Consider the following 72,089-nt stretch of genomic DNA (forward strand, 5'->3'; position numbering starts at 1 on the left):
ATGGCTGCACTGTTAAGTGCTTTAATCAGTGAATTTTGTGAGTTTCCATGCTTGCTTGTTAATTTGGGGGAAAAAGCTCTTCATCAATATTCTGAAGCTAACCTAGTTTATCCATAATGTCATTTATGTTAACATACTGAATATGAATATGACTGTTATTGTTTGCCCTTACAGGCACAGCAGTGCACGTCAGTCTGGACAATAACACCGATTACAAATACAGAGTAAGAAATTATCTTATTTCTCCACTTTACTGTGTTGTTATTATTGATCTACAATGAATATTATCACATTTATTAAATACTGTCATTGTGCCTATAATGTAGATGTTGTTAGGATCTTGCAAAAACCTTGCATGTCCATTTTAATTTTTTGTTTTATTTTGTTATGATGTTAATTGTCTCCCATATGTAGAAAATGATTTCATGGCCTTAGGGCCAAATCATCCCAGTGAAATATATAAAATAAAAAAAATAGAAAATGCGTGTGTCAGTGGGGAATTTTTTTTTTTTTTCATGTAAAGTTACATTTTAAAAAGACAAGGTTTCTGCAGTACCGTGACAACAGTTGACTTCCCCATGTCATCACTAATGCCATGCCAAAACAGTCTTCTGTGTGCTGAATGACTTTCAGAGCCTAGATGAAGCCCTCAGTCTGTTTTCTGTGGGCAGGAGGGACAGAAAGTGATTCTGTTCCTCCTCAGTTCCTTTGCTTGTCTCAGTCTGTCGACTCTCAGTTGAAGCCTCCAAAGCTGTGATCACCTGGATGCTCTCGTCTATTTCTGTCTCAGCATCATTGACCGTTTGAGCTCTTTGACGTTCTGCTGTCTCCTGGATCATCTGTTGTACTTTAGTGTCTGCTATCCCCAGCTCACCCTCTTCAGATGTTTTTTTTTTCCAAAGGTGGAATGTTATGCTGTCTGACTCTATGCAGAACTGACATACACACGTTTGGTCGGTCGTAGGAGTCTCATGTTTCTTACCCAACATGCCCTCCAGGCCCTCCACATGGTCAGTTAACTCATGTCTCTTAAAAAGTGGAACCGTGATGAAGCTCTTTACTGTGTGATGCTAACAGTGAGAAGTCAGATACATCAGGCAGGACTTCGGGGCTTCGAGGTTCCTTCCTTCACAGACAACACAGGGCACTGGGGTTTCACTCATTGCTGCTGGCAGATTTTGCTTGTACCATCACTGAAATGGTGACTCCAGAGTAAACTACACAGCCTGTTTATTTGAGTAACTTTCCCATGATATCATATACTATCAAGATAAGTTTATGAATTCTCCTATTGTTTATGAATTAACGTAACCACGTCCTCCCCTCAAATATCTTCTGTTTTCCATTAAATATCTTCTGTAATGTATCTTTGCACTAACATTCAGGTATATACTGTATATCTTATGCATGTGTGTGTGTGTTTTTCCCCTTGCACCTCCCAGCCAGCAGGTGTCACTGTGTTGACCCGTTGGCTGTGTCTACCTGATGAGGTGTGGCTGTCCATCCTGTCTCTGCTGCCTCACAGCGGCCTGTCCGCCGCAGCACAGGTCTGCCACCGCCTGCACAGGCTGGCCACTGATCATACGCTCTGTAAGTCTGCCGGCTGGGCAAAGTTTATCAGTTCTCACTTGGAAAAAGGGCCGTGTTGTGTGGTTAAGTTTGAGGTTAGCGTTTAGGTTTAGTTCATGTTTGAGGTAAGGATTAGGTTTCAACTTTAGTTTTTAGTCCTTTTTGCACCCTTTAATGGGTGCAAAAACATTTAGCATGTACAAAATCAGTGATATAACTCCTGGTTGGTCAAGCAGATTGTCTTGCACTTATCACAAGTCTTAGTACTGACTTTGAACATCACTAAGGTTTTTGTACCTACTAATGGTTTCAGTGTTTGGGGGTTATGGTTCAGGGTAAGGTGAGGGAATTAATGTCCTAAATCAGTTGAATATCCTATACACCATTCAGGTAGTAATACAAAAGTGTGTGTGTGTGTGTGTGTGTGTGTGTGTGTGTGTGTGTGTGTGTGCGTCACAGCCACATGGTGTGTTCTCATGATGTAAGAACTTCCAGTGCAGTGTGTACCACTCCCTGGACAAACACAAGATAACCCCAGACCGCACCATCACATGCTTTCATACCTACCTACACACACAAATATCCAAATATACAGTAGATAGTGGTGTTGCGGTCTCCTGTAGGTCACACGCTCTCTCTCTCTCTCTCTCTCTCTCTCTCTCACGCACACACACTGCTGACACATGCTGTTCTCTCGCCCGATCTCCCCTTTGATGTCTGATTCACCAGGTCAAAAAAGAGCATGCTCTCTATCTCTCTCTCTCTCACTCACTCTCTCTCTCTCTCAAGGGAAAAACCTCAGGATCGAGAACTGCTCCAGCTTGACAGACCGATGGTTTCACATCGTGGGCGGGCGCTGTCCCCGCAGATTGTCTCTGTACAGGTGCAGCGGCCCGTCCGTCACCTCCAGTGGCCTAGAGATGTTTTTCTCTCTGAGTAGAAATTCTCTGGAGGTAAAATGATCGATCAGAACGCAGCACTTTCTACTCAGTCGATGGATTCCCTTCCAAAATAGTACCCCCAAAAGAGAAATTTGTTGCACACAGGCCTGTGAGTTGTAAGACAGTCTACCTAATCACTAAGCCATCCTACAATCTGAAAATATATATACAGTATATATAGATATGACAGTCACTGTAATCACTAAGCCATCCTACAATCTGAAAATATATATACAGTATATATAGATATGACAGTATCCATTAATAATAATGATTGACAGTGAATCGTCTGTCATTAGCAAGTGCAATTGTCTATTGACATTGTGGATTTATTGACCCCGGATCTTGAATCCATCAACCTGCTGTCAAGCATACAGCTTGTGAAACCACATGTCAAAACATGTCATGTAGCGTTACTGGAGCAACCAATCAGCTCAGCAGGTTGGCAGCATGTGCTCACATTCAGCACACACTCATCATTCCCTTGAAAAATAAACCAGTAAGAAAAAATATAAAAGATTGCTTATTTTGAAGGAATTACAGTAGGAAAAAAGTGCTGATTTTCCTGATTTTCCTACATCTTTGAAATGAGACCCTGAAGTCATTGAAATAACTCAACATGTAAAATTTCAGCTCTGTAAAAATAAAATGAAAAACATAAACAGTGCCTTTCCAAGGTTTTACCCTTCTCTAGGATTATAGGATTATATTGCTATCATCCAAGAAATCAGATGAGAGCAAAGCATCCTGGGTAGAGAATGATATCTATCTGTCTGTATCTGTTAATGGGAACTGTCCCGTTTCATTCATTAGATCAGTGATTCTCAACTTTTTTCATATCAAGGACCCCCAATTTAGCAGACATTAGGGCCACAGACCCCGATTTGATGAGATTTTGTCTCTCAAACCCAAATCTGAAAATATTTTTTATTGTTAGATATGATTTTGTCCAGAGTTCTGTGACAATCTGTATTGAAGGTACAGGAGAAATAACAGTGAAACTATGATCAAAATAGTCTTCTATATTCTCTGATTGTGTTAACTTATTGTAAATGAAATTATTATTAAGTTTGCCAATTTATCAATTTGCTGGGGACCCCCTGGAACCCCCTCAAGGACCCCTGGTGCTCCCCGGACCCCACATTGAGTACCACCGCATTAGATGATGATGAGCACTGTACTGTATGTCTTCATTAATTGGGTGAATAGAGGACAATATCTCTTCATCGGCTAATGAGGACTAAATCTTGTCATCCGTCGGACTGCAGGAACTGAAGGTGACAAGTTGCTCTGGGCCCGGTCTCCATGGTGACTTGATGCTGCGTCTGATTGGTCAGCTGTGCGATCATGTGACCAGTGTGGATGTGAGCTGGAGTGGGGCAACAGACACAGGGGTGAAAGCTCTGACTGACGGCTGCACAGGGTCAATCACACAAACACACACACACACACACACACACTAAAGAAAGATGACACATGGATTGAACGCATTATGAACCAGTCCTCATATAAACTGACACCAAAAACTCATGATAAGCCCTAGCAGAGGCATAAAATCCACCAGACACCTTAGGTCAGATTACGTCAGATCAGGAATAGTTCCTTTTTGTTCAACAGCAGATGTTTCTGTTGGCACTGTAAGTTTAATACCCATTCAGTAGAAGGATTTAAACTACAGAGTTTTAACTGAGGCATATACAGTATGATGTATCGCCTCCATTAAGCTATTCCTTGCAGCATTATACACCCATCATATAGTTAAGCTGCATAACACCCTATCAAATTCCTTTACAGTTAACAGTACTTGAAGATTCAGAAATGGCTATATTTATCCTTAAGCTAATGAAGTAATTTAAGCTTTCATCTCTCTCTCTCTTTTCTATCTGTTAACAATGATTAAAGGTTGAGGCTGGAAACTGTCGTGCTGAACGGCTGTCAGCTCACTGATGAGCCGCTGACAAAACTCATCATGAGACACAGAGAGAGGTCAGGCCAGCTGTGAGTGTGTGTGTGTGTGTGTGTGTGTGTGTGTGTGTGTCTGTGTGTGTGCATGTCTTGTCTGTGGGTGAATGTGTACATTAATACATTTGTGTATGTCGTGTGTGCTTTGTTGTGACAAAGACAACTGAGTTTAATGTGTGTGCACACATGTCTATTTGTGTGTGTGTGTGTGTGTGTGTGTGTGTGTGTGTGTGTGTGTGTGTTTCTATATTAGTCTGTGCAGGTTGGAGGTGTTTGGCTGTCAGTTCCTCACTCCATCCTGTCTACAGACTGTATATGAGGTATTTAATGCTCTGAAGCACCTTTTTATTTGTCAACCTCTCAATTTCTGAAACTTTCTTACAGATTTATTTTTACGACTGCTTCTTTTGCATCCTTGTTTTAGACTGTTCAGCTAGCTTGTGTTGCAGGGACCACTGATACAGATTTTTCCAGAACAATTTAGGAACCCATTTTTAATCTTACAGTGCCCTGCCGTTGGGGCCTGGTCCATTTTTTAAACACACTGACTGTGTGTGTTATCTTTCATAAATTTGATTTTGACAGCAAAAATGTGGTAAAAAAACCTGTCTCAAAGATGCTTTAACATGTGAGCAAGTATAGTCTTTCAGTAGCTGAGGCGTTGTACTTCATGTTCATCCTTTCATCAGAAATGCAAATTTCACCAGTATATGCCAAAAAGAAACATCACAATACATTTGCCACTGAATGTATGTACAATATTTATTTTCCTCTTTTCCTTGTCTCCTAGCTGTGTCCCGGCCTCCAGCATCTAAACATCGGACAGGTGCCAAAGGTCAATGCACGCTGTCTCACACTGATGACATCACAGCTCAAATGTCTCCTTTCCCTCAATCTGACAGGACTACAGGCTGTGAGTTTCTGTGTGTGTGTGTGTGTGTGTGTGTGTGTGTGTGTCTCTGTTATGCTGATATCATGTGACAAATGTACAGCTTGATTCTTAATTCTCTTACTGCTCAATGCTGTGTGACGTGAACTTTATATCTTTCAGTTATGAATTTAAAAAAGCTTTGAGATTGACATTATTGCATTTTTTAAATGATACTCCATCTCTCTCCTTATCCGCAGCTGAGTGACGCCTCAGTGGACAAGATGCTGCAGGACTGTGTTGATCTTCAGAGTTTGACCCTCAGTTCCTGTCCTGGAGTCACTGACCAGACACTGCACAACATCAGCACACACACACCCTGCATCAGGTACACACACACACACACAGATTCATGCATCTATACAAACCACAACATGGTGCACACACTCCTAATATGGTTGTTCACATGGATGATTAAAGCTGCGGTCGGCAGGATTTTTTAAATTGGCTTTTTTTTTTTTTAAATGAGCAAAAGTAATCCTCGTATTGGGAGGACATTTTTGAATATGCTAATATGTCAAAATCTCAGCAACATTAATAGCACCTTTGCTCCGCTATTTCCCACTGAGCAATTTTACGTTGATTAGACGTTTAAAACACGTCTAAATGGCCCATAGCCGTCTAGGCTAAATTAAGTTTAAATGGGGTTGAAAAGTGAAAGTTTATTAGATGTCTATACACAGACAAAATTATCCTGGACTATATGAGAGCTACGCATTGACGCAATGTTGAAATTACTTCTTGTGTTCAGATAATTATCTTGTAGGCTAGTCTACAGGACTTCTCTGGTGCATATTTTTGGCATTTACAGATGTTTATTCATTGTAATAATGTATTTACTGCTTGGTCTAAAATAGGTCTATACATGGCCGTAATGATCCTGGGCTATATGAGAGCTAAAGCATAGACGCAACGTTGAAATCACGTCTTTTGCTCAGTCGGTTGCTTTTGAATCCGGAGGATGCAGCCCCAGGTTGTCAGTCATCGTTAGCGTTACATTAGCTGCTTTGGGAACAGTACTGAGCTACTTTTTCATATTTTGACATGAATTGTTAGTTGTCACTGGAGCTGGACCTTGAGTTCTTACCTGTGTGCAGCTAGCAGGGACCAAAAACCTCTTGGAAGTTTTTCCTTGTATGCACTGAGGGTCTGAGACTGGTGGTGCAGGTTAGGCCTTGTAGAATAGCTATAGGCTGTTACGTCTTGCTAAAATCTGCTTCTGTGTGTCTTGTACTTTTCTTGATGTTCGTCTCACATCATTCTGTTCTGTGGTTGATTGTTGCTCAGTTAGATCTAGTCAGGCTCATTCTCTGTACAGTCCTTTGAGACATGCATGTGATAAAGGACTATAGAAATAAAATAAACTTGAACTAGAAAGACTACACTACAGCAATAATCTCTGCTGCCATCTACAAAACACTGAGCACTAAGCACTGTCCCAGATGATTTCTACTGGTTTCAGCTCATCTTGTCATGCCAGTTTATTCTGTCACCTGGCTGTTCCTGACTTTCCCGTCACCTCTCTACAAATATTTGCTTATATTCATCTTTTGAAATTAAAATCCATGTACTACATAATTTATTTATTTATTTATTACTCATTATTTATTCAGGGTAAGTCGACGCAGCACACATTTTCACTGACGCCCTCCTTCACTTTCACACAGTACTACACATTCACACCTGGAAACCGCCCAGTGCAATCTGCTACTGTTCAGCTCAGTGGGAGCAGTTGGGGGTTCAGTGCCTTGCTCAAGGGCACATTATTGGTAGTTGTAAGAGAAAGGAGAGTCTTGTTCCTTTTCTTTCCCCACCCATTTCCCAGTCTGGAGATTTATATCAGTTCAATCTCTCTTCAGGCTTTATAAGATAAAGAAAAAGCAAAGAAAAAGTGTGTGTGTGTGTGTGTGTGTGTGTGTGTGTGTGTGTGCGCGTGTGTGTGTGTCTGCTCTTGATATCCAGATCCAGCCTCAAGTCTGCATTTTTAAAAAGCGTGCCATATTTGTTATCCTGTCATAGTCTCTGTCCAGATTAGTTTTAGTCTTGGCCTTTCTTCCCCACATATCTTTGTGATAAATCTTGTATTTTTAGCTGCAGCTACCATAATAAATGACAAAGAATTATATGAGAATCACAAGATGAACTTTTTCCATTTCCATTCCATTTACCAGTATGAAGCCTCAGAAACCACAACTTGCTCTTTTCTGGGTTTTCACTTAGACAAGAGCCTCCTTTGGTCTTGGTCTTGACTTGGACTCAACTATGCCCAGTTTTGTTGTTTATTGGACTGGACTAAACGTAGTCTTGACTTCTTGACTACATGATGGTGAATCCAGCCTTCAACTGTGACTTGTAGAAGACTGCAACACCTCTAACTTCTGTGTGTATGTGTGTGGACGGGGGTGTGTGTGTGTGTGTGTGTGTGTGTGTGTGTGTGTGTGTGTGTGTGTGTGTGTGTGTGTGTGCGTCAGATCCCTGGATGTGAGTGGCTGCAAAGCGGTAACAGATACAGGAGTCCAATCTGTGGCTCTGGGCTGCAAAAGACTTCAGCACCTGGACCTGAGCTCCACCGGCACAGGGAACAGAGGGTGGGAGACACATTATCTAACTTCAACTGAAAATACATAATAACATGCACTATGTAATACAATAGGAGTCAATAAAATACATCATGATATGATACGATGGGGTACGATAAGATACTATCTGATCCAGTGAGATATGATATGATTTGATACGGTACAATACGATATGTGTGTGTGTGTGTGTGTGTGTGTGTGTGTGTGTTACAGGATCACTTTGCTGGCAAATTACTGCAGTGGACATCTCCATACAGTCAAACTCAGTTTCTGCCACATCAACTCAGAGAACATTCTCAAACTCTGCAGGCACTGCAAGAGGTAAACACACACACAAACGAACACACACACAAATTACCATTAGCTCATGAGTGGAACAGAGTGTGCGTCATTTCAGTTGTCAGTTGTTCTCCCTTCTGTTTTCATCTTTTTACTCAATTCAATTCAATTCAATGTGCTTTATTGGCATGAAAGTTCACAGACAATATTGCCAAAGCATCAAGATGAATATCAGTCTAGGTGTGTGTGTGTGTGTGTGTGTGTGTGTGTGTGTGTGTGTGTGTGTGTGTGTGTGTGTGTGTGTGTGTGTGTGTGTGAGAGAGAGTCAGTGCCTGGACAGAGGAACTGGGTTGCTGCGTGTTCAGCTCCCGTACCCAGAGCCTCCATCACAGACTGAGGATCAGTAAACTATGTGAAGGAATTAATGTTTGTTGGTAACAAGGGTTACACACATACTCTCTCTATCTCTCTCTCTCTCTCTCTCTCTCTCTCTCTCTCTCTCCAGGTTGAAGGTGCTCCATCTATATGGCTGTGCCCACATCCCCTCTGAGAGAGAGATCAGAGAAGTTAACTCTACTGTCAAAGTGTACCCGCTGCCCTGATAGAAAAACAAGAACACTCACACCACACACAGAAAGACTGCATGTGATCCGTTTAAATTAATAACAGTAGATAATCATTTATCTTGGTGTATGGATTTCACCAGTAACCATTAATAGGCCAGTACTTGCCCTCAGTCTGGCTTGAACCGCCACACATGATCACAGAGAGAAAACACACACTGTAACTGATCAACCTCTTGAAAATGATCCAACCAAGAAGCAAAATGATGACATTTTTACTTTCACCAAGTTTACACCTAGCAACAATCATGTGATGTTAAGGCTAAAGGAGGTTTAGCTGGATCTTAAGGATTATGACTTATGTTACAAAACAAAAGGTATCTGTCACAAATAAAATGCCTTTGAATTAAATTGTGTGTGTGTTGCTGATGTTGCACTCATCTTTCCTTTAAAACAGACAAGAATGAGTTATAAGCAAACTAATTTTAGTCATTAATATGGTTTGGGTCATTAAATTATGAAAAAAATAACTCAGCTCAGAGTTGCTTGTTTATAGGATATAATTTGATGCTACTACAGTATACAACAACTTGGCTGATGAGAAATGTAACTATTCTTAGTTAACAATAGTTCATTTCTTTTGTCTTAATTTTGTTTTAAATAGTTAAATTTGTTTTGTCTAACATTGCTGGGTTTTTTTGCCAAAAATAAACAAAGCCTCGACAACATTAACCTATTTAGAAAGAAAACAGAAGTTACTTTATCTGCTTGTTGCTCCTGCAAGGCTGCAAATCACTTTCATGCCGTCTTTTTTTTCCTTTCCCTTCTCTCAAGGGATACTGCTGCTTTGATGCCATCGTTTCATGGCCTTAACAACATTTGCAACACCGTTCTGACACCGGTGGGCGGGGGCCCTGGGCGGTGTGGGGGCCCTACACAACTTGTGTAGTGTGTCTACAAAAAAACTGGCATGAATTTGTGTGTGTCGGGGAGTTCACTTGTGTGTTTGCTAAAGAAGGAAAGGGGGAAAGACAAAAAGAGAGGAGGAGAGGTGGGAGGATATAAATGGAGGTACCAGGAGGATAGAGACCATCCTGGGACTGCAGTCTCTTCAGATCTCTTCAGACATGGAGTGGACCATCTCTCCCACCTAGGACTTGGCTTATAACCTCCTATGATTCTCACCAATAGGCAACGCTGTAGCATCTGGCAACATTCAAAAGGATTATTCTTTACAGCCTCCTTAGAATTAGGTGGTTCGGACGGTTGATTACTGGCTCTGAAACCAATTTTCATGTCAACAACTCTTCTTGAAAGGTGTTTAGATTGACAAAGTTCCTATTCAACCAAATAGGCTATGGGCGTTTTTATAGCAGCTCTATCTGTGGTATATTGTCTGCGATTGGTTGAGACTTGGCTCGAGCGGTTGTTTTCTTTATGTCTCAAGACTTCCATTTATCCCATTTTTCCTAAAGCCACATAAACCAAGACGACATTAAGAGAGCTTGAGAGAGCTTTCTTGCAGAGCAAAGCCATGGCGTCAATACCGGGAGTGAGCAAGGTCGAACAAAGAGGTCTGCGTACCCTCTTCCATGCCTACGATGTGGATAATTCAGGGGAGATTGAGAAAAATGAGTTCTTCACCATCTGCCAGGAGCTCAATGTCCCAGAATCAGAAGCAGAGAACATATTCAACCGACTGGACATCAACAAAGACGGCACCGTGACCTTGGAAGAGTTCTTGAGCGGTTTCCAGGACCGTCACCAGAAGGAAGAGTGCGACACAGAGCCTGAATGCAGGAATTCGTCATCCAAGGCCAGAGGTTGCGCACGCTCCAAAGGGCCAAAACGTGGTGTACCAAATTCCGCTGACAGGTGTGTATAGGGCACAGGGTGGGGTTTCTGTGAACTTTTCCAGCTGAGGACCCAAATGAGCAACTTATTTGGTCCTGTAATGTTCATGTTGAAATAGCAGATTGGGATCAATGGGATCAGAAAGTTTGAACACAGGAATTAAGGCCCATTCACATCTAGAACGATAACTGTAAAGGTAACTACAACTATAAAAAGATTTAAATCATGCTAAGTAAGTAGAATGTCTGTGTTCCCACGGCAACGATAACCATAAAATCATCCAAAATTATAACTATATTTTGTTTCAGTCTCTTTTAGATGCAGGCCAATCAAATTAAAGTGATGCTTTGTTTACTGAGGAAATCTGTAGTGTGAATGCTTGAGCAAAAATGTATTGTTATAGTTCATAGTTATCTTTATAGTTATAGTTCAGATGTTAATGGGCCTTAAAGTTGTTTAAAAAAAAACTTTTCCAGAAAAGTGTAAGCTACTATAGTTTGGCACAAGCTAGTTTAGCACACACTCAAACACACAGGTATAATTAGCACCTGAGTCAGACTCAGACAGCTTTTCTTAGGCAGCTTTACTTTTCCTATACCCACTGGCTGCAAGCCTGCAGAAAATAAAGAAAGTACCTGGTACAAAGGCTCTGTTTAGGATCGGCTTCTGTTTAGGAATATCCTTACAGCTGTGGAAATTCTTGGATAGACTCGAGCTTGGTTAATAGGCGCAATTGTGGAGCGGAGAGCTCTCTGTGGTTTGCTGACATCCCTGGAACAATATGCTGTCAGTATTCAGCATATAGGGTTCAGCATTCAGCATATCTGATGACTCTCTCCGGTTGGTCTCGGTGATCACTGAGTTTATTGAGCCTTCTTTCTTTTCTTCCAGCCAGCAGGGTTCTTCTATAAAGGGTATGAGTGCCGAGGAGCAGGACCGGCTGCGTACGCTCTTCCACACCTACGATGTGGATAATTCAGGGGAGATCGAGAAAAACGAGTTCTTCACCATCTGCCAGGAGCTCAACGTCCCGGCCCAAGAAGCAGAGAACATATTCAACCGACTGGACATCGACAAAGACGGCACCGTGACCTTGGAAGAGTTTATGAGCGGCTTCCAGGAGCGTCACGAGGAGGAAGAGGAAGACGAAGAGGGAGACGAACGCAGGAATTCAGCATCCAAGGAAGAGTTCATATCCAGGTCAGAGGTTGCACACGCTTCAAAAGGATTTGTTATATGTGAGTGTATTGCATGGAAGGCCTACATTGTACAAGACGTGGTGTACCAAATGACACTGACAGGTGTGTAGGCCTGGGGGGGGGGGGTTTCCGTAAACCTTTTGAACTGAAGACCCAAATGAGTAATTTATTTGGTCCTGTAATGTTCATGTTGAAATAGTAAATTGGGCTTTATGGGATCAGAATGTTTGAACTGAGGAATTAAGGCCCATTCACATCTAGAATGATACCCATAAAGATAACTATAACTATAAAAACAGACTGAAATCATTCTAAGTAAATGGAATGTCTGTGTTCCCACGGCAACGGTAACTATATAAACATCCAAAACACTATATTTTGTTTTGATCTCTTTTGGATGAAGAGACAACCAGTAAAACATTTTCAACCAATCAAATTAAAGTTCAAAAAAGAAGGGGGCAGAGAATTCAGTAACTCACTGCAGTGATGCTTCTTTTACTGAGGAACCGATGACAGGTATCTGTTGTATTGTTATAGATTATAGTTATCTTTATCTGTTTAGTTATCGTTCCGGTGTAAATGGGCCTTTAACTTGTTTGATGATGATGAAATGATGTGAGAAAATGCATGCACGTGGAGCTTGAAAAAGACACCTTAGACCTACCATAGTCCCTCTGTAACATCATGTTCAGGCTCCTAAGTTGTCTTTCTTTTAAACACAAGCCAAAGGCTCATCACCCATTTTAAAACAGGATGTCCACCCCCAGTTAAAAATATAATAATAAAAAATAGTTTAAAAAAAAAAGTTTGAATGTTGATTTGTTTTGGCTTTTAGGTAATGTGTTTGTATATTTTGTATGAATGACACAAACATTTTTTTATTAGTTATTAAGACATTGCAAACATGAATTGGTTCTCTGAAAGTGTTACAATCAACACTGCCAGTGTTTATATAAGAAATAGGAGATGGTGTTTAATGATACTGTGTGGGTCTGTATAATTGAAAAGTATTTTTTTTATTTGCAACATTTTCATTAATTGGTGCTCGAAGAAGTTGTGATCACACAGGTTGGTGATTATGGCTCTCTAAGATTTAGGTCAGATTTAGAGAGTTTATTCAACCCATTACGGGCAATTCTGTACTGTAAGTGCACTTTGGCCGGGTGCCCAGACATCTATTGTTTAGCTACCTGTTAGGGAAAAAAACACACACACTCACAAACACCCGCACGCACGCAAGTTTGGTTAGCACCTGAGTCAGACTGAGACCGGCAGCTTCTCTTTTCATACAACCACTGGCTGCAAGCCACCAGAAAATAGAGAAAATACCTTGTGCATAGGCCTTGTGCATTATTTATTTATTTATTTTTATCGATTCTATAGCCCAAATCTGATTACTTTTAGGATCGGCTTCCGTTTAGGAATTTCCTTACAGCTGTCGAAATGCATGGATAGACTCGAGCTTGGTTAATAGGCGCAACTCTGGAGGGAAGAGCTCTCTGTGGTTTGCTGACATCCCAGGAACAATAAACTGTCAGTATCCAGCATATAGCCTATATATCTGATGACTCTCCCCGGTTAGTCTCGGTGATCACTGAGCTTATTGAGCCTTCTTCCTTTTCTTCCAGCCAGCCGACTCGTATAAAGGGGATGAGCGCCGAGGAGCAGGAACGGCTGAGCTCCCTCTTCCGCTCCTACGACGTGGATAACTCGGGGCGGATTGAGAAAAACGAGTTTCTGATCATCTGCGCGGAGCTCCACGTCTCCGCAGCCGAGGCCGAGAGGATATTTGACCGGCTGGACGTCGACAACGACGGCACGGTCACCCTGCTGGAGTTCATCAGCGGCTTCCACGACCGCTACGGAGAAGACATGGAGGCGGAGGGAGGAGACGTGTCCGCCGCCTGGGAGGACTTCGAGAGGAGACTGGGGGACCAGGCCAAGTTCATACCCAGGTGAGAGGACACCTGTCCGCTGTGGATCAGTGGGGGAGGGTGGGGGTAGAGATGGATGAATGTGTTTAAAATAGCCTATGTATCCTATTTCTCAGGTGATACAACTATTTGATATTGAGCGCCGTGTGCGTAAAGATGACCGCAGGAAAATTTGTTAGTTGTCAAATGATGTAATACAATAGGGAATTCTGAGAGCATATTGAGCATATTGAATACTATAATAGATACATAAATATCAATGAAGTACGAAATAGACTAGCTAACTCGATGAGAGGTAGGGCATAATTCAAATTTTGCTGCTCGCACATATACACACATATGAAACACTCACACATGAAGCACATATCTATGTAAATACATTAGCCTGTGTGTGTGTGTGTGTGTGTGTGTGTGTGTGTGTGTTTGAGTTTTATGTGTATCTGAGTGTCTCACACATACAGTATATGTCTGTCTGTTTATCCTGAAGGCATCTTGCTTAAATAAACGGAAGGCAGAAAAAAAGGTTTCATTTTTAACATTCAGACCAGAAGTCCCATTCAGTTTTCTGTTTGTTTTGACACTGGTGACCCTCCTACCTATCACCAGTGTAGCAGTGTCAACCCAGCCAGTGATGAGGTCTCTCCTCAGTGATGAAGGCCCCCCCACCCTTCTTTGTTACAAACTTACTTACGTTCAGTGGTGGAATAAGTACTCTGATCCTTTACTTAAGTAAAAGTACCAATACAGCAATGTAAAAATACTCCATTACAAGTAAAAGTCCTGCATGAAAAATCCTACTTAAGTAAAAGTACATAAGTATTAGCAACAAAATGTGGTTAAAGTATTAAAGTAAAAGTAGTGGTTTGGTCCCTCTGACTGATATTTTATTATATATGACATCATTAGATTATTAATACCAAGCATCAGTGTGTAAGCAGCATGTTACTGTTGTAGCTTCTGGAGGTGGAGCTAGTTTGAACTACTTTATATAGGCTACAGTTAGCTAGTTTAGTCCAGTGGTTCCCAACATAGGGGTCGGGCCCCTCCAAAGGGTCACCAGATAAATCTGAGGGGTCGTGAGATGATTAATGGGAGAGGAAAGAAGAAAAAACAAAGAAAATACAATACAATATTTCCAATATTTCTGAAATGTAGTGGAGTGGAAGTATAAAGTAGCATCAAATGGAAATACTCAAGAAAAGTACAAGTACCTCAAAATTGTACTTAAGTACAGTACTTGAGTAAATGTACTTAGTTACTTTCCACCACTGCTTACATTTACAGTGAGAGGCCTTCCAGATATACTGAGACACACATGTAAATGTGAGACACTCAAACACACAAGACACCCACACATAATGCAAGTGTTTTGCATAGATATGTGCATTTGTTTCATAATGTGCGAGTATTGTACGTGTATCATTAGGATTTGAATCAGTGCTGCTTATAGATACCAATACTCCTTATCGATACTCTATATATCACTGATGCAATGGAGTGTGACTGAAGTAGTGATCCTGTGTAATGCTTGTCCACCCATCAGTAGATATTGCTACCTTTGATACATTTGTGATTTCAGATATGATGTTTGTTTGTTTTTTTTCAACCTCATACCAAGCAGGTATCAAGGTGTTTGCTAATGGCAAGTGGGGAGGTGACTGGGGTTGAGGGCCATGGTCCGCTCCCTACAGAAGAAAAACATTAATGACCAGAATAAGGTTTTATACACAACTAGTTCTTTCTGGTTGTCGGGTCAGTACAGGGCAACACGTTGAATTCCAAACTGAGATATAGCCAATATTTTGAAAATGTCACTCATACACAATGGGCTATCTTAAGATCTAAAAAGTAACATTTGATTTTATAATCAGTTGTCTGTCTAAATATGGAGCAGTGAACATCAGATAACGTTTTTACCTACAGGGATAGGCTGATAAAATTAAACCCTTTGCACATTTTGAAGGGATTGGCAGTTTGATACAACTCGCTATTGGAGCAAGTGATGGCTGCAGCTTGACTAGGATAGAAATTAATAGCGATTAAAAACTGCCTTGCTTTTTCCCTCGTTTCCCTAAGTTCACACTATTGGACTGGTTTACTTTGACAAATCATTTGAGGAATTGCATCCAGCAGAAACTGAGAAAGCTCAAGCAGTCAAACACCCTTCGCTGCTTAAAATGAACGTCATGCTGGAGTTGCAGGTGTTTCTTGAGATTGTGAAAGACAATATCTTTTTTTTTTTTTACAAACATTAGGCTACATCTGTCTGTAACAGTCTGTATGTCCATCAGCTTTGGTAAAGTTGGCCCACAGTTTTGAACACTTTAATGTCAACTGACAACATTGATCGCCATGTCATCGCTAGGTTCCTTTTAGAGAGCCTCATTACATTCTGCTGGAGGGGAAATACCTGAGAAGTTATGAGCAAACAATTAAAATTAATGAGACAGTTAAGAACCAATAGCAGTGCAGTTTTGAAGTTTATCAGTATTTTGGTTCCAATCAATCAGGAACCGGTACTATATCGGCACCGGTTCTCGATACCCAAAGAAAGAACATAGTTGTATTTTAGTCTCACTCAGCTAAATTAAAGCAATTAATAGTTATCTGCAGTATATTTCTTCTTGCAGGTCTCTGAATCGAGTTCAGATGTGTATTTCACCTTTATTACATACCTCCCTATGTAAGTGTGTGTGTCTGTCTGTGAGTGCTGATTTGCGCATCGTTGTGTGTGTGTGTGTAGGTGTGTGTGTGTGTGTGTGTCCCGCAGGCTTGGCATGGGACTCGTCCTCGCGCTGCCATGCTGTGGCATTTTGGACATCGATTGTCACGGTGGTGTCGTCTTCTCCCACACAGCTAAATACACTCACTTATCTCCAAGCAGTTACATCAACTATTACAGCAGTCAGCTGAGAGACCAACATTTGGAAAATACACAAGTCACTTAAGAGGAGTTTGTTTGTTTCTCAGGGGAAGAAGGGGTATTTTGTGTGTGTGTGTGTGTGTGTGTGTGTGTGTGTGTGTGTGTGTGTGTCAGACAGTGTGCATATGTGAGAGTATGAGAGAGAGACATCGAGCAATTAAAAGTTGAAGGCAAAGAGAAAGGCAGGACGAATCAATTAAACAATATGCTACTGTATATTCGTTCAGTTTCCACTGTACAGGATTACATTAATGGTCGGGGAATTCACGCAGCCCCAGACTTAACCCCAGCCTACAGAACAGGAGAATCAGAAAGAGTAAAGGAAGAGTAAAGAGTAAGGGCTTGATGGTAGTTGTGAAAGGTCCTGGAGCCATGAATACTAGTCACTAATTTAAAACCATCAGACAAGTATATCATGATTAGATTTTTTTTTTTTACAGCGTGGCCTCCATGCTTTCCCAATCTAGTTGCTTTTGTTGTGTGCATTTTTAACACTCCAAAAATATGAATGTTTTATTAATTTATGTTTAGAGAGGTCAAAGTTTGTGATGGCAGCATCCATTTTCTCTCATGATACAGCTAAAGCCATTCCAGAGGTCTGAACTGTAATACTTGTGCTTTGCCCTTTTTTTTTTTTAATCACGTGCAACATTAATTTCATGCATGTCTGTGATACTGGCTTTGTGATAAACACTCCCAAACTGATGTGACCTGCCCACAGGATCTCAAGGGACCGCTGCTGAAAATATTTTTTTGGGAAGAGCGGCCAGCAAACTGGTCCGTTCGCAAAGGCCCAGTGCTTTAAATCAGTGGTTGTCAACCTGGGGGCTGGGACCCCCCAAGGAAAAAACATATTTCTACTATACAAATTGATTTTGTCTATTTTTTCTGATTGTTCTCTATGATAGAGAGTCGCAAGTTAGGCATTGTTTCATTTTAGGGGGTCAGAAAATGTTGAGAAACCCTGCTTTAGATGGTCAACCTGACCATTGAGTGTGTGTGTGTGTGTGTGTGTGTATGTGTGTGTGTGTGTCTGTCTGTCTGTCTGTCTATGTTTTTGGCTCTGTCCACTTTTGCATAGATGTTAGTCTGTATGCTCTGTGTATGTGTGTGTGTGTGTGTGTGTGTGTGTGTGTGCGTGTGTATTTCCCGGTGTGTGTGTGTGTGTGTGACACTGTATGGCGCTGCAGCAAACTGTGTCTCACTTCATGCTCTTGACAGATAGCCTGGTCAACCTGTCAGAAGGCAAACTTGCATGACCCACTTTTACTGTTCTGCTGTGACACAGAAAACTTTATCACTGCAGAATCATGTTAATGACTTCAGAGATACGTAAAGGGGCCAAACTATAATCACACATACCTAGATTAAATGCTATACTGCCCTATTAACTGGTTTGGAGAATGCTTACAATGCTTTTCACAATTTTATTTTGAATTGTGGTGACACATATACTTTATATACTGTAAAAAAGCTTTGGAAAAGCTTTGTTTTTATACAGAAAAGAGAATCTCATCTGCCGAAATGGCTGGTAGAATTGACAGTTAAGCGCCACAGACAGTTGTTACCTGCATTTGATGGGGTGACGGGAGTTCAAGCTCTGTGTGAACCCGAAGAAACAACCAAAATTCTACCACAACACAAAAATCGTATGGGGGAAACACTGCTGTTCACACACATGTATGCAGTACTGAGCTGACATCAGATCATGGTTTTCTTCCAGGACAGAGCAGGCGGCCACGTTGTACCAGAACATCAGTCTGACGGAGCCCAGACTGGTGCCTCAGTTTGAGAGAATCATCACCAACTTCACCAAAGAGATCAAACAGCACAACTCAGAGATGGAGAACTTGGCCCTCGCTGTCAAAAGGTAGGCATCACACACACTCTCTCTCTCTCTCTCTCACTCACTCACTCACTCACACACACAAAATATACCAAGTCCAGATTGTCTACATTGTGTATGGGAAGCGCTGTGATCATCAGACCTCTTTGGATTAGACAAGCAAGTAGAGCAAAACCGGCATCATGCTGATTTTCCTGTTGCTGTTTTATATTTTGGACATTTTACAATGCACCATCCAAGTATTTGGCTCAGTCCCAAAGTCATGAAACATTTCCTGCAGTGACCGCTGTCAGTTACAAATTGCAGACGTAGACCAACAAGGCTTCTGCAGTACACGATGAAAATATGCTGCTGTGTCGTTTTTCAGAGCGCAGGACCAAGCGTCGATGCAACTTAGTGAGATGGAGGAGGAGATGGACCAACGCATTCATGCTGCTGAGAGGAAGACACGGCAGCAGGTGGGACACACACACACGTACACACACACACATATAACACCCCAAAAACACATTAACATGACTGAAACATGGCTAAACATGACATCCCATAACCCCTCACATAGAGCAGAAGTCCCCCCCCCCCCCCCCTGCCAAATATTATTCGGCTCCCAGAGGTGATTTGCTTTGGTATCAAAGCTATCAAGTTATCCTGCTCTGTTTTCCCTGGAGTGTGTGTAGGCCAAGCGATAAACTGGGTGGATTTGCTCAGCTCTTCCCTCATGTCAAACAAACAAGACATGGGCCGAATATCAGATTACTGATCTACCCTCTGACACGCCTACCCATCAGGTGTAGCATCTGCATCAGCGTGGGAAGGCGGCTGGAATGCTTTTTAGCTTCCAGTGTTTAAAATGACAAGGCTTCGTTTGTAGCGATAAGGAAAGGTGCTGTGTGGACGAAAAGGATGATCTGTAACACATCAGACTACATACTGTGACCTAGGTTTGCTGACCATGACATGGATCCTAGAAGCGCCATCAACGTGGTTTCCATAAAATGTTTTACTGTGACCTGGGACAAATATTAACTGTAAATTACTGTTTTCATTTTAACCTGTTTGTAGTGCCACACGGGTGGGATTCGCCATGTCAGGACAATTTAGATCATGTGAGATAAGTTAGCAAACATATAAAATAATTGTAAATTTTCCTGTGATTATCTTGACTTTCAGGCACTTATCTTGCTGTATGTGGCAGCTAACAGGCATCTAAGCAGACTAAAACAAACCATAAAATAATTTGGAAATATTATTTGGTCCAGGTTGCTTTTGTTTTTTTGACCTAGTTTTGGAGCACCGTTGTCACTCTGTGTTGCTGACCCTCTGCTTTTTACTTTGGGCCTAACACCTATAATGATTTAACACATTAACATCTACATTAGATTCCATTACTGTTAAATTTATTTTTTTTTATGCCTCGGTGGCCTTTGATTTCAATCTTTTCCATGAATTTTAAGTTGTTGGAATGAGAACTCTATGGAAGTCAGTGACATTTCCTGGAATCTGGGTTAACCAGATTAAGCCGCATGGTGTATGAAATGATAAGCGATGATAACAAAATTAGCTTTCCATGACATTAAAAAGGAAAATTGGCAACAACTGACTCAGAGACATAACTCTTAAAAAGCACCCGACACTGATAAGGACGAACTCTTGCATCAGACCATCTGATTCATTTAACTTATTATTTATTTAACTTTGTCCTTTGTTCTTGAAGTTGTTATGTAGTTTTCAAATCCTGTCAATCTGGGGAAACGGTGCTGAACATAAACCATCTTATCAGCCTGTGTGTGTGTCTGTGTTCAAACTTATGTAAGTGTACTTCACTGACTCAGCTAACTCAGGTGCTCCTGTTTGTTTTGTCAGAGAAAAGCACACATAAGTAGAGGACACTCACCTGTTTTCTCTCACACTGAAGTGTATGCACACACACACATGCACACACACTTATAATATATACTCATCGACCCCCCAGCAGTCTCCACCCTTGGCTCAAAACCTGCCCAAAAAATAGTACTTATTTTATCACAGGAACATACTGTAGTGATGTAACGCTGGAGCACACAAATACACACACACACTTTCATAAAATAACACCACAAAATGGAGGACTGATGTCAGCATATGATTCTTGATACCAATTCTTTTTTATATCACAGAAATGCATCGAATTCAAAGCTGCCAAATAATTATTCTCTGAAAAATACCATATAATGTTATTCAATTCATACTGTATCTTTTGAAAACTGTTGCCAACTTCATGAAACTTTTCAAATCTAATTGTTACTGTTGTGTTTGTGGATATGTATTTGTACGTGTGTGTGTGTGTGTGTGTGTGTGTGTGTGTGTGGTGTGTGTGTGTAGGAGACCAAGCGATCAGAGGCATCACTGAGTGAGTTGCGAAGAAGTTATGAAACTGAAGTGTGTGAGCTGCAGTGTAAGATACAGAGGATGAAGGTGGTGAGTGTTTTGTTTTAACTCTTTGACTGTGGGGCATCATACAAAGATCAACACAAACTCCCTTACTCATATTTACAATCAGCATGCTCTGACATTTACGTAGATTGTGCTCAGTTTTTGTTGAGAAGTTGTCTTAAATAAATCCCAATAGCACCAACACCATTATAAATCAGTTGCCTTTTTCGTAGATTCAGAAAATTGGAATACCCTCTAAAGCTTGTGCAATTTTGCCGTGTTTATTTTATTTTCAAACTTGAATTAAATGTTATTATTTCCCTTTGTATGCACTCTTTGTATGAGTAAATATCATAAACCTGGGAACAATGGAACTCATTAAAACCTTTAAATACAAATTCAGTTTGAAGATGAGAATATTTAACTTTATTCTTGAAGAGTATATTTTTTAAAGATTCAGGATTTTCATCTGACAGTAGTGATGTGTGGCTTAAACAGTACAAAAGCACTATTGTACTGTCCCAGTAAGGGTGCACTGCCGGTTAAGAGCCTGTACTTGACCCATTTCGATATGCACACAAACACAGTCTGTTAAAAGGTTTACTATACATTTTGAAAAATAAAACGTGGTGGAAAAATAAAGTCTTTGCTGAATAACATAAGAAGCCCGATTGTCACTAATTTACTCTTTTTCTAGATGAACTGATCTCAAACAAATATGTCAACCAGACTAAACAACCTTACTATTCTCCATTGATTGAAACTTTAAAGTGACTGTGATGTGTGTGGCTTTGTACAAGCAGTTCCATAAGCAATGTCACTGGTGATCTAGGTATCTATCTTTGAGAAGGACTGAGTGTGGAAACTGTCCATTACCTCATCAGATAGAGGAGAAGTACAAGAACATCACCATAAATGACGAGAGCCCATCTTTGAAGAAGAGGATTAACGAACTGACACTGGTGAGTTTAGATCTACCTGGGATTTGGGATTTGCTGTTGTTTTAATATCAGTGAATTGTTTTTGGGATGGCAACCCACGAATCCCAATGACTGCAAATCAGATGCATTCGTTTTTCAGCTTTTTACTATTAGGGCCACATGTGAAAAATGTATTTGAGTTCTGAGATTAATATCAGAATTTTAAAGTTTTAAAGAGTTTAAAGCCAGAATTCTGAGATCAAAGTCGGAATTCTCAGCATAAGTCAGAATTCTGAGATCAAAGTCTGAATTCTGAGTTCTGACTTTATTCTGATTTAAATCTCAGAATTCTGACTTTATTCTCAGAATCCTGAGATTAAACTCAGAACTCAAATGTTTCATGTGGCCCTAACCCTTTTACATACTCCTTTCTCTTTCACCATCTGTGCCTCTCTCTCCCTCTCCAGGAGAACCAGCGGTTAAAACAGGAGGTGATGAGATCTCAGACCAAAGTTGCCTGTCTGCAGAGTGACATGGACTCGCTGAAGACGGAGATAACGGATCAAACCATCAACTCTGAACAGTGAGTTCAATATAGTCTGGTGTGGTTTGGTTTGCTGTAGATTAGCCTTGGAGTTTAGAGTTAGTTAGAGTCTTGGAGATTAGTTAGATAAGTTTTGTTTCATTTTGTTTCAGTTATATTTTTATGGTTCAGTTTGATTTCATTTTGTTTGGTCCAGGTTATTTGACATGACTTGACTCATCTAACTTGACTTTACTTGAATTCACTGTAGTGAGCATGGTTTAGTGCGAGTTGCACTGAATTGAGTTCATCTTGAATTGAGTCTAATGGGCATCAACAGTGACATCATCTGACCAGTCAAAGGACTGACCCAAATATAGTATATTTGGACCCAAATATAGTAAATTTAATTTGGCCGTGGGACCCAAGCTCATTGAAACATACTGGGACACTACTCACCCAAAACAAAAAGACCCTGGACTTATTTGTGGTCCAGAGTTGTAGTTTAAGAAATGTTAGTAAATGTTTAAAACCTTTTAAAACCATTGCAATGTAATGCAGTAATGCACTGTGTTGTGTTGTGCCAGAATGACTGATTGACTTTGATTCCATGTGCAGTGAGAAAGAGAAGGGATTGTTATGCAAGAAGCCAACACAGACTAGTCACACGCACACACACACACACACACACACACACACATACAGTCCACTGGCTCCCAGGTAGCAGACAGACAGAAAGAGACCACGCCCCCCCAGACGATTGACAGACCTTTCCCAGGGGTGTTTACGTTTTGTCACAGCTGTAACAGGATATCCTGGTGTGACTACACACACACAATGACTCCTTCAGGAGTGTTGCCTGGCAACAGGGCCACAGGGAGGGCAGCATGAACAATCTACCCCTCTGAACTGTCTCAGTGAGGATATTTACATACACACTGATATTGTTGTTTTTCCATCTTTGAGGTAGCTCATGTTATGTTACAATAACCCAGTTAAACTATTGTCCTGAATATGAGAAACCTGAATAAAATACACAGTATATACTGATATTGGGATATATATTGGGATACGGGGCATGCGTACATCTCATCTTTTTTACTATCAGTTTTCAAAGTCTCTATCTCCATTTAAATAGCAATAGTGGAAATATTCTGTGTATTCATGTGCAGGGAGATTCATGAGTGGGATAGGAAGATGCTTTAGCTTATCCTGGCACATGTTTGTGGCATATGAAGCTTCTAGGCTCCCAAGAGTTAGAACAAAACACGGTGAAGCAGCGTTTTGTTATCATGCAACACAGACCTGGAATAACCTCCCAGATGACATTAGACAAGCCCCGACTCTGACCACTTTTAAGTCAAAGCTTAAAACGTTCCTATTTTACACTGCCTACTCTACCCTGTAATGGCGAAAAACTTATCTTTTCAGCTTAGCTTTTAAATAGCCTTCATTTTAACTGTTTCTCTTCAGGATCCCAACAGAGCTGACACGGGCAAGTACGAATTTTAATTCGTCTTGTCCGGGTAACGCTTACTTGCGCATGAGTGAACACTATATGTGGGGGGGACAGAGCTTTACCCTGTATGATTCTCATCCATCTGTGGATGGTGAGGTTTTTGACCAAGAGGATAATCTACGATTCTCGTCTGCCTTAGGCAGTGAGATCTGACGTAAATATCAGATCAAGAGTAGAATCAGGAAGGACAGGGGAAAAGAAAATTAAAGAAAAACATATGGGTTCACTCACAGTGTGCATCTAAAAGTGGGAGTATTTGTTGTGTTCTTTTATCTTTCTATTTCACTTGATTTGAACTGTACTAGTTTACTTTTTAAGTCTTTTATCGTTTGTATCTCTTGTCTGTACTTTTACACTTTTTAATTGTAAATCTTTTACCTTTACTGTATTTTTATTACTCTGTAAAGCACTTTGAATTGCCCCAGTGTACGAAATGTTCTATACAAACAAAGCTGCCTTGCCTTGCCTATTCTAAATAACTTATTAATTCATTACCTTACAGCCTTTTTATTGCTTCACTGAATAAGGAATGAGTGTACCCTATGGAAGAATATGCAGCTGGATTGTGTTTGACTTTAGCGTCCTTTGTGGCCTATTTGGACAGCATAGTTTGAATAATGATGTATTTTTTTATTATCGTAACAGAAATTACTAGTTAGATGGGTGTGTACGCTGTGTTATGTCCAGTGGATGAGGGGAACGTTGTATTTCCCTAAGACTTTTTCTCTTGTCGAGGTAGAAAACCCTCTGAGCGAGCACTGTGTGACTCTAAAAAATTAATACAGATGAACCTAATTTAGGTTTGGTAGTAGTTCCTTTTGGTTCATATTCAGTGCTAAAGGGGCCATTCTTCAATATTTATGTGTGTCCCTTTAACTCCACTACAGTGGATGCCATATGTGTATTGATGTTCATGGTTGTCATGTTTTGTGTGCAGAGACGAGGCGCTAATGAAAGAGTTTTCTGATGAGCGAGACATCCTGGAGAGCCAGATTGAATTTCTACAGTAAGTCAGGCAACCACTCTCACACACACTTATACACACACACATACACACACGACCACACACAAAGAGAAGTTTCAGTGTGTGCTGTGTGGTTGATAAAAAGGTGCTTCAGAGCAATAAATACCTTGATATAATGTCTCATATACTGTCTATGGGTTATGGGTTGAGAAACTGACAGGCAAACACCACTGACTAATGTAGAAACACACACACACACACACACAAAATACATTGTGTGTACTGTGTGCACACGCAGACAGCAATCAGAGAACAGTTTATGAAAAAAAGTAGATTGTAACATTGTTTCTTCTCTCTCTCTCTCTCTCTCTCTCTCTCTCTCTCTCTCTCTCCCTCTCTCTCTCTCTGTGTATGTGTGTGTGTGTGTGTGTGTGCATAGGACAGCCAACAGGAAGCTCCATGACACCAATGATGGCCTTAGGTCCGCACTGGAGAGATACACCAAGGCTAGTATACACACATGCATGTACAACCACACACTCACACACACACACACACACACACACACACACACACACACACACAATGAAAAACTCAAACAAATTTCCCTGTGTGTTACAGACGGGCAGTGGGTTAGCGGACCGGAACAGAAACAGAAGTAAAAGCATCTGCTATTCATCACCGTACAGCATAATGGACACGTAAGTGTTAGACACGGGACAGATCGTTACACCTTCAGCTAACTGCTAGAATGAAGAAAATGTCATAAAATATGTTGTCTCAATGTCTCCTTTTTATACATTTTCACCATACATGTCTGGTGTCATGTTGTTAGCAATTGCAAAGAACCAAAATTGCATCTTGAAAAAGTGAAAAAATAGTATTATCACAGTCAATCAGCTGCAGTTTTTATAGCTGTTGGAGTCAGTGACAACAATACCAGGCGAGGGCAGCAAGTTGGGAATTGACAGCTCAGGAAATTGTGTGAGGCTGTAAGTACTAGAAACACTTAACTATATCCTGGTGAATAATTGGTGTTAATTGGTGATGATCTGAGCAGCAGTAGTTGGCACCAGTTGACACCTGGGACCATATTCAACATTTGTTCTGCTTAAACTTAAATACATGATTTATCACATCACCAACTCACAAAAAAGTTCTTGTTTAGGTTCTTAAAAAAAGGAAATAATGAGATTCCAGGTGGGAAATTCAGCTAGATCTTTCAAACCATTTTTCAGTGCACATGTGATTTGATCCCATTTTAGAAATCATAGCCATAGTCACTGTTGTTTCAGGTCATTTCATTATATGTTCCACAACAAAATATGAAATGTCAATGACACGTCACTACTCACAACTCAGTTAAGTTGGCTAACACTGAACTGAATTTACCAAGTATGTTCACAACTTAATCAGGCAATTACTAGCTACATTATCTTCTTATTCTTAAGGAAATGTACAAGCTTACCTGAGGTTTGGCCATTCTGTTGTCCCATTTAGAAACACAGGGTTAGGCAAACTCACATGGGTAAAAGCAGGACTTTGGATTGTTCAATTTGTTGTTCAATTTCACCTTTTTAGCATTATTTTAAATTGTATCTTGGATGGACATTTCAGACTGAGTAGTAGAGGCAAAGAAAATTAAAATTTATGATGAATATCTAAACCAGGCTTATCAGGTTTGGGCAGTTAGCACAACCACTGTAAATGGGATTTTGCATAAGTACATAGTAACACACATTACAACAAGACAATGTTATTCCTTTGTTACTGCAGATTTTTTCCTGAACACATGATTGTGTATTCACAGTAGTAAGGTAAATGTTGAATGTGCTTTGAGATATTTATTTAAGGTGCTGTCCAAGTCGATGCACTGAGAAACTGGGCCACAGGTCACAGCAGCCTGTTTTGTTTTGGGACAAGGTGTTGTATTATTAGGAACAAGTTTTTTCTATTTACTGCCAGTGACCAGAGCCGCTAGCTGCCATAGCAAATAGGTGAATCTGCGGTGTCCCAGACTCCTGACTCCTGAATCGCGTCCCTTCAGAGAGTCTGGTGTTGCTCTAGTCAACGGCTTGTTCTCGCTCAGAGAAACAATTGAGCCAATCGGCACCTTTGAACCATTTGTACGTTTTTTCATTGGTGTTTCGGCAGAATAATATCTGTTGAAATCACCCCCTTAACCAACATATTGTCTTTGCAAAGACAATATGTTTGTCAAAAACAACCAACATTCTTGGTGAAGTTAGTAAATATGCCCAGCATCAGTGTCACTGAAAATAACGTCAGAGCGGCAGAATACGTCAGTCACTAGTGATTGGTTCGAGGAAAATCAACCCCCACACACACAGAAAACGGTGGCAATAATGGAATGGGAACCAAATGGCCATTCAGTCTGAATATCAGGCTAGAAAAGTCAATTTTGCCAGCATAATTTCTTTAGTCAACATAGTAGAAGTGACTATACTAAGAGCTAGGAACGGTCAATTTTGAATGAAATACTTCTTAAAAAAGTCTGAAACCAAGCATTGATTTAAAACTACCTGTGCGGCAGCCTGGCTGAGTGGCACACTGCCCACCGCACGAGTTAGGCGCTGTATGCTGTCCCTTATCTGCCCTAAAATCACAGACATTATGTGGGTTTTACTCCTGACTTGGCTGCCACATGTCTGTTTTCCCGCTTTTCCTGCTTTTGTGTGTTATTTTATCACCTCTTCTCGTTCTACCAGCAGGTTCTACCAGCGTATGGACGAGGACCAGCTGTTCACTCGCAGGCCCAGCTGTGACACCATGGCCTTGGCGATGTGTGACCCGGGCCTGAGGCGGAGACACAGCAGTGAGTGCGAGGAGGACAGCCTGCCTGAGAGCTACATGGACAGCGGCCTGTCGACGCTCAGAGGCTCACATGGAGGCTACGACTCCGAGCCGGAGAACAAGGGTCATGAAGAAGAAGAAGAGGCAGAAGCAGAAGCAGAAGCAGAAGAAAAGGCAGAAGCAGAAAAAAAAGCAGAAGCAGAAAAAAAAGCAGAAAAAAAAGCAGAAGTAGAGGAAAAGAGAGAATTAGAGGAAAAGAGGAAAGCGAAGAAAGTGGAGATTAAGAACATGATGAATGATAGCATGATGGAAGAAAACTCTGACTCTGAGGTAAGACACTTAAAGTCATGTCAAGCACACACACACACTCTAATGAACCATTTCGTGAATATTACATATAATACAAAGGATTGCATAGATTATTAGCAGGTCAAGTCAATCATCTTTCTGAGACGTTACCAAACAATCTCAGACAAAATAGCTTTTTCAAAGATGATGTGTACCAATAGCAGAGCGAAAACATGGTTTTGTAGATTAATATGAAAATCTGCCTTAAAAGCTAGTAACCAAAGAACCAAGAAGTAATCGCTTATGATTACTTAACATACTGAGTGCTAAAGCATCAGCATGTGCACAAACAGAACGATCTACCGGAGACACAGAGAAGATTTTGGTGCCAATCCTCACGTAGGGCTGAACGATTTTGAAAAAATATCTAATTGCGATTATTTTGACTGATATTGCAATTGCGATATGATTCGCGATATTAGAGGGAATGATAATTTTTACATCATTATTCTCATTTTCATTGAAAAACGTATTAAAATGATTATGGAGTGATTTTTGCGGGGATCTGTACCGAAAAAAGATGTTTTCTTAAGTCTGTAGAATATGATGTGTAGGCCAGGACATCTCTGCAGCACGACAATATTTCATTTAAAATGGTATTTTGCCACACATTTCGCCTTTAACAAATATTGCGCCCCCTGCGATTTGAAAATGCAGTAGGCCATATTGCGATTTCGATAAAATTTCGATTAATTGTTCAGACCTATCCTCATGTCAGATATTGGATAAGGTGACCAATGAGCCAAATTCCCAAAATGTCGGTGTAGTCCTTTAAGTAAATAATCCTAAACAAATCATTATAGTTAGGTAAGTAAAATGTTAAAAAGAAAAAAGAAAAGTGAGACACACAAGGATAAGATGTTTTATGCAACGGGACACTAGTTTCTACTTTTGGCAGAGATTTGTTTATGATCACAGCTACAGACTGAAATGTCTTACGGTCTCAGTAATAACACATGAATTCTGTGGATTTTCACTTTAATGTTCTCTACTGTGTGTCTGTACCACAGCCGGCAGAGACACTGGACGGTGAGTCAGCGTTTGGGTCTGAGAGCGGTTCAATTTTGGACTGGAAGCCCACTGATTCCCTTCGCATAGCCAACTCCGTAGCTCACATGAGACGAAAACCCCTCACCGCTGTCTCTTCTCAGGTAACAGAGACATGGAGGGAGGAAGGAGGGAGGGAGGGAGGGATGAAGGGAAGGAGGGAGGTGATCTGAGGGAGGAGAGAAAGAGGGATATTATAGTAGTTTGAGATTACTGAGGAAGACAGAGAGAAGGACAGGTTGAGGAAGACAGCTCATTCACTGTTGAAAGATATTATTTAGTAGTATGCTTTAACATTTATTGAGGCACCAGAAGACGTAAACTGTAAACTCTACCGCTGATGAGGTGGTGGAGCTGTGGATGGAGGGAAAAGAAGGCAAGCTACAAATAAAGACAAACTGGAAAAGAAAAGTGGTGGATGAGTGCTGAGGATGAAACAAAGTTAATCAGAATAAAACATGCAAACAGAGTCATCTTAACTCCTTCATCTCTCCCTCTCCAGAGGAGGGACAAGTACAGTGTGGACCTGGGCTACATGGCATCAGAGAAGGCCTACAGGATCGTTTTGGCCGGAGATGCTGCTGTGGGAAAGTCCAGTTTCCTGCTTCGCCTCTGCAAGAACGAGTTCAAATTAAACTCCAGCGCTACTCTTGGTGGGTTGGGTTAACCTGTTAAGTCTCTCTGGTGGTTGATTTGTTAATTCAACTTGTTTATCTAGTTTAGTTATAATGTACAGTGTGTGCACTGGTGGGGATTTTTGAGTAACCTTTATCACATGTCATCCCCCACTCTCTCTCTAGTGTGAACTATCAAATAAAGGCAAAAAGTATGCATAAATCTGTCAACTAATTGATAAACATTGTTAATAAGATTTACCCTTTTCACTTGACTGATTGATGAATAACTCCTGCACATGGTAGCATGAATTCAGAGGTAAAAGCGGTGTTAATCTGAGTGGCTGCTGTTTTTTTTTATCAGGGCCTCAACCACTTATTTTCATGGAAAGACAAAATTTGTTATTGTAAATATGAAAAGTGTGCCCAGTAACATACAAAATGAAGAGAGCTTCCTTGCAATGAAATGAAAATTATATTTAATTATACACACAGTAACTGAAACTGTTTACGTATGTCCCACGCCTTTTGTATTTTTTTAAGTTAGAACTGCTTGAAATTGAAATAAACTGTCAACTCTCTTTTCCAATATGTTGAATATCTTTTGTTGTTTGTTTCAAGTTGAAGGTTGTCGCTGTAGTTTGATGTTTCTCTTGTGTCTCCAGGTGTGGATTTCCAGATGAAGACTTTGGTCGTGGATGGAGAGGCCACTGTACTACAACTATGGGACACAGCAGGACAGGAGAGGTGTGTGTGTGTGTGTTTAGAGAGTGGGGACTGAAGAGTTAGGAGAAAGAGTGGGAGTATGTGTTTTGTGTTTTCTATATACTGTACAACAATGCATGAGCGTGCATGTTTATCCAACCCTCCCTCCACTTCACACGGCTCCCTCAGGCTGTCACCATGAATAGTAATTAAGAATGTGTTGTTTGCCAACTTTCCTGAATAAAATAAGGGTCAAACTGCTTGTGTGTATCATGAACCATGTTCTCCACCCATGTCCTCCACCCAGGTTCCGCAGCATTGCCAAGTCTTATTTCCGCCGGGCGGAGGGTGTGCTGCTGTTGTACGATGTCACCTGTGAGAAGAGCTTCCTCAGTGTTAGAGAGTGGGTGGACATGATTGAGGTAACTCACTACTATCCTCTACTACAGTGGTTCTCAACGTGGGGTCCGGGGACCACCAGGGGTCTTTGAGGGGGTTCCAGGGGGTCCCCCAGCAAACTGATGAATTATTAAACTTAAGCATTATTTAATTTACAAGAAGCTAACACAATTAGAGAATGTATAAGAATGACTATTTTGATCATAGTTTCTCTGTTATCTCTCTACCTACAATACAGATAGTCTTGGAATTCTGGACAAAATCATATCTAACAATAACAATATTCTCAGATTTGGGTCCAAGAGACAAAATGTCATCAAATGGGGGTCCGTGGCTCTAATGTGCACTAAATTAGGGGTCCTCGATATGAAAAAGGTTGAGAATCACTGCTCTACTACACACACTTGCTATGTTACTCCTCCAGACAAGCAGAAGCAACAGCAACTGTTACTGTTTGTATTCAAATAATTTACCAACTACTTAGTTATAAAGCTCAAGGTTTCAGCAGAATACAGTTGGGCAAGACAGCAGATTAAATCCATCCTTACTAGACTTTGTTGTAAAGGAGCTCTAGCTTGCGTGGCTAGTTGAAAACATGTTTGTTCCTACAAGGCATTGTATGTAAACAGTGGCCACTGTGGTCACTTTGTTTATTTGATGTTTGAATGTCAAACCTAGTGATCTTGCTTGTTTCTGTCTCTTTACATGCAGCAAATGCGTAAGTGTTGGATGTTCAGCATGTGCTACATGTGTTCTGCTGTTATAATGTGGGCTCTCTGAAATGTGTGTGAAAATCTGATTTCTGTCTGTATTGTTTGATGCATTGTCTGATACAGGATGTACACACTGTAATATGCACTGTGGTGCTTGATGTCAAACCAAATAATCATCATCAGTTTGATTTACTCAGCGAACACATACTGTAAACTGTATACGATATGAATGCCGATGGAACATAATAGATACCTTGAAATATTTAGTTTTACATTCAGTTTTTCCTGTTTCTATAATTATGTTCTCTCTGTGTCAGGATATGGCCCAGGATGACATTCCCATCATGTTGGTGGCTAATAAGAGTGACCTCAGACGGGAGGGAACCGGCTGTGTCCCTACCAGCTATGGAGAAAAGCTAGCTATGGTAAGACACCACACACACACACACACACACACACACACACACACACACACACACACGTTTGTTAGTATACTTGTGAGGACCTTCAGTTGACTACATTCATTCCCTAATCATCACCACTACATGCCTAACCTTAACTCTTACTTTAATCAAATCCTAATTATAACTCTAACCTCAAGTTCTTATCCTATACTAACCCCTTAAATCAGTAGGATTGTCCAAAATGTCGTCACTCCAAGAGTCTAAAACTGGTTCTCACAAGGATAGAAGTACAAGATCACACACAGCTAAAGGCAGCCCAGTTTTGGATGAATGATGTTTGACTGATTTTCCCCTAACAGACATACAACGCTCTGTTCTGTGAAACCAGCGCCAAAGATGGCTCCAATGTTCTGGAGGCTGTGCTGCACCTGGCCAGGTGAGATACTGTGAAGGATGGCAACTATTCAGTCAACTGAATTTGCAAAATGAAAGCAGCAATGCAAATTTTATGAGCATGCTAAATTGTGGCTTGTGTTTGCAGGCTAGTGGCAAATTACCCTTACAAGTCATTACCATTAGTCATGAAGTACAGTTGAAGCTTATATTTGTTTTAGTCATTTTAAATAAAAATGAATCAGTCCCATACCTGATATGTGAACAGAATATACTGTACTGTACATACCAAGCTCTTAGTCATAAGCTTAACCTTTACTGCCCTCTGGTGTGTAAAAGATTGTTACGTTCCTGTACCACCAGAACAAACCAAACAGTTGCTCCAGAGGGAAACTAACAAAAAGTCACTTAACGAAAAAAAAAAAAAAAACATGAACCAACAGGTTCAAAGGGGAAGAGGGGTCTGATAAAAACACACATGGGTATGTCCAACTGAAAGTGGACATATATTATACATATATTAGTCCATAAATAGACTAACAGAAACCCAAAACCAACAGAAAACAGGGAGTAGCTGGTAGAACTAAAACTTTTCCAAACAAAAGGGCAGAAAACAAGAGGTCACAGAAAACACAGGCACTCAAACTCAAACCTTAGAGCTTGTGCCCATGCTGTGCTGATTCCTATCAGCTTTAACGAGGCTCAACAGCACAACTGTGTGATTGACAGCTACCTGTCTGAGTGACAGCTGTCTGTCAAACAAAAAACTGACACACTCTAAAATCTGTTTTTCTCTTCTTTTCTCCTCCATCCTTCTCTTTTTCCACCTGTTCCTCCACTCCTTTCCTCTCATTTTCCCCTCTCTCTCTCTCTCTTTCTCTACCCAACAGAGAGGTTACAAGGCATACAGACTACGATGACAGCTATCGCTCGGTGACCAGCCTGTCAGCCTCCAGGAGTAAACCAAACTACTCTTGCTGCACTTGATCAGACTCACTGCAGTCTGAACTCTGGAGTGGAATACAAGTGGAATAAGGAAAAACACCTGAAGAAACCTGACCTCTGTACCTGCAAACAAGACGACAATGATGTTTGAGAAGACATGAACGCTGTAGAAGTACCACAACAACGAGAACAAATCATCATCGTCATCATCAATAACAAATATATATACATATACAATATATACATGGATAAATATGTCAGCACGTCAGTGACATATTGGATAAACATCCCCACTGATATGCAGTGACAGTGGAAAAGTGGAACACCACAACAATAGAAAATCCACAACAACAGAAAATCAGAGCTGTGTGAATTATGTTATTATGCATCAGTTCAAAAGAAGAAAAAAAAACCTAAACCTGCTTTCCAAAGAATCTCAAGCAAAGCTGAGTTTTTGTTTCTCAAGCGCAGGTATATTAAGGTGATGAGGTGATAGTGCATGTCAGCCATAGCTTGATGTCTTTGTTCCTCATTTTATGAATTTCTGAGTCATGTTCATTTTTCATTATACTCTTCCACATATTTGCATCATTCCCTTCCACGTATTTCACATGATATGCGTTGTGCCCAAACAGGGACTGCTGCCACGTTAAAGCAAAGATATTCTGTGCATATCATGAGAGGAGCAAGAAGAGCAGACAGATTTGAAAGTGAAGTAAAGAGTGTGAATAAGTTTTAAAAGGGACATAGAGTATGTGAATACGTTTTGAAAGTGGAGTATGTGAATAAGTTTTAAAAGGGACATAGAGTACGTGAATACGTTTTGAAAGTGGAGTATGTGAATAAGTTTTAAAAGTGAAGTAGAGTATGAATACATTTTAAAAGTGAAGTAGAGTATATAAATACGTTTTAAAAGTGAAGGAAAGTATGTGAATAAGTTGTGAAGTATGTGATGATGAGAGATAATCGCAGAGCATAGTAAGTTATTTTTTAACATATTTGTATCATGAGAAAATGATACAGAAATAATGATATAAGTGATGTTTAACTGGTTGTGCTATTCATAACTAAATGTGGCTCTTATCTAGCATGTTGGTGGCCAAAGAGCGCTGAAAAGAGAGAGAACTGAACTGTTGACGTTACCCAAAATGTCACAATTCATTGCAAGTGAATCGCATCAATTGTCTACAGACATGGAGAATTATGGGAGACTTTCAGAGGAAGAAAGAGTCGGCCTGGTTTCAGCTGAAGAAGTGGATGAGTTTTAAACAGCACCTCCTCCAGGAAACCACATACATGCTGAAGACAGACATTTGGAGTCCATACCGGTCGTTTTTTCTTTGTGTTCATATATTATGAACTGTGGTGCAATATGTGATAGTTTGAGTCACAACCCACTATCTTTATTGTACTACCCTACAGTGTTATGCTTCCTTTTATTTGACTTCCCACTGAGGATGACGCATCATGTAATCATGCATCATGCAGCATATATTATTTGGCTATTGTTGGAGCTTCATATGCATTGTTTTAAATCAATGCTTTAAATAACTAGGATCCAAAGATAATTTTATTATCCAGCAGGTATGATGGTGATTGCAGGTGCCAAGAGGAATGAAATGATTTGGATTGGATAAGCACAAGAGGAAGGATTGTGATTGGTTTGGCAAGAGAGGTGGCAGGAAGTGAAGCTTTTATTTTGATCACATGTGCGAAATTTGAAATCTACAGTAAGATACAGAACATGACTGTATTCTGTATGGCATCTCAATGGAAAATTGTCATTACTGTTCAATGTTATGGACTGTCACTATGCATTATTTCTCATTGATAATGTTGTCTTATTCATTCAACCTGCTGAAGAGCATGCAGTGCTTAAACTACATATTGATCTACATATTGATTTGATGGGTTCCCATGTGACAAAAGCATTTGTTGTCACACACCTGACTCGCATTCTTAAATATGAATCCTGGGCTGAAAAAGCTGAAGAACCACTGGCCTCTCAATTTGCATATTGCACATTGCATGGAAAATGTTGCTTAGCTATTTATTTCCACAAAGATTAAACTTCTTGTTGCATCGATGTCATTGCTAACGTCAGAGGAGGAACGACTGTGAACTCACTGAGGCCTCTCTGTGTCTGTGTTGAAAGCGCCTTTCACAATAAAATGTAGCATGAACCAGACTGAACATCACAAGACAGGGGGAAACATTTGTTGTTGGAGTTTTTTTTTTCAAATTGGATACGGTCATTAGTTATAAAACAGGTCATCTGCTGTCACATGGCGGCTGAGAGGAAGGGGAGATGTGATATTGTGAATGCAATCTTCATGATTATCTATTTATCTATCTATCTATCTATCTATCTATCTATCTATCGCTCATACACCCCCCCCCCCAATCTAAAACCCACATTAAAAAGGCACAAAGGAGGAGTCAAATCAATAAATCAGATAACTTCTCCTTGGATGGCGCTCTAAAAGACCCTCCTGTCAGCCATACTCCCCAAGCGTCTGCGAGTGTCTCCGAGCATAGCTGTATGAATAACTGCAACATATGTTAGGGTTTTTGCACTGTGTCTGTGTGTGTGTGTGTGTGTGTGTGTGTGAGAGTGTGTGTGAGTGTGTGTGTTTAGAGCTGGCACGAGTCCCTGTCTCCACCTCCCATCTGTTTACATTGTCATGTGCTTGATGAGGCGAGACCACTCATTTGTCAAACAACATGTGGGGTAGAGGGGGGGAAGCAGCTGAGAATGGTGAGTGTGTGTGTGTGTTTGCTTGTCTGAGAAAGATTTTGTGTGTGTGTGTGTGTGTGTGTGTGTGTGTGTGTGTGTGTGTGTGGCGGTAACAGGGGGATAATTAGATAAGGGGACTGTGTAGCAAGAAGGTTAATGACAGTAATGAATATATTAGTGTAGAGGAGAGAGAGCAGGTTCTCTCCAGCTGCCTTTTCACTGTCCAATTTGCTGTTAACAGTTTTGCATCTGTATGTAGATCTAGAAAAGGTAAAGCACCACCCAAGTTAAGAATTCTTAAGTTTTTTGTTTTTTTTTGAAGTAATTCTGTCCAATTAATATTTGTGAAAATCTGGTATAACATCTGTAGCTGCTCCATAGGGAATGAAAAAGCAAAATAATAGGGAAAGATGGCAGAGGTTGACCGCAGCTCTAAATAAGCTCAAAATAAAACTTATTTATGTATAAAAACTCAAGCAAGCATCTTGTGGCTCCATCTGAAATCACAGGTTTGAATTCTGTGTTTTCAGGCTTTGTGAGAAAGTTGTTCATGTTCACACACTGATCCTAGACCACAGGAATAACATACATAAATTCTTGAATTGACTGCTATTTCCCTTTAATATTATGTGAAGTTGCAATGGTTTCACTGTGATGTACCTTTAACGAGAGGCAGGTAGTTCCCTGCACTACTTCTGGTTTTAAAAGTAGGTTAATCATACAAAATATTCAACAACCATTGTAGTATACGTGATTATGCTGCAATTAAAACACAGATGTAGTGGTTGCTGCCTGGTTTATTCACAGCCACATATGTTCAAACAAATGTCAAAAACAGTGTAGCGTTGCCAAAGTCAATTCAATTATGGCATTACAGATGTTTCCATTCTAAAAGGCAAGGCAAGGCTCCAGATTCAAAAAGTCACAGTGTGTAAACAGTTAAACATGAGCATCATTTTGAAGTTTTTACATTTTATGTTTACATTGTTTGGAAGTACTGCAGTAAAATACTATAGATCTGTAGTTTGCGTGAGAGTAGGATGAAAACATTTCAAAAAGTTGATTTTCCATCTCACCGTCCAAGCTTTCTCCATTGAACCTTTAGTTAATTTGATAAAAAAAAAAAAAATCTATAAAATTAAAAAATAAGATTAGGGCTTAAATTAATTTCAGCCCTACTGACACATCCTTCAAACCTCATCAGCCAGTCCTTCAAACACACACACACACACACACACACACACGCACACATGCACACATACACAGTCTCAGCACTGTTTCCCAGAAGGGGTCACTGGGGGTTATGGGGGGGAGAGGGGGGTGTGACCATCTGGAGTGGTCAAAGGTCAAATAAAGGGACCACTGGTCACTATGACGACATCTGGGACAGCAGACTGTCCAACTCCACCTCCACTTGAGGCCAGACACACACACACACACACACACACACACACACACACACACACACACACACACACACACACACACACACACACACACACACACACACACACACACACACACACACACACACACACACACACACACACATTCACTGACAAGTTCTCTAATACACACACACAGTCTGGTACATTGTCTATCATGTCTGGTTTTGACAACGTCATGTAAGATACCAAACATTCAGCAATCTGCCTGATGTGATGGTGTGTGTGTGTGTGTGTGTGTGTGTGTGTGTGTGTGTATGTGTGTGTGTGTGTGTGTGTGTGTAAGTAACTGTTTTATTAAAGGCATAGGCTGGCTTACAACTGGTTTTAACTTCTTAAGGCACAGATGTGATCTTTTTGTGACTGTCTAGAAGAAACCGCGTTGGATATCTGATTCTAGTCTGGTTGGACAGAGCTAAACAGATCTGACCTGTGCTACAAACATGTAAACATCAGTCTTTCTGGTCTTGTGTAAATGCAGCTGGAGGTTTACAGCTCTGTCTGCTATTCCCTTTCTACAGGCAAGAGGGCAGCACCCTCCTGTAATATACTGCCAGAATGACTAGCTGCAGGTGTAGTGTTCATGGTATTATAAATAGTATTATACAGTGTGTTACTATGTATCATAAATAAATGAAAGGTTCCATATTACAGGAATATTTTTTTCCTCTATACATATATGATCAAATATGTTTTGTGGTTTCAGTGGGTAAATTTACAATTTACAATTACAATTTCACATTTGGCAGACGCTTTTATCCAAAGCGACTTACACATGAGATTTGCATACAACACAAGCAAGTTTCTAGATAGGAGAGAACAATGAGAGTAAGTGCTATAGAGCTAAGTTCTGGTCCAACAGGACAAAGGTGCTACGAGACAGTGCAACAAGCTAAGTTCTGGTCCAACAGGACATAGGTGCTACGAGGGAGTGCTACAAGGCAGTGCTATGAGGTAATGCATAGAGTGCATCAAAAAAAATTTTTTTTTTTTTTTATGAAAGGAGGTATTCGCTAAAGAGCTGGGTCTTTAGCCTTTTCTTAAGGATAGAGAGGGATTCTGCGGATCGAATGGAGTTTGGCAACTCGTTCCACCACCGGGGAACCACAGAAGAGAAGAGTCTGGCTAGAGACTTAGGGCCTTGCTGAGGTGGCAGCACCAGGCGCCGCTCCATGGCAGACGCGCCGCCGCGTTCTGGATCATCTGCAGAGGTTTGAAAGTACAGGCCGGGAGCCCTGCCAGTAAGGAGTTGCAGTAGTCAAGGCGTGATATTACAAGAGCCTGTACCAGGAGTTGTGCTGCATGCTCAGACAGGTAGGGTCTGATCTTCCTGATATTGTATAGAGCAAATCGGCATGACCGAGCAACAGAAGTCACATGCTCCTTGAAGGTTAGCTGGTCATCAATCATGACACCCAAGTTTCTGGCAGACTTTGTGGGTATGAGCTCAGTTGATTCGAGCTGGATACTGATTTGTTGTTGCATAGAGGGACTGGCTGGGATGACAAGGAGCTCAGTCTTTGACAAGTTAAGCTGAAGGTGGCGTTCCTTCATCCAAGCCGAGATGTCGGCGAGGCACAGTTCAGACCAGCTCCAGTATCACAGCTGGACTTGGTCTTGATCCCTCACTAAAGAATTACTGAAATCTTTCCAATCAGACCAGTTTCCAGCATTTGAACCGACACACTCAGCAGGTTTACTTCATTTGAATTAGAGGAGCCGGAGTTGTCGGCCAATCAGGGTCCAGTATTATGACTGTTCTGCCTGTGAGGACTTCACATTCATTCAGTGTAATTAATTCAAAACTTTTAACTAAACTACATTTATTTGTAAAACATCATGAAGAACATTATTCTTATCTTGATCTGTAGAACACTTGAAAACAAAATCATGAAAACTGAATAATATGGGACCTTTATATATTGAGCGTGGTATGGTATTTAGATAGGATTGTAGTTTTAGATAGATTGAGCCATCACAAATACAAACTACAACTACACACCTCAGTCTGGTATTTGACACACGCAATGGAAAACATTTCAGGTACAAACAGACATCACAAAAGGAAAAAAACATCAGCATGGATGCTTGACTTATTCAGAAATACAGCATCTTTCAATATTTTACACATGGAGAAATATTGATAAATGTTGCCCTTCATTAATATTACTGTGATAATATTTGCAGATTAATCAATTAACATATTTTATAATATATATTAACATACAATACGTATATTTCCAACTACATTTATCTGTCAACATCCATCTCTGTTTTCATAATCAGTGATCAGGCCTCAATTTAGCAAAAACTCCTCAACTCTAAGATCATAATCTGTCAACTGACTAATAATGGAACAAAAAATGATACGAGCACTAGAAGCAGAATAGAAACGGAAATCCTGTGTGGCCCACAGCCAAGGTGGTTTAACAGGGGGAAAAAACATCAGATGTGTGTGATAAGGGGTTAGAGGTCAGGCTGTCCCAGTTGAAACGCAGCCTAGGATCCTTCCCCCTCCCCGTCTCTCTCTCTAAAACCATGAGATGATCCGCAGGCGTTCAGATCTCTGTCTGAGTTCTTCAGCCTGATGACAGAAGAGACGCAGCGGCTCGGTTTATCGCAACGACCGCTCAGCTGGCACCGAGGAAGGACAGCCGGGGATTAGTGGCCGTTTTATGATGTGTGTTAGGCTGACAGATTAGCCTGATCAGGTTAATCTGAGAATGTTGTGTGTGTGTGTGTGTGTGTGTATGTGTGTGTATGTGTGTGTGTGTGTGTGTGATAGCTGAGTTCCACTGTTTCATGTCTGTGGTGCAGTTACTATGAAGTGTGAATCAAAAATCAACCACATAGTTTTAAATGTCTTAGTTTATAATATTCAAAAGCCATACTTCATGACCTGACAGATTGTGAGGCTGTTCTCTGTTTCTAAACAGTATTTTGTCCTGTCGATAGTCGATGCCACTGCCTATCAACAAAATCCCCTTGGAGACTGTCTGTGGCTTTATTCACACTCGAACAAAAAAAAAAAAGAAAACATGACTTTCTAACCTTTTGTTAAAAATCAGATTCCATGTCGTTTGTTCCGGCCAAATCTGTGCAGCAAAGCGTTAAAAAAACAGATTGTATGCATTTACATTAATCTAGCAAATCCACTGACAATCCATTGACATCCGTATGTTTATGTGTGTGTGTGTGTGTGTGTGTGTGTGTGTGTGTGAGTGTGTGTGTGTGTGTGTGTGTGAGTGCACACGTAGCAGGTATCCATTGACACCATGACCCCCGCACCTCTCCATTCCCCATGCAGCAATATATAGACCTAGTCTAGAAGCTGTATTGACATATTGACCACCCTCATTGCATACAAGAGCAGCCGATATTGACTTGTTATTCACTCTGCAGTGTAACCTAGATTTGGTGACCTGTAGCGCTTGTCTGCAACAATAGTGGAAATGATTAGCTGCCAGTTCAGCAGAGAGCAGCCTCACTTTGGCATCTAACCAGGGGTGGAAAGAGTACAAAACATCCTCCTCAAACAGAAGTGTTGTTGCTCTGCTTTACGTAAGTGCAGGTAAAATTACTGGTGTAAAAATCTACTTAAATACAATGTAGCTCTAAAAGTTACTGAGTTACATTTTACAGAAGAGAACACTGTTACATGAAATCCTATCCATGCAATTCTACAAGGCCCAGGGAAAAACACTCAAATTAGATTGTTTTAATTAGAAAAAAAATAAATAAAGTACAGCCAGATTAGTCTTCTCTCTTCTCTTCTCTTCTCTTCTCTTCTCTTCTCTTCTCTTCTCTATTAGTTCATATCAGTTGCAATTTGTGCACCTGATCTCATTTGCTGTTGGTTTTTGTTGCCTGCATTACTTCTGTTTCCATGGTAATATTTGGAATATCCTGTTTATTTATGTATACAGGGACATTCAGGCTACAAAGCTGCATTTAATTATCCTACCGCAAATAAAACCTTAACTGGGATGTGAACAATCAACCCAAATACTGTGCGCACTATGTTTTTTTTTCTGTAACCTACATAGACTTTCTTGATAAAAGAAAATATATTTTTATAGAGAGAGACGTCTGACTTGGCTGCATCAATTGATAACATCTTAGAAAAATATGAACTGCACATAAAAACCTTGTACACTAACAACCTTGAACCTTTTTTTTTTACGTGAATTTGTGCATTCTTTAGGAGGAAGCTCAAGAATCCTCATCATCACATTATGCTCTCTCTCTCTCTCTCTCTCTCTCTCTCTCTCACTTCTACTTCAATCTTCCATCTTGACTTAATCAGCCTTAAAACAAGATGGTTCTAAGCAGACAGGTAACGACTCCAAGAAACAGCACGTATGCTTGAACACATCTGTTTTTCTCTAATGCACAAACACACATAACGTCTCCTTTCCTTCCTGCCTTTTCATACACATACACACACACACACACACATACACACACACACACACACATTTGACACATGCTGTTCCCTCGTCTGATCTCTCCTTTGATGTCTGATTCACCACCTAGGTCAGAAAAGAGCATGCTCTCCATCTCTCTCTCTCCCCCCTCCCTCTCTCTCTCTCTCTCTCTCTCTCTCTCTCTCACTGTGCTTTTCCAATTCCATCTTCCATTTTGCCTGATGGTTTGGTATCCTGCTGTTTTTCTGTACTCAATCACACTTAACAAGAAACAATAGCTGTATACACACACACATACACACACACACACACACACACATACAAGACACACAAACACACACATACACACACACACAAAAGACACACAAACACATATGCACGCACACACAACACGCTTATCAAGTGATTAACTGTCAAACTGCACAGCCAGAGTTCAGCAAAGGTCAGAATCGATTTACATAGACAGATGGAGAGCCCTATTAGTGGGAGGTGTGCATGTGTGTGTGTGTGTGTGTGTGTGCGTTTGTGTGTGTGTGCACATTTGTATCTGTGTATGGAAACAGCCACCCAGTGCCCTCCCCCTTCACTGCTTGAATGCACACACACACACACACACACACACACACACACGCATGCACACACTCCCCTGTGGTGCTGCTCTGTGCAACTAGTCTATGTTACCATGGAGATGATGAGCTTGCTGTACATCATCATGACGGGGTCGTGGCACAGTGAAAGGTCAAAGGTCACGGGTGGCATGGTGGTGGTGTGTGTGTGTATGCGTGTGTGTGTGTGTGTGTGTGTGTGTGTGTTGTTGTTGTACTTCTATACTTGTGAGGACTATCCTGAGGTGAAATCTTGCAATGTGAGAACATTTTGAGGGTAATCACCTTAAAAAAGGGAAATTTTAAGTTAAGCAGGTTGAGTTAAGGTCTGGGTAACAGGTGGGGTGAGGCATTATGGGTAGGGATACAGTTAGGGTTCAGATTTAGGGAATGGTTATAAATCAATGCAATGTATTAAACTGAGTGGAGTAGAGCAGTAGAAAACATGTATGTGTGTTTGTATTTTTTCGGGCGTCCATGAATATATGCTGAATGTACAAAATATTAGGGACACTTACTCTTTTCATGCAGTACACTGATGAAGTGAATCCAGGTAAAAGCCATTATCCCTTATTGATTTCCCTTATTAAATCTCTACCAATCACAAAGGAGGAGATGTAGATGAAGAGAAGCACATGAGTTAGAGAAGGATTTTTAAGCTTTGCAATTGAAATGTGGATTTTTGTTGTGTGGCTGGAACCACACACTTAGTGTTATTGCCAGTTGTAAATTTTATATTATTTTATTTCATTTTTCTGTTGTATTAGGAACTGGAACGTAATGTATAGTTTTCTAGAATGTGTTGGGCTGTATGTATCGTGTAGTTTCTTGAATGTGTTGGGCTGCCAATTTTGTCTTTTTGCCAGGTATTATTGCAGCCTGTAATTCCACTGACCCCTTTCTGAAATTTCTGAAAACTGTGCATGTTTTTCTCATGTTCTATGTTTCTTTCAATTGTCTAATTGATTATTTCTGTTTATTTCTGCATTAATGCCTTTCTATATCAGTGTATCAGGGTGAGCATCTTCCCAAAATCCATCACACTACTACTCAACCAGGCCTTTTCCTGAACACCCACATACTTCAGTTTACCTCTGCACAGTCTGCAAACTAAATGTAACCCCGCTGTATTACTGTCTAGTCCATCCTTTTCATTATTATTACCTTGTGTTGGTTGCACAATCTCTATTTATATATGCCTGCAATCGTTTTTATACACTACACCACTTTAGCCTCAGGACGTATACCTGTACTCCACCGTGTTCAGAGCTTATTCTGTGCATTTCCAACCCACTAACACCTTTCCATGGTGTGTTGTTTCATCGCTCTGTTGGTCTCCCCCCTACGGCTGCAACCTCCTGCATGCCACAGTGCCTGAATGCACATAATGAAAGAATGCTGTTTTTTGCTTAGATGTAGAGTAATATGTGCAGTTCAGTGTCTCGTGTGTGTCCTGCAGTGTCCCATTGCACTAAATGTGAGATCCTGTTGTCTCCGTATCATGTGAGATATGTATTTATGTCACTACAGTACGAGGTGTCAACATTTCTCTTCACCATGACAAATTCCAGTAGATCCTGAATAAAGTGATGTTGATCTGATTCTCAGCTGATCTGATGGGTTTATGTATCTTTGTGTTGTTTGTGTGTGTGTGTGTGTGTGTGTGTGTGTGTGGTGGAAAGCAAGAAAGCAAGAGAGAGAGAGAGAGAGGGAGAGAGAGAGAGAGAGAGATAAATGCCTCTGTCATGCTGTGCGGTGCGCTCCGTCACTTTGATAAATCTCACAGCGAGCTGACGACACCTGCTGACAACACACTAAAATCTGATTGGCTGGAACAGCTCCAGGTCAGGGGGATGCTAATGGATATGATGTGGACAACAAATCACACACACGGCAACTGTAGACACACGCGCGCACGCACACACACACACACACACACACACACACACACACACGCACACGTGAATGCATGCATGCACACGGACGCACAAGGACATACATGAACAAATGGGTCACACACACACACACACACACACATATAGGAAGAATATATACACACATATAGACACACCAACACCCTCTGCCTCCCTTTGTGTTTATCATTAGGATGGTAATTACAGCTAATGAGAGAGAGACAGGGAGAGAGAGAGAGAGAGAGAGAGAGAGAGAGAGAGAGAGAGAGAGAGAGAGAGAGAGAGAGAGAGAGAGAGAGAGAGAGAGAGAGAGAGAAAATCTGCCCACAGATCAAACAGCGCTGTGACTCACCTGGCACATTATCTCTGTGTGTGACTCACTCACACACACACACACACACAGAGATTTGGTTTTACAAAAGATCATTTAAACACTTATTTTCACCTCAATGGTTCCCAGTAGACAGGCAAAGACTCCAGGAAGCATGTACGCACTTACACACGAGCATTTACATACACACACTATCTCTTACGCACATGATGTATATCTGTTTCCTTTTCGCCTTTACACATACACACACACACACACACACATTGGACACATGCTGGTCCCTCCTCTGATCTCTCTTTTGATATGTGATTTATCATCTAGGTCAGGAAAGAGGATGCTCTCTCTCTCTCTCTCTCTCTCTCTCTCTCTCTCTCTCTCTCTCTCTCTCTCTCACTCCCTCTCTCTGTCTCTCTCTCCCTCTCAACACCTTGCCCAGTTCTCTTTGTCTCTCTGTCTCTCTTTTAAAAGCAAAGCATTACAGACTGGTTGCCAAATGGTAAAACTATTGATTTGATTTGATTTGATTTGATTTGATTTGATTTGATTTGATTTGATTTGATTTGATTTGAGTTGATTTGATTTGATTTGATTTGATTTGATTTGATTTGATTTGATTTGATTTGATTTGATTGGAGAGGGAGAAAACGGGCGATGACAGGGAAAGATGGGGAAAGGGGAACAGACAGAATAGAACATGAGTGAAACATGAGCGAGAGCTGAAGAGCGAGGGAGAAAGTAACATGCGGAGGAAAGAGAGAGCGAGAGAGAGAGAAATAGAGAGAGGAGGGGATGATGATGAAACACAGTTGCTGTCTGACCTTTGAAGAGCCGGTAGAAAATGTAGGGACCGCTTCAAAAGAGCACCATGAAAAATGCAACACACCGCTACTGTCTGCTGAAAACCTCGCACCTCCAGGTGTTTTTCATTTTCGTTTTCTTCTCATATTCAACTTTTACATCGTCCTTTTTTGGAGTAAGTGTCATCACCCTAGCGGCCCTGTGAAACCCGTTTAAAATGCGCAAATTCAAAATGTATTGTTGTTGTTTGGAAAATAAGGTTGTTGTTTTTTTCCTTATCTCCTGAACTTTGACTTTTTCGGGGGGGAAGGTAGGTTTTTATCTGTTGTTTGAAACAGATATGACAGTGAATCAGATGCAGCTCTTCTCTTCCACAGCTTTCCTCTCTGAATCCATCGCTTCCTCCATCTCTCTCCATGCTTCACGTCTTTCACTTGCCCTATCTTCTATTCCCTTGCACCATCTATCTCCATCTCTTCCCTGCACTGGTGTGTGTGTGTATGTGTGTGTGTGTGTGTGTGTGTGTGTGTGTGTGTGTGTGCCCTATTTCTATATCTATCTATCTGTCTGTCTCTCTCTATCTCCGTCTCTCTTTGTGTGTGTGTGTGTGTGTGTGTGTGTGCGCAGGGTTGATGCAGATGAGACAGTGATACATGATTTGCTGCGAGTCTTTCTGTCAGAGGACATCAGATCATCAACCGCACACACACACACACACACACACACCCACACACACACACACAGTGTCTGAGGAGATAAGGGAGTCTTTGAAGGTGGAAATTAGTTTTGGCGCCTGGCTGCTCCTGTCTTGCAGGTCATGTGACTAAATCCTCCAGTCACACCAACATAAACTGATAAGACAGCTACTCTGTGTGTGTGTGTGTGTGTGTGTGTATGTGTATGTGTGTGTGTGTGTGTCTGTGTGTGTGTGTGTGTGTGTGTGTGTGTGTGTGTGTGAGTGTGGTGTGTGTCCCTCTGTATGACTGTGCACATTTGTCTGTATGTATCTGTGTGCATGTACGTGTCTGAATGTGTGTGTGTGTGTGTGTGTGTGTGTGTGTGTGTGTGTGTGTGTGTGTGTGTGTGAATGTGTGTGTTTATAGATCCCATTTATCCTGTGTGCGTCTCTTGTGGCAGGGCGAGGTAATTGGTGGCAGATAAACAGCGCTTAACACACACACACGCACACACACACACACACACACACAATAATCAGCGGGGATTTACAATGTGTAGTTTGGAGCCTAATTGCTCTTCAGGTCCCTGCGAGAGTGCTGCCAAAGCCATTAGCCACCGCTATTCTCAGAGTATTCAGTGTGTGTGTGTGTGTGTGTGCGTGTGTTTGGCCTCTTGAAAATCTGTGCATGTCACTTGAGTGTATTTGTGCCTGTGTGTGTGTATGTGTGCCTGCTTTGTTTGCGAGCATGTGTGTGTGTGTGTGTGTGTGTGTGTATGTGTGCTACTGTGTGTATGCGCTCATTTGCCTCTCTTTGGCGAGCGCGTGCCCGTGGCTAAGTGTTTTTCTCGGGGACTTGGCTCCCCTCCAAGCTTGAAGAGCTAATTGGAATTAGAATAACATTCCTCAAAGGCCGCTCGTTTAGCGCCGGGGCTGAGTGCTAACGACGGAGTAGTGGGTGAGAGAGAGGCGGGAGAGAGCGCCCTAACGATCCGCGCTGACAATGTTTTATTCTGATTTTTAATGAGGGGTAATCACTCAGCTGGAGAGGAAGAGAAGTGAAGAAAAAAAAAAAGTGCAGAGGGAGGGAGGGATGGAGGGGATGAGGAGAGGAGGAGAGGAAGAGAGGTGAGGAGGAAACGGCAATTATCTCCTCTAGGAGCTGTGAGTCACGGCCTGTCTTGCAGTCTCTCCCGGGGAAATTAGAGATGCACACTAACCGCCTTTATTCAGAGTCACTGCTACTTGACAGCGTCGCGATAAGAAAACAGAAGCCTTTCTATCGGTGTTGCCTAAACAGTAGACGCCGCAGAACTGCCACTGTGTCACATCGCTAAAACATCAGAAGTAACTGCTAGTCACTAGTCCCAATACTCCTAGGACTATAAGACAGTGGCCAATTAGGTTTTTTAAATCTTAAAGCCCACTAGGAGCTCATCAAAAACTACAGCTAACCCACATAATCAATATACACTATCACAACTTTTCATTCAGTCCAATATAGGGCCTTACTGTAATCAATAGAGAGCATGGGGGTTGGAGGGAGGGAGGGAGGGAGGGAGGGAGGCGAGAGTGAAGAAAAGAAAGAGAGGGAGAATGGCAAAGTAAAGAGCGAGACTGAGTGAGGATGAGGATGGCACAATGAAAGAGAAAAGAGAGAGGACGGCAAAGGAGAGAGAGGAAGAGCGAGCCATACAGAGAGAGAGAGAGAGAGAGAGAGAGAGAGAGAGAGAGAGAGAGAGAGATGGAGTGATATGGCAGACAGCAGTAGTGGAGTGTGAAACAGATGCTGCTCAGTGGAGAGTGAGAGGCCAATGGAGCTTGTAGAATGCTTAGAAAGGGCAGAGGCTGAATCGATTCACACACACACACACACACACACACACACGCAATCTACACTATCTGCTGTGCGCGTGTGTGAGTGTGTGGGTGGGGGAGAGTGAAAAATGGAGAAGAGAGCAGGGTGATGGAGGTGGAGGAGAGAGAGAGAGAGAAGTGAGTGATAGTGACAGCAGAGAGAGATAGAGGTGGGGATGGATCAGGAGAGAGATTGAGGCTGATTATCACTGAGCACTGACAGACTAAAGGCCCTGTGGGTGTGTTACTAACACACGCACACACACACACACACACACACACAAACATATAGTCTATACACACACACAGACACAAAGTGATGGAGTTGCCGAAGCGTAATACGGTTAAACCCCCTTCCCACCACCTAAGGCCTCCGCTCGCTCCCTTCACCCTTTGCTCCTCCCTCTTTCCCCCTCTCCTCTCCTCCCCCCTTTTCCTGATAGCCTCTCTCCCTCTCCTCCCCCGCTTATACACAACTCCCAGCCTAATTCTCAGCCTCTCCTCACCCCTACACTTCCTCTCTCTCTCTCTCTTCCCTCCCCCTTTTCCCTCTGTCTTTTCCAAACCTTCCCTTTCCTGTCTCTTTCCTCTCTCCTCTCTTCTTCTCCTCCTCCTCTTCTCCCCTCCTTCATCCACCCTCTTCCTCTTCCCCTCCCCTTCTCTTCCCGCTCTCTTCTGCCTAGTTTATCATAGCTTCTCTCCACATGAGGGGATTCTCCGAATCCTTGGAGCAGAAAATGGAGGCTAGTGGAGAGAGACAGCAAGAGATAAAAAAAAAAAAAAAATCACACAGGCAAATATGTTGCAGAGATGCACATGTACACACAAACATATATAATGTTGCTTTCATGTGGATGTACTCGAAGGCTTGCTTGTTCATCGTCATCACTGTTGTTACCATGATTATACTCACTGTAGTCATCATCATCATCATCATAATCATCATTAGGATTATCAGTTGTCAAACTATTGCTGGATTGTGCTGGATTGTAAGTGCAAAGTTGATCACAACGTTTTTTGCTCATAGTGATCATTTCTGCTCTTTTTCTGACCCACTTAAACTGTTGCTCAACACAGAATGTGCAGTTCAAAGATGTCCAGTAGGAACCCATTCAATTCAAATCAAATATTCCATCAACATATCCTCATCAATCCATAGAGTCCAAAGTTTCAGTTAACACACGCAGCAGGAACAAAAGTTTGAGCTGAACATGGATCCAAACCTGTCTTGTTTTGTAAACAGTACTGACATCATGCATAACTTTGTGATGGAAAATGGCCTACAGTATTACAATGAAAGAAAAAGACTCAAAAAGTGAAAAACATAAGAGTTGGACATAAAGGATTATTTCATTCAAAAGCAGACATCATGCAATTCAGTTCAACTCTGAAACTGATACAGAATCAGTTTTGCCTTTTAGATTTTAAGAAATGAGACCCTCAAAAGGAGCTGATAATCACTGACCCTGGGCCAGTTTTCTCTAATGGTGGCATGGGCATTTTTTTGCAGTACAAGTATCTGGTTACAAATACTTATAAAGTGAAAGCGATAAACTCAGAAGGCTGGTTAGATAGTGGCAGGTGTTCTACATCTTTATAAACTGGTACAGAAGAAAATTTGTAGTTGAGTGCAAACATTTTTCACTTTTTCTTATCTGTACTTGTATACGTATGACAAAGTAAACTGAAAGTAACTGAAAATATTCGGGTAATCCCTTGGTAACTAGTAACTGTAATGCAATACATTTTTAAAGTAACACAATCAACTGGGGAACGAGAGTTTGTCGAAATCTGAAGAATAATGCCTTTGCACACTAAAAACAAATATACACAAAAAAACTATTAAATAAATAGGTAATGTTTCACAGTCTGACAAAAGGACGGGGGGGACAAACAGAGTTTTATCAGAAGAGGAGGATTATGGAAATCAGGTTGTGATCTGCGGTGCAGTAATCCTCGCCGCAGCGTGCAATCCCATAAAAAGTGTCAGTGAGATTAACCGGCAGATTAGCCACGTAGCCACGCACATATTTAACTGATTAAAACCCTCGAAAATCCGGACCCTGGGGAGGGCCCGCACCGTTTAGCTCTGTATCCGCTGTTAGCTATTTCCTCTGGCATAATTATGGAATATTTTGTCTGTGTTCATGTGTGTGTGTGTGTGTGTGTGTAGTAGGACAGTCGCAGAGCCAGAGCTAAAAGAATAAAGATAGGAGATTAGCATGACCCAGAGGGAGACAAAGGGGTTTTAATTTCCTCTGTAGCCTGATACTTGATGAGAAAGTTTCTTGCTGATTTTTTTTTCATCCAGTTGTGGAGTACAACTCTAGCATGAAGGGGAAACTACAGTGTGTGTGTGTGTGTGTGAGTGTGAGTGTGTGTTTGAATGCTTGGTGTGTAAATAAGGTGGAATGACTCATGGTAAAGGCAATCAATATTTCTGATCAGCAGAGTCCAGTTTACTGTTATCGACTGCGTGATCAATAGCTGAAGAGCTTTTAGTCCTCATTGGAGTTATGTATCTGAATACTGCTCATCAATGTTCTGATCGATTCCGCCACAGCTGGGTGAACGAGTGTCAGTAAACTGTGTTTGAAGAAGTCACTTACCTTAGTTAGCCACTTCTACCCGAGTTTCCCCTTAGATTGTAACTTCAAAGTTAGTTGTACTAAACACAATGTCATACATATTCTGTTCCAACAGCTGCTTATATTGAGTGAAATATTCAAAACCAAAGCGCCATTTTTTATGGCTGCACCATTACTTAAAATGGAAAAAAATCTAGATGTTTGTGTATCATGTTATACACATTTCCCTGTAATTCAGCATGACATATTTGGTATCTTTGGAAACCTTGGGGTCTTGACTAGAATTGAAAATAAAGTTCTATGGGTTTGAACAAAGCTTGGCTGCGAAACGTGTTTGTAATGATGGACCCGCATGAGGGACCGGCTGGTACAATTAGTACACATGCTGTAACATAAACACAAAAAAATATACAGTCCAGATAATGCACATAGCATAGTGAGTATACAGTAGGGGAGGAGAAGTATTTTATAAAAAAAAAAAGAAGCACAAATCCTGTACAGACCCACCATGTGTTCAATTCAATTCAATGCACTGAAGCATTACCACACGGTTATCAGTTAAAGGTCCCATATCGTGTACAACAGGATTCCCCTTGCCTCTTTGATTATAAAGGAGTTGGATGTGCTATCTAAACATGGTGAAAGTATCAAAACACACAGTTGCCAACTAAATCCACGCAATCCATATTAGAAAACCGAGCCTCTAAACGAGCCGTTTGGACTTCCGTAACTTTGTGGCGTCACAAAGGTTCGCTCATTATCATTTTTCTAAGAAATAATAATAATAATAACAAAATGTTTTTTTTCAAAGCCGTTGAGTAGTTGCATTGTTTATTACCTGAGAGTTTTTCCTTCCTGTCACTGTCTGTAGCTGCTGTGTCTGTGGTGTCTCACGTTTCGCTCTTGAAACGGTTAGCCAATCACAACAGAGGGGTCGTTAATATTAATGAGCCTTAAAGGCACAGCAACAGAAACAGCCTGTTCTTGGTAAGGCTCAGAGAGATGCTGGAAAATAAACGTGTAAAAATGGATTGAGAGTGTTTTTGGTACATGACAAACAGCTTTGAATGGACCTCAAGACATGAAATAAAACACTGGAAAGTGTAGACTATGGGACTTTTAAATAATTCCACTAACGTCACTTAAATACCACAGGTAATAACGTTACCTAACATTAAAGTTTGCAGTATAGGGCAACAGAAGACATGGATGTATGTAAATTAACGGCAGAGAGTGGGGCTCAGTGTGGGAGCAATGCTCGGCTATAGCCCCAAAGCTAGATGACTATGCCATTATTAGCGTCCCAACGCCTGCTCCTCGGGGGCTCAAACTTACACTGAGTGTCCTTTGACTTATCGTATCATGTTCACGCCACCATAAAAGTTTCAATAAAGTCTTCTGTTTTCACAAAAGACAGCTTTTTGTAGCTGGGAGCTACAGCTAATGCTACCACGCTGATGACGCAGCGTGGTAGCATTAGCTCATTAAGCGTTACCTGACAGACTGACTGACTGACTACCTGACCTGAATATAGAAAGATATGTTCTTATGTTAATTCCGCTTAGTCAGTTTTTAACTGTGAGCAAGAATATGACCAACTCAACTCAAGTAGGAGACAAGATTTTAATTTAAATAGTCCAAGAGAGTAGAATTATGTACAGGGGGCAAGAGTGGAAATAAAAGAGAGAAAGAGAGATGTTACTGTGCATCTTTCCATGCAAACACTATGCGCTTAAAGGATCTAACCTCACAATCAGTGTGTTTACATGCACACGGTATTCTGGATAATAGCGCATATCCTGCTTGAGAACTTATTCAAAAAGCTGTTTATATGCACACTTCCCAGACACTAATGAAAGGGATATTCTGAATATTACCATGGAAACTAAGCTCAATCTAACGCTGAAAGCCAACAGTAATTAGTGTATTTTATTTGGTTTTCTAATAATCAGGATAAGAGATTATTTTTGGGTGTTATAAATAAGTAATGATGTTTACATGCAGCAGCTGGAGGCTGAATGCTTGACTATGCTGAGCAGTAATGGGTTATTGGTGTGTGTGTGTGTAAACACACTCAGTCTGACCTAGGTTTACTTAGAAAACAGGAAACATTTGGTTTGGAGTGGAACTTATGATTCCATTCAGCAGCACACACACTGAATGTACAAAATATTAGGGACACTTACTCTTTTCATGAAGCACACTAATGAGGTCAATCCAGGTAAAAGGCATTATCCCTTATAGATTTCCCTTATTAAATCTATACCAATCACAAAGGCAGAGATGTAGATAAAGAGAAGAAGACGAGTTAGAGAAGGACTTTTACGTATTGAGACAATTGGCAAATGTCCATAATATTTTGTACATTCAGAGTATAATTCCTGTCTTTTATGTTTGTTTTTCATGTAATATGCACATGGCTCTTTGGCATGTGTTTTTTTTTTTTTTTGTGGTCTAAGAATCATGTTATGCCACAATGTACTGTTCGGTTTGCTTGAAAAATGCATACAAATATAAGCAAAATCCATTGCTAATGGCACTGACACGTGATTCAAACTTTGGACAAAAGTTAATTTAAGTTTCATTCTTTAACAATAATTGGGAAACATGTTGCAGTTACTCCACACTAAAGTATAAGCCTACTGATGTTTTTATAGTAATTAACAAAGAACCAAATTACTGTATGCAATACATGTTTACCTGGTTCTTAACTCTTCTCTGATAGAAGGACCACCTGAATAATATCACATGGACAAAAAAACAACAGGGATTATATTTTACCATGGGACTGCGGTCTATGAACAGAAAAGGAGCTCAGACGATTTTTTCCCTCTGTTTTTCCCAAATGCCTCTGTTCTCATCCTTCTGAAAAGGGATGATTAGCATGAAATTACTTGACTTATAAACAATGGAGGAACACAGTCCCTGCCTGATTGTCCCACAATGCCAAGAGAGGGCCGCTCCCCATCATCACTTCCCGCTTCATCCTCATCCTCATGCTTGCACTATCACTAGATTATACGAAGGAGAGAGAAGAGAGAGAGAAAGAGAGGGAGAGAGAAAGAGAGAGTGAGAGAGAGAGGAAGAGAAGAGAGAGAGAGAGAGTTTGAGGCCAGCAGGCAAGCATGCAAATACAACACTACAAAGAGGAGCCACATGCATAAACATGCAGAGATAAAACCTTTTCCTGAAATACATCCTAATTTATCAGTCTATTACTCTGAGCCGCTGTGTGGATGAAGATGTGAGGCTCTTGTTCTGGAGAAACCGTCTCAGCCAGTCAGCCTCTTGACAGGTAAATACGACGCAGTATTCTCTGGTGTGTCTCAGACTAAATGAGGCTTGTTCACGATCTAGTTCTTAATTAAGAGTTAGTCGTTCTGGCAGGAAGCGTTTCAGCAGCTGTGGCTTTTTCTGGAAGGGGGTTGGAGGGGCTTTAAGCTGTTGGCATAGACTGATGTGTTTTTTTTTTCCAGTAATAACTCCAACTGACAGTCAGCTTCAGGTGAAGATGCATATTAAAGATGGAAAAGCCTCACTCACACGCACCCACACACACACACACACACACATACACACACACCTTTATCTCTGTCCTATTGAATAACTCTCTGATGCTTTCCATATTCCATGTGAGGGATTATTACAGCTTACCCACAATCCCCAGCAGCTGATTATCCTGCATGTTGACAGGACAGAGTTGTGCTATCGGCCCTGTGCAGCAGTCAGCTGTGTGCGTGTGTGTGTGGGTGTGTGTGTGTGCATATGAGACAGAAAATAACTTCATGTGTGTGTGCGTGTGTGTTTGTATACTGTTTGCGTGTATGAGAGAAAGGTAAAGATTTGTTCAGCATTTACGTGTGTGAGAGAAGGAAAGAGGAAATTATTTCTTGTGTGTGGCTGTGCATGTGAGAGAGTGGGAGAAAGAGAGGAAATTACTTTGTGTGCATGTGCATGTGCGTGTGTGTGTGTGTGTGTGTGTGTGTGTGTGTGTGTGTGTGTGTGTGTGTGCGGTTGTGTTCCACCAGGCAGGTGTTTGTGGTTGATACCTGCAGCTCCAGCAGAGCTGATCACCTCAGCATGGCACCTCACCTTGGGAGGGAGACAGCTCTAAGCTCATTAGCACACCGAGACACACACACACACACACACACACACACACAGAGGTAGGGAGGTGCACAGCACAGTGGGCTACCTGGGGAGGTTGGGGTGAAAAAAGGAGAGGAAAAGAGGAGAAAAGCAAATCATCTCAGGGGAGGTAGAGGATAGGAGAGGAGAGGAGAAGAGATGTGAGGAGAGGAGAGGAGAGGAGAAGAGAGGAGAGGAGAGGGAAAATCGGTTTAGCACACAAGAGATAACCAGGGAATATGGGAGAACAAGGAGAAAGATGGGGGAAGAAGAAGAAGAGGGAGTGTGGGCCCAGGAGGGAGAAAAGGGAAGAGGAGAGAAAAAAAAAATCATCTCAGTAGGCCAAGGCTTTGGAGAAAGGCAGAACAAAAGGAGGGAGAAGGGGAGGAGGAAAAGACAAGGAGAACACAAGTGAGACTGAGAGGAGGAACAGAAAAAGGAGGAGAAAGGAACAGGAAGAGCGGAGGAGGAGGGTAGAAGATGCAGAATAACAGGCTCTAATAGTTTTAAAGGGTTGGTTTTATTCATGCTGGCAGCAGCTGGTTATCCCCTTTTTGTATTTGTGTAAATTCTATTTAATCTGTGTGTATTGCAAAAATGTATGTTGCGTCTGTTGTGTGTGCCATATGAAACTGTTTATCTTACTATGTACATTATGTCTGTATATATCGGCATGTTCTGTATTTAATTCACACCAACTCATCAATTTCAACTATATGCAAATGTTTCTGGTGATTAAACCTGATTTAAATTCTGCTTGACTAATCACTATCTGACCCACTGTCTGGTTAAACGAAGAGGAAACATAAATCAGTAATTCAATCAATAAATAAAATCAGAGATCCAGAATACCAGCGTTCACTTTTTCAGACTTTATTTGAATACCTGATTCATTGCTTTTATGTTCTGTTGTTTTTACGTGTGCGTGCCTCTTATTGTTTTAATTCCATTCCTACTTTCTGTTGTTTTTCTGGTTGTTAATCTGATGTCTTTGTAAAGCAAAAAAAAAAAAAAGTGCTATATAAATAAAGTTATTTATTTTATTTTTAAGGTGATCAGAAATCAGGGCTGGAATGCCAAAAGAGTATGATCACCAACATTTTAGATATATACTGTAGTATCAGAATCAGAATCAGAATCAGAATCAGAATAACGTTTATTGCCAAGTAAGTTTTCACAGTACAAGGAATTTGCTTTGGCATGGAGGTGCATACAATAAACATAAAAAATGTATGTTGCGTCTGTTGTCATCTATGTTCCATTATAAGCCAACCAAACTTTCAACCTCAGATACTCTTACACTGTTAGATATCATCAATCTGTAATGTTCAATGCAGTTTTTGGTGTACCCACTTTCCCTAAACGTGTCTCATCTACTTCCACTTCAGTTAGTGATTTCCTACGTTTCCCAGAATGCCTTTCGACAACCCCCAGAGAAGGTGGTTCTCTGTACTGTGTAATTTTTCCAGTCGAGAAAAAGTGAGAGTGCACACAGAACTCACACAGGGACAAATCTAGAATGCAGCTATCCAAAACCATGGGAATAACTTCTTCTTTTTTTTCCTTTAATTTTATGTTTATGGTAATCCGAGACTCAGGCTGCCTTGGGTGAGAACCCTTTGCTGCAAACAAATAATGAGGAATTACAGTACAGTGCTGTAGAAAACACTAGATAGTACATGAATAATAATTTGCGCACACACACACACGCACTCATTTGTATTGCTATACTTGTGTGGATGTCCAGCCTTAATCCTAATTCTGCCTCCACCTTCAAAACCTGTAGCCTTAAACCCTAAAAGCCTTTTCAAAGTGAGGAAAGCCTAAAATGTCACATTCTTACGTCCAGAGCTGGTCCTCACAAGTGCAGAAACACAAGTGCACACACACCCATACTGTACACATAAGATGAGCAGTGGGAAGAGAGCACCTTTTTTGTGTGGCGTTGAGATAAATAGGATTAGGGATTTGGGAGATTTAGGGGAATAATCCGTCTGTGTATCGGAGAGAGGCAGCAGCGGCGATGATCAAAAGAGAACGCTGTGATTCAGAGCTCAGAAATCTCTGGATAGACAGAAAACTGAGAGTGACATTTTCCATTTCTCTCCAAGGATCAGCTTTCATTTTGTCACTGTGACTGCTGTAATTGCCACATAATCACCTAATACTGTACACCACTGTGTGTGTGCGTGTATGTATGTGTGTGTGTGTTAGGGATAGAAAAAGAATTATATTCACAGTAATTAATCAGATTTACAGTTTACATCGTGAGAGAGAGAGGGAGAGAAAGAGAGAGGGAGAGGTCTGTTTGTTGTGGGTGTTAGTATTAAGCAGGGGATTGGACTTTGTTATTTAACACACAGTTGATTTGAACAGCTGCTCTGTTCTGCTGCATCTATACCTCCATATCAATACCAAATGGGCAAAAAAAACAAAAAAACACTGTACACCAGTACTTTCCCTTTTCGGTTGGCAAACAGATCCCACCCAGCTTATTCATTCATTATCTTTACCCACTTATTCCTACTCAGGGTCACAGGGGGCTGGAGCCTATCCCAGCATGCATTGGGTGGAAGACAGGGAAACATCCTAAACAGGTTACCGGTCCATCATAGGACTAACACAGATAGATAGACAGACAGACAGTCACTCACCCTGCATTCACACTGTGATCAACATGATCAACAAGTCACCGAAGTCAGACTTTTTGCGTTCATCAACTGTCAACAGCCAATGATGAGCCGTGATTTTGTTTCATGTCAACTGCAAAATGGGCAAGAGGTTGATTACAGCTTTTCAAAGCTTCCCAGTTCTCTACAACTTTGATTTGAAAAACTACAGGAATAAACTACACTACTACACTACTACAGGAAGAAAGAAGAGCTGCATCCATCATTTGGGTAAATGGTAATTTAATGACTTTGTTTTTCTGTTTATCGATTAATGCTACCAAATTAGCGCTTGCTAGCTAGCTATGTTAAGTCATCAGAATGATGTAACATTATGAAAGGCAACACCAGAAGCAAAAAATACAATTTGACTGTTCAAAACTTTGTAGCTGGGAATCAAAGCCAGATCCTTCTTGTTGAGTGTTGACAGTCCTAACCTCTGAGCCTCTGTCCCGCCTCCAGCCTCCTCATTGGTAGGAAGAATCAGGGGATTGCCTTCCTTACAAACATTAGTTAGTATGTTGTTTGATAAATAAGGCCTACAGTCACACAGAGACACACTGTAGTTCCAAAAACTTTGAGAACTCCTAAGGCCCAGGTGACATATCTGTGCGCTTATATTATTTCTGATTTTAGTTCATCAATAATGTAGCAAAAAACTAGCACAATGCCTTACTAAGTTTTACTAAGTGCATTTACTGAACATTAAACATCTGCAAGGTAAGAGCAATTCTACAAAACATCTCAGAACAAGAGTCTGAGAATTATAGTTGAAGATTTGGTCTGCAGAGCGGTGATGGGTTATTTTGAGTAGCAAAAGCACTACAAAACAAATTCTTAGCAGATATATTGGATAATGAAAATTTCCATGTGTAAATCTTTACCCAGGGAAGGTTGATTCAACATGTGCTCTTTTTCAGCAATAGCCAGTACAACCAGTATCCTCTACTGTCAGCCACTGAGCAGTTGTGAGATTAAGTTGAGAGTTACAATCTGTAATTTTGCACGAGGAAGGCTTAGACACTCTTCAATCACTTCACCCATCCAGGTTTTCCCAACTAGTCTGGGATTTGAACTAGTGAACTTCTCTTCACCAGCCTGCTTCTCCAAGCTCTGAGCTACCACCGCAATTATTAATGCTGTTATAATTTTAGAAGTCACACCCTAATAAGTTCTTGTACCCAAGGAAGTCACACAGACCACTCCAGTTACAAAAAAACATTTATTGTCTAGACAGTTCAATCATTTTATATTAGCTAGCATTAAGACCATTTAGTGTTTTTCCTGGTTAGATGTTTCTTTTCCATGTAAAAGACGTACAAAAAACAGTTCTTGTTATTTCTAAAGCATGTACGGTAAGAAAAAAAAAAAAATATATATATACAATTTTTACAAACATTCAACAGACAGACAAAAAAATAGATAAAAAAAAAAAACTAACCACAAGGTCATGAAATCAACGAGTTTAACATGGCTAACATCGACTTCCTCCTCAAGCTGAAACATTTGCACCTGACGCTACGCTCCTCTAGAAATAAAGGCCAATCTTGACAAGTAACTTAATCTTACATTTAGTCTTAAAAACTTTTTCAAAAAGTAAAAAAAAATCTATTTTTCAAATCAATTTAACTTGCTGGAAGAATATTAGTTGAGACAAGTGACAATATCCTAAAATAAGGCAATGCACTTTAAGATATTGCCATTTCTTCTGAGAATATGCTGGTAAAAGCCTTTCATTTATTCAAAGAAAAACAAGACTTCAAGACAATACAAGACTAAATTACTTGTCAAGATGCAGTCTTTTGAAGGGCAGAACTGGTTCCTGCTTGTGCAGCAACAGCCACCCAGCCAGTAAGACATCATGTGTATCAAAGAATGATAAAAGGCAGGGTTGGGGTCAGTCCAGAACCTGTTACCTTAGTCAAATTCAAATCAGCAGCACTGAATTTCAAACAGTAAGTACAACTCCATTTAGATTTCAACTGAAGGGAACAGAAATTAAATTCAAAACCATTCAAATGGCTCATTACGTCATGACAACCTCAACTGCTGAACATACTGTGGAGGGAAATGCAAACAAATGAATTGTTTTGAATTTCACAAGTGAATTGTAGTTACTCAAATTCAATTTAAATCTTGAATAACATTCAAATTCATCTCATATTTTCTGAATTGAACTCAACCCTGGTTGTGTGTATGTTGTTGAGCAAAAGTACTGCAGTCTGTGGCTCAACAGCCTTTTCACAGCAGGGCCAACTGAGGATTACTGGACCTTTTCAAAATGTCAATAAGACCATATCAAAAATTGTTAATCTGAAGAAATAGTCATCTGACCAATAATCAATATTGGCAACAGAATACACAAGAATCACAGAAATGTTTTGGGGTGATATGTGGAGTGAGTAAAGGCCAATGGAAACCAGAATAATGTGAGTACCTGATGACTCAAAGCGTTGCACAGGGAGGATCACGGAGGTTAGAAGACTGAAGGATCAACATAAAGGATTATGGCTTATGCTACTGCTCCCCTCTTCCCTCCTTCCTTACAGATCTAGCGTTGTCTCAACATCTTGTCAAAATCCTGGAGTTCAAATACTCAAATTCAAAAATACCACATTATAGGACCTCAAAACTAGTGAAAATTATGTGGGGAAAGAAGAGAGTAAGGAAATGAAGGAGTGAAAGAGGAGGGGGCGAGGGGGATACAGGATGGCAAGGAAATCAAGGATGTATTCATATCATCTAAAAACTTTTCCTTTCAAGTTTCCCTCAATTGGTCTTAAAACCAGGAACATCAAGGAATGAAGGAGGTAAAAAAAAAAAACAGAAGGTAAGGATAAAGGAGCAAAAAAGTGTCATGTTTTTCTGGACAGTCAGACTGAAGTCGAGCCTTTGTCCAGACATTCGACTACGCCATGTATGAGCTGCTGATCTGAAAGCTTATTTGGTTCGGTAAGCTAATTTTGCTCCAAAAGCAATGTACTTAAAATGTTTTTTGCTGGAATTTGAATGGGTAGAAATTGGGAAAATACGATCCATAGCGCTGTGCCTCATGAGTGAGGATCAAACTAACCGATCACAGACGTCAACAATAGCATGATGCTAGACGCAAGTCAGAGTTTGGCCTTCAGTATGGTTTGAATTTAGTATGTTGAAATAGTCAAGTAGCATGTTGATATTTTTTACATACTGTGTGCATCTGCTAAACAGTAGGAGGGCTACTAACACTACAGTGTACAGTTAGTGTGGATAGTACTTACTGTTAGGACAGTGAATGTACTTAGCACTATTCAGACATTGTAGGCGTATCAAAACAGCAGGCTGAGGTCACAAGGTCAAAGTCAGGGTCAGAGTTGAGAGGTCAACAAGCTCTGAACATTCTGTGTCTGGAACTAAATAAAAACTAACATGTTTTGCATTCACTATCTCTACAGTTCTCATCATCCATGAATCCTCTCCCGCTCTCTCTCTCCATTAGTCCGTCTCATTAGATCTGTCCTTTATCGTCCAGCTCTTTTTCTCTTTCCATCTTCCATGTGTTTACATATTCGTCCCTGGGGTTCGTTCGTTCGTTCTAGGGTCTCTGCCCCTGGTCGTGTCACACACACACACACACACACACACACGCGTGTATTTTAACATCTAATGTTCAATACAAGTTCTTCAGAAGAGCTGGTCCCAGTTAAAACCATAGAGAGCCCCTTTGGTTCAGTCAACGTCTGGTCCCAATAACTGATCCCAGTGCAGTCCTTATTAGAAAGCAGTAGAGAGAAATGCCCAAATGTCACAGTTTCTCTGCTTCCATTAACGTCCAGCTGCTCCCGGTAATTCCAACTACTATTGGAGAAATTTCTACAGACGCATTGGATATGTGCATGTAAAATATACCTCTCCTTTCCGTGTCTCCTTTGTAGATGTAATAGAAAAAGAAATGTACCATCAAAGTTACTCTTCTTTTTGATTTCTGGCCCCACAAGGAAATTTCTGGAAACACATTGGGTGTGTGAAAAAAAAAATCTGTCCTTTCTCTCCGCTCTATTAGTAGATGACCTCGTATACTGTGGCCTTCTTGTCCCCCGAACCAGTGACGATGTACTTGTCATCCACAGAGATGTCACAGCTCAGCACCGAGGACGATTCTTTAGACTGTGGAGGGAGAGAGAAATAAAGTAGGAAGACAAAAGTGGGGGGAAGGAGGGTGAGCAAGAGCAGGGGCAGAAAGAGTGCAAAAAGAAAGACAGAGATTAGTTAAAAGGGAGACTGAGATAAGTGCAAACCTACTACAACATATCACTGATATTACGAGTAGGACATACATAAAGGCTTTACAACCATATATGAATACGATCGGCATTCTCATTCCACTCAACATTAATGAATAGTTGTTTGACCTGGTGAGATAGCTGCCATAAAATGTTTGACAGTGTTGTCATGGAAGTAAGTACTGACTCAGTACATGAGACAGAGAGCTATGTGTTTCCGTGCTAAAAGCTTCCTTTCACTGCACATTCCAGTGGCAGCAGTGTTGAACTTTCCACCTTTCTGAGAGTGTCGTGAATTATCTGCACACTAAATAATGCTCATTTTGATGACAGCATCATGACAATTATATGGCATTCAGCATAAGTGAATTGAAGGATATTATCATTATACTGGAGCTGTCCTTTCTTTCAATTGTAATGCTATATATGTATCGAATAAATGTACTGTACTGTTGTCCCTACCTGGAATATGCTGGCTCCATAGGGCGTTCTCCATGCGTTCAGTAGGTTGTCCTTCCCTGTGCTCACAAACCATTTACCTGGGGAGAGAAATGCACACACACACGCAATGAGAAACCTGAGTCAAATCTAAGAGAATGCAAGCGGACAGACAATGACCACAACAGGAAACTGACATCAATAGGATTATTTTAGTCATAAGCAGAAATGATCAAACACTGAAATGTAATTGAATTTTTTTTATCTGTCTTTATTCGTCTAGAATAGACTTCATTTATGTCCATCAAACCCGCCATGATTCTAATTAGGTGAAACAATGACTGGATAAAAAGTGGCCGAATATAATAAAGTCCCAGAAACTTAACAGCACATTTAAGTCGACTAATGCTGAAGAAAGGCGGCGTTTAGTAGACTGCAAAGCAAGTAATATAAAGTGACAAGTAGACTAGAATGAATGCGATAGAGAGACAGAGAGAGGCGAAGGAAGCCAGTGTCTCACCGCAGTAGGCGAACTGCAGGGAGAGGACGCAGCTCTCATGGAGGTGAAGCTGGTACTTGTCGGGCTTGGTGACATGCAGGACCTCGACGTTGCTGCTCTCCATTCCCACAGCGAGCCACTCTCCTGTAGGACAGTAGCCCAGAGAGAAGATCTGGACAGAGGGGAGAGAGAATATATTACTGGTGTGGTATCCGCAGTGGGCTAGTCGGCTGTCTGTTCAAATTTAACAAAGGGGATTTTCGTCCTCACAATTTCCCTTGAAAATTACAGCCAAGAAGGGATGCATTTCATAATTTCTGTTCACAGCAGCGTATGCCATCACTCCTTCTCAAATCACCCTTTTGTCTTACTAGGGATGCTACATTTAATACAACTGCTCAAAAAATATGGAATTTGGGATGCATAACTGTTTTCACTATGGGTCTGAAACCAACTGTTAAACTGATCGTTGCGTTTCATGGGTAGGATGAGAAAACCAGAAAATTAGTTCATACAGTTAACAGAAAACTAAAGAGTTAAGTTGCACCCAACAGTTTCAGAGTGCTGTGTCTTTGAAGTGTGTGTGTGTGTGTGTGTGTGTGTGTGTGTGTGTGTGTGTGTGTGTGTGTGTGTGTGTGTGTGTATATTGTGTTGATATGAGTGTGTACCTGTGATGTGAAGTCGTGCTGCTGGAGCTGCCGCCCCTCTCTCAGATCCCAGGAGCGGACGGTGTTATCCAGCCCTCCGGTCCACAGCTTGGTGCCGTCGTTGGAGATGTCGATACAGCTGGCTCCATCTGTGTGGCCCTGGAACTGCCTGCATGACAGACACATACATACATTCTGTGTTAAAGAAAAAAAGTTAAAACAAATACACACTGGGCATCAGGTTTCTCGGGCCGTTAGTATGCACTCTGCATACATGAGTTAATCCAAGTACGAGTTCAAATTTGCTACAATTTTACAGTTTGTAGTGGTCATCCAAGTCATTAAATTCTGGTAAACTGTTGGCTGTGGCTACAAAGTTTGTCTGTTCTACCAAACCACTTTGGCAGGAAACTAACCATTATTCAGAGGCCCTATTCTACTAAAAATCTCTTTGGCCGTTGAAACAATGAATGTGGCTGGTAATTGTTAGGATTTCGCAGCCACTGTTGCTAGTTTCTTGCCCTACTCTTACCTAACCACTGTCTGACTTGAGAATCCAATCACTGGAAGTACAATCAAGCATGACCTGAGACATACCGGGCAATGTTGACAACAGCTGCTTTTGTTTGTTTAGCAAGACAAAATGGACGCAGTCGAATTTCTGAGTGACATCACATTGCTCATCAGCAGCCACTTTCGTACTAGCATTGCTCTTTATTCCACCAAGACCATTGATGTTCCAACTAGCAATCAGCAAGGCTAAATCAGCCAGGCTAGGCTGGCTAGGATGGTTTTGTTAATTCAGGGTAGTCAATAGTGTGGGTGACAGGTTGGTTAGAGAAGCCACATAGTAGCCAGAGAGACCGTTTCGATAGCCAGAGAGACCGTTTCGATTCACCTGACCCACATATTTATGTGGCACTGAAAATGAGAACAAATCCAATGTTATATTTGTCACAGTAAAATCGAACCATACACACAACAGGTTCTCTCTTACCTAACCAGTGTCTGATTGTGTAAATCCCAGACTGCAATGTTTCCATCACTGCAGCAAGAGAAGCAGACCTTGGAGTCTGGACTAATGGCCAGAGCGTAGCATGCTGGTGCCGACGATGTTAACTCTGCCTTAATCCTTGGAGTGGGCGTGGCCAAATCCCAGATTGACAGCGTGCTGGCCTCACCTCCCACGATCAGCGTCCGACCATCGGGGAGGAGACGACAGGAGCGGATGTAGTTGTCCCGGTTCTGATGAGGGACACACACAAAATTGACGTTCTTATTTCATATAGTACAGTATTATTGCACCTTTATATCAGTATATCTATAACTGCAGTTGGTATTTGCTATGCCATGTGATTAATATGAGTGGTTACACAAACACAGTACTGCACAAGTATCTTATTATTCTCTTCGAAGGCATGCACCTTGACTGCAGAAATTCTAGTAACAATTCTGATAAACAGACACACACACAGATGCACACACACACACACCCACTCAGTAAAGAGACAAGCTGTGACTCAGGATTCATGTTCTCTGGCACCTCGACATATCTTTTACCGAAAACACAACCACCAACCCCGTTCCCCGCTCACCAGACAGTCAAGCTGCGACACGGGGCTCTTGTTGCCCGGGTGACTGATGTCCCAGACCTTGACACAACCCTTCCCGCCCGTGTAAACGTGCCGGGTGGGGTTACTGATGGTGACAGCACACACCACCTCGCCATGGTTCAGTGTGTTGATCTGACGGGCATGGCGAGGGATCCCCGGCCCTACAAGAGCGTCTGGTGGGAAGGGCACTGGCTGCATCTGGCCGTCCGCCGCCACGTGGAAGGAGTAAGCTCTGATGATACAGAGGAGGAAGAAGAGGAGGAGAGGTTAAAGATGAGGAGGAAGATGGTGAGGAGATGAGAGAGAGGAGGAAAGAGGAGGAGAGAGGATACAGAAAGAGGTATGGAAGAGAAGAGTAGGTAAAAAAAAAGAAAAAGGAGGAAGAGGAGATGAAATGGAGGGAGATGAGACATGCAAAAGGGAAAGAATGACGAGGCGAGGAGATACGAGAAGGAAATAAGGATCAGATTGGGGAAAATTGAGGTATAAATGAGAATGAAGGAGAAGAAAGGAAGAGAAAACAGTAGAATGAAAAACATTTTCACGATTTTCTTTCCAGAGAAGAGCTATGACATCATATCAGTTCTCAACACACACACAGACATGCAAACACCCGCGCGCACACACACTTACGGTTTGCCTCCGGGGATGCCTGTTAGACTGGGGGGCATTCCAGGGACTCGCATGTGAGGATGGGGGTCAAAACCAACCTTGAGGAGAGAACACAGACAAGTTATGAGCACAGTGCAAACACACACCTATGGGCTTTGGCAAAATGCACACAGGTCAATACCAACCTGTGGAATGGAATACAAACAGTCATGAGCACAGAGCAAATAGACACACTCAAGCACACACACCCTCTGAATGAAAAGTAGAGGAGTAAGTAAACATACACAGGCAGAACTGTCAGTACTTGCAACCCGTCCCCCCTACACACATACTTGCAACTGGTGAGTACACAACCCAACTTGCTATCAAGTGTTGCCCAGATACACAGACACACAGTCTACTTAACCTATTTAAACAGTGTAATGAACACTATGCAAATAGAGCTAATAGAGTGATGAGGTCATTGACAGTAATGGACGACAACATACACACTGTGCAAATATTCTCACACAGAAAAGCAAAATGCAGCTGTGCAATTATTGACACTTTCCAATACACAATATACGCAACTACTGGTCATATGTACAAAACAAACAAAAATAAAGTCTTACATAAAGTCATCTGCCCAGTGTTGATTCTTTGATATTTTGCAGGTGTTTCCTTTATTTTTGGGTGGGACTTGGACAGACAGACGGATACACACACACACACACGGATGTGAAAAGTCACTTTCCTGGTTAAACACACCAAAGCCCACAAGCTTAAGACACCCATTCCCACTCACCATGGGTGAGCGGCCGTACGCAGCCACAGCGGCAGCAGCAGCAGCACTCATCTGAGGTGACATGTTGTGTAGTCCAGCAGCATAGGCCGCAGCCCCGGCTGCACCTGCCAGCTCCCCATTCATCCCTGCTGCGTGGGGCAACATACCAAACGCACCCGGATACGGCCCGGGAACAGCCAGGGGCGTCCGCAGACCTGCAGCTGAGGAGCGGAGGGAAGGAGGGAAGAGGGAGGAGGAGAGACAGATAAACAGCTGATACTAACTAACTAAAACAGCATTAAAGTGTCTTTTTCAGGTTTTCAAGATCTGGGTCTTTGTGCATTAAATATCTTACAATTGGAGCTCTGATGTCAGACCTGTTCTCCACTTAAATCATGACACACGTTGGCTGTGATTTAAAGCATGAGCAACAGAGATTAAATACCAAAACTATGAATGATTGCATTCAGACTTATCTTTGGCATCATTGTTTCCCCACAATATAGGAAGGTCATGAAATGTTAATGATTCAGACTTGCAACAGGAGTTCTTTTGCAAACAAGCCAAAAGGCCTACATTGTTTATCCAAAGCTCTTCTAGCGTAATTGCGATGTTGAATTTTCCTCAATAGGCTGGAGTGTTATGTAGACAGCACATCCAATCTGACTTCTGGCAAATTTAATCTCAAGATTAAATAAAACATAGTCCTAAGATAATGCATCCTATCACATCATTCATTTACAAATGGTAGATTCTACAAGACTTACTAGGTGGGTGTGGCATCTCCATGGAGGGAGGTTTTGATAGGCTGGGCCGGAGTCCAGGGGTGGAGCTGGGCCCAGGGGTGGAGTCACCTCTAGGAGTGGGTGTGCTCGACTTCAGCCCTGGAGTACCTGCCTTGTCTCGCTGTCATGGAAAGAGAGACTTTATCATCAGATTTATCATTTATCATCCATTTTTGAAGTAGGAAAAAATTAATAAATAATAAATAAATAACTATGAGAGCTATAATCAATGGACATGAGAGGCTGCTGAATGGAATAAAATTGACTGACATCTATCAAAGTATTCATCCATTCAACTATATGTCCATCCAAGTATCCATCCATACCATTGCCATCTCTTTGGACTTGAGGGAGGAGGAGCTAGCTGATGATGCAGTGGAGGCTGGGCTGCAGGGGTCTTTCTTGAGGAGACGGGCCTTATCCAAGCCATTCTCTCTAGGGGAGGGAAGAGGTGTGCCACGAGGGGAGGCTGGGTCCTGGCAGGGGGGTCAATTGTTCAATTGTTAATATCAACCTGAGAACAAAATTCCTGTACACAATAGACAAAAATATTCTGCTCTTGGTTATTTTTTCTGGATATCAGTCTCAAGGAGATTTGATTGTATGTTTTTTGCACTGATGCATGTTTTTCCATTTGAAATTCCCCACAAAATATTGTGATGCTTGTAATTTTAATTCATGTATTAAAAAAAACCAAAAAAAAAACCATCCCATACCTTTAGAAACAGAAAGGACTGGGAACTTTACCACAACACTACCGCAGTAAAGGCCAATAAAAGCACTTGTCAGGAATCAGTTCGCAACTTTGTGACTTGGAATTTTCACCAATCTTCACACTTTTAAGTTAAGACAGGAAGTACTGGAAATTAACCAAGCCAAACGCTGCTGCAAAAGCAAGCTTTTTGTTTGCAATAATTAGAGACAGAGTAGAGTAGGCAGGTGCATACTCATGCAACAACTGGCAGCAAGTGGACCTGTCTGCATATCTGTCTATGTTTTGTACACCGTTTAGTGTTTTATGCATTTTATCACCTACACCTACCTACATCGCCCCCGCACACTGGGGTGATGAACTAGAGAGGCTGTTTTCACAACTAGTTTGGTTACTTTAAGTCTAGATTTTTAACCCGTTTTGCAGGGAATAAGGTTTCACCTGGCCCAATGTGTTGACGACAGTTGCTAAAGACAGAGACAGTGTAAACTACAAAGGACCTAGAACTGCTTTCTGTGTCATTGCACCAACTATTTACCCAGGGAGTTTCCCCAAAAATTGTCATTGTTGTTTCATCCAAGGGCTAATGAAAGTAATGCCTGTGAGCTTACTCATCAAGTAACACAGAGGTTACAAGCAGTATCTGCTGACACACTGAATATTATTCTTGGTGATTTTACCTATTGCACCTTGACAAAAACACTGAAGGACTTCCATCAGCATGTCACATGCCGAGCCAGACACAGCAAGAGTGTGTTTTGGCTCTGTCAGGAGAGTGTACGAGTCTGTTCCCCTCCCCACTTTGGGCTCTGCTGAACACAGCTGTGTGCACCTAATACTGGTGGCCTGCTCTGCCCTAGGGAGGGGTAAAGAGGAGGCATAGTTTGATAATGTTTGGCAGTCATGGCGGTGGTGGTTTTGATGTTGATAATGATGACAATTATACTGTTTGTCTCTCAACTCTGCATCGATACTCTGCTGTAGTGCCTCCCAATCGTCTGTTTCAATGTAATGTTGTTTTTAACCCTTGCTGCAAAACCAATTGCCCACTGGGACAAATAAAGTTGAAACCTGAACTTAAGATAAGAGATAAGATAAGATTGCACTTTATTGATCCCCTGGGGCAAATCCAGGTATCACAGCAGCAATTGGCGGAACAATGCCAAGAAATTCAAGCACAGGAAGGTAATAAAAGAAAAGAGGTAATAAAATAAAATAAAGGTAACGTACATAATATAAAACTATAAGAGACCGTGCAAAAAAATGCACGGTTTGGATAAGTCCAAGTATATATTCCGGAAGTACGTAATATCAGTGTGCAACATAGTCAAGCGTTTAAGTTATTAGTGCCTTGACTGGACAACAAACATACATACAGAACAGCACCCACACTGACCTCATTTGAGACGTCCACCACTAAGTTATCGTCACTTTTCTCTCCGTCACTATCCTGCAAAGGCAAAGGCAGACAACCAGTTAGCAGACAATAAAGTACTTTTCATTTCAGTCCATTAGTTTTCTTTAACAGGCCCTTGTCCCAAATGTCCTTGTCCTTCAATTACCTCAAAAATGGACTGTTAAAAAAAAGGAACCTATGAAGGAATGTTAAGTGAAAGTTGTACTAAATTGAAATATCACTCTAAACACACCATGTCTCACCCTCTGTAAAACGTAAATCTGTACATCTAAACACACCCCCAAAGACGCATGTGCACAATGGAAGACTGCAAATAAACTGCAAATCATAAATCATTTCTTTCACTTATGTGCTCGCACCCTCTCTCGCTCTCCCACACACACACACACACACACACACACACACACAAAAGCAGTGGCACCATTTCTTACGTAGTGGCTGGAGTCCTTGTCATCCACTTTGCGTTTCTTGGTGTCGTTGGGAAAGTCTGGTCCATTGCGCCGCTTGTCTGAGTTCCTAAGACTGTCTGGCAGCAACGAGTTACTCTGGAGATGAGGAAGAAAGAGGAGGAGGAGAAGTAGAAGGACAGAAGAAGGTGAGATAGGAGAGAAGAGAGGAGGGAGATTGTAGGAAAAAAGAAAAGGAAAGTAGTAGTAAAGAAAGAAAACAGGGAAAAAGGAGAAAGAAGAAAAAAAAGGTTTTTAGGAGGAGCGATGATCTTTGGTCTACAATTGAAGTTGAGCCTGTGTCACTTCGTCATGTATGCATTCTGCATGAGCGTCCCACATTCTCTGATCCATCTACCACTTATTACAACAGCTACTCTGCTGATGTGTAGAGCAGGTTAGAAAAACAAACTCTTACTACCAAATAGGTTAATGGTGCACAGCAGCATGAATATAAGTAGCACAAACACTCAAACAGCAACCTCTTTTCTCACTTGACCACAGCCGCAGTCACAGCCGCACACCTCTGAGGTTGATGATTACATTGAGTGCCTCTCAAAATCTATCAGTGCTCCCTCTCCTGGCTCTGACAAGCTGTATTGGCTGCAGTGTGTGTGTGTGTGTGTGTGTGTGTGTGTGTGTGTGTGTGTGTGTGTGTGTGTGTGTGTGTGTGTGTGTGTGTGTAGCACGGTGTGTAATTGACTGTGAAAGCTTGTGTGTATGAGCAAGTGTGTAACAGACTGTGTGTGTATTACTTGCACAACACACCGCTCCTGTGTCCCTGTGTGTCCCAGGACTCCACACACACACAGTCTCTGTCACTCACACACACACACACACACACACACACACACACACACAGCAGCCCCCCTCTGGCCTCCTGACCAACGGATCCTATTGTTAATGGATTAAAGCTTCATGTTGAGTCCATTATAGTCTCAGCCTGTCAATGAAATGTGCATCCAACACACACACACACACACACACACAGTGAGCGAATGAGCGAGCGAGCGCTTGGGATTTGAGGGGGGAAAGGGTAAATGAAGGAGGAATAGCTAAGGGTAGAGGAGGAGGGGGGTGAGAAAAAGGGGAAGGGAGGGGATGAGATTAGATTAGAGGACAGAGGATGGAGGGAGGGTGTGAGAGTGTGGAGGAGAAGAAAGGGTGACAAGAGAGGAGGGAGGGGGGAGGAGGGGAAGGGGGGGGGGGGTGAAAATCTGCATTCTGCCAAAGGCCCCTTCCTTCACGCCCTCCCCTCCCCTCCCCTCTACCTCCTTCCCTCCCTCCCTCCCTCTCTCCCTCCCTCTCTCTCCCCCTTATTGAAAGGTTTTAGTGAGCTGAGCACAGGAGCACTGACCCGCAAAACATAAGCAATTTCCCCCCTCCGTCCCGCCTCTATTCGCTTTTAGCACGGTCTCTCTCTCTCTCTCTCTCTCTCTCTAACACACACACACACATACACACACACAAGCTCAGTGTCATATGACTGCCCCCCACCCCCACCCTTTCCCAAGCCCTCCCCTCTCGGTGGCGGTGATATTAAACACAATGAGAGTCTTTAAGCGCGGGATCAGGGGCGGTGGGAGAGGGGAGGAGGATGGAGAGAGGAGGGGGTAATCTGCTCACTGAGGTGTTAAATAGGCACAACAATGCAGGCTGGGCCGGAGGAGAGGAGTGTGTGTGTGTGTGTGTGTGTGTGTGTGTGTGTGCGTGTGTGTGCGTGTGTGTGCGTGCGCGTGTGTGTGACCATGCTAAAAGGCTCATTTGGAGGAGAAAGGAAGCCTAACAGTTCAGAGCAGATCTAGGGCAGAACAAAACAACAGGCAGGCTAAACCTCTCCCCTAGAGCTCCTCATACACACAAAAACACACACACACACACACAGAATCACACACACATCACATACTTTGCAATAGACAGTCAAAAATATACACTGAAACCATGTGAATTAAGGCCATATGGTTGTGAAACAGAGATAACATAACATTAAACAGCTTATGTGCATTGGTGTGGTGCCTTTATGTATTAATAACATGGATGAACTTTATTGATCCCCGAGGGGAAACTGGGTCAGCAGAAGCAAAGAATAGGATAAAGACAGCAATACCATTAAAATGAAGAATGAGGCTGGAGGAGCCGCCTCAGCAACAGGTGCAGCTCACCTAGAATATCTACTAAATATAAATCAGAAATGAGCTTAACGGAACCGTTTTGGAAGTCTTGTTTTTCCTATAGTGTAGGAAAACTGTGTGGTGACTCTTTACATACTGCATATTTTAGAACTGGTTATAGGTCTTGTCATGTTTTTGTATCACTTGTGGTATACAGTGATCAATATTTCCTCCACGATTGGATCAATAAAATACTATCAATAAAAGACGTGAGATAACTGATTGGTTGGACTAAGATGACCTTTTCTATAAC

General features: G+C 41.4%; 4 protein-coding genes across 4 annotated transcripts in view; 3 read left to right on the plus strand and 1 right to left on the minus strand.

Moving 5' to 3' along the window:
* Window positions 1-2,489: 2,489 nt before the first annotated feature.
* LOC139639354 (F-box/LRR-repeat protein 2-like) lies at window positions 2,490-8,860 on the plus strand. Its single transcript, XM_071513442.1, has 9 exons — window positions 2,490-2,522; window positions 3,779-3,933; window positions 4,413-4,496; window positions 4,726-4,792; window positions 5,263-5,385; window positions 5,601-5,728; window positions 7,872-7,988; window positions 8,193-8,300; window positions 8,764-8,860. The coding sequence occupies exons 1-9, from the start codon at window positions 2,490-2,492 to the stop codon at window positions 8,858-8,860; spliced, it is 912 nt and encodes a 303-aa protein (XP_071369543.1).
* Window positions 8,861-10,355: 1,495 nt separating this feature from the next.
* LOC139639365 (ras and EF-hand domain-containing protein-like) lies at window positions 10,356-11,766 on the plus strand. Its single transcript, XM_071513452.1, has 3 exons — window positions 10,356-10,696; window positions 11,567-11,702; window positions 11,755-11,766. The coding sequence occupies exons 1-3, from the start codon at window positions 10,356-10,358 to the stop codon at window positions 11,764-11,766; spliced, it is 489 nt and encodes a 162-aa protein (XP_071369553.1).
* rasef (RAS and EF-hand domain containing) lies at window positions 11,766-33,568 on the plus strand. The gene is made up of 18 exons (XM_071513462.1): window positions 11,766-11,917; window positions 13,503-13,829; window positions 18,455-18,601; window positions 18,945-19,035; window positions 20,939-21,034; window positions 21,874-21,951; window positions 22,377-22,492; window positions 24,889-24,957; window positions 25,355-25,421; window positions 25,537-25,616; window positions 27,648-28,059; window positions 29,088-29,228; window positions 29,627-29,777; window positions 30,404-30,485; window positions 30,751-30,865; window positions 31,873-31,980; window positions 32,319-32,395; window positions 33,243-33,568. The coding sequence occupies exons 1-18, from the start codon at window positions 11,781-11,783 to the stop codon at window positions 33,337-33,339; spliced, it is 2,391 nt and encodes a 796-aa protein (XP_071369563.1). The 5' UTR covers window positions 11,766-11,780; the 3' UTR covers window positions 33,340-33,568.
* Window positions 33,569-58,763: 25,195 nt separating this feature from the next.
* The window catches only part of LOC139639384 (transducin-like enhancer protein 1), a gene marked incomplete at its 5' end in the record, with an annotated part of 14,213 nt that continues 887 nt past the window's right edge, over window positions 58,764-72,089 (minus strand). Inside the window, 12 exons of the mRNA XM_071513473.1 lie at window positions 58,764-61,617; window positions 62,196-62,272; window positions 62,692-62,842; window positions 63,339-63,486; window positions 64,315-64,562; window positions 64,913-65,162; window positions 65,564-65,640; window positions 66,327-66,526; window positions 67,073-67,211; window positions 67,417-67,566; window positions 69,199-69,252; window positions 69,651-69,764. Coding sequence (XP_071369574.1) covers window positions 61,510-61,617; window positions 62,196-62,272; window positions 62,692-62,842; window positions 63,339-63,486; window positions 64,315-64,562; window positions 64,913-65,162; window positions 65,564-65,640; window positions 66,327-66,526; window positions 67,073-67,211; window positions 67,417-67,566; window positions 69,199-69,252; window positions 69,651-69,764 — 1,716 coding nt within the window. The remainder of the gene's footprint in view (window positions 61,618-62,195; window positions 62,273-62,691; window positions 62,843-63,338; window positions 63,487-64,314; window positions 64,563-64,912; window positions 65,163-65,563; window positions 65,641-66,326; window positions 66,527-67,072; window positions 67,212-67,416; window positions 67,567-69,198; window positions 69,253-69,650; window positions 69,765-72,089) is intronic.

Source organism: Centroberyx affinis, unplaced genomic scaffold (assembly GCF_046629955.1).
Source record: "Centroberyx affinis isolate AG114_WGS23_722 - 3 ecotype Tasmania unplaced genomic scaffold, CSIRO-AGI_Caff_v1 ptg000281l_1, whole genome shotgun sequence".
Lineage (NCBI taxonomy): Eukaryota > Metazoa > Chordata > Actinopteri > Beryciformes > Berycidae > Centroberyx > Centroberyx affinis.

Coding starts and splice junctions, on each gene's coding strand:
- rasef (XM_071513462.1), top strand. CDS start 11,781: ATGAGCGGCTTCCAGGAGCGTCACGAGGAGGAAGAGGAAGACGAAGAG. Junction 29,229..29,626: donor TCACCGCTGTCTCTTCTCAG/GTAACAGAGACA, acceptor CTCCCTCTCCAG/AGGAGGGACAAGTACAGTGT. Junction 30,486..30,750: donor GACACAGCAGGACAGGAGAG/GTGTGTGTGTGT, acceptor TCCTCCACCCAG/GTTCCGCAGCATTGCCAAGT.
- LOC139639354 (XM_071513442.1), top strand. CDS start 2,490: ATGTTTTTCTCTCTGAGTAGAAATTCTCTGGAG. Junction 3,934..4,412: donor CTGACTGACGGCTGCACAGG/GTCAATCACACA, acceptor CAATGATTAAAG/GTTGAGGCTGGAAACTGTCG. Junction 4,793..5,262: donor GTCTACAGACTGTATATGAG/GTATTTAATGCT, acceptor CTTGTCTCCTAG/CTGTGTCCCGGCCTCCAGCA.
- LOC139639365 (XM_071513452.1), top strand. CDS start 10,356: ATGGCGTCAATACCGGGAGTGAGCAAGGTCGAACAAAGAGGTCTGCGT. Junction 10,697..11,566: donor GTACCAAATTCCGCTGACAG/GTGTGTATAGGG, acceptor CTTTTCTTCCAG/CCAGCAGGGTTCTTCTATAA.